The 72,089-nt window shown below is 40.1% G+C and overlaps 1 long non-coding RNA gene across 1 annotated transcript; it reads right to left on the bottom strand.

The window, feature by feature from the left end:
- Window positions 1-12,003: 12,003 nt before the first annotated feature.
- LOC138067322 (uncharacterized) lies at window positions 12,004-24,929 on the bottom strand. Its single transcript, XR_011141195.1, has 5 exons — window positions 24,635-24,929; window positions 20,288-20,447; window positions 19,534-19,631; window positions 15,155-15,214; window positions 12,004-12,260 (listed from the first exon to the last, which is right to left on the bottom strand). It is a non-coding gene; the product is annotated as an uncharacterized lncRNA (long non-coding RNA).
- Window positions 24,930-72,089: the final 47,160 nt, after the last annotated feature.

The following is a 72,089-nucleotide window of genomic DNA, read 5'->3' as shown; positions in this document are numbered from 1 at the left end:
CTGTTCATAGGACACTGATTAAGTTCCTTTTCTTTGTCCTGGACTGCGTCTAAACTTCTTAAATGAACTGTATTTGGACAGCAATTTGCGAGTAGTGAGGTTTTATGTATCATCTTTGTGTACGAGCTGCTTGGTATGCCTTCTAGTGCAACCAACCACCTCTTTTTGTCAAGTACATTTTTCTGGAATGATAAGAACAGTTTTTTGTCTTTTATGTGTTTCTGGCTACTCGAAAAAAAGCGTGTTCTATTTATTTTAAAACTTTATTCTTTAATCCATGTAGACATACTCTTTCCCTCCTACAGTTAAAGAAATTTAGTACTTTGGGGGAGAGGAGGAAGGGGGAGGGTTAACTTAATCAATGTTCAGAGGAAGGTGTATAAGTTTCTGAAGGTCTGTACACCTGCCCTTGTTTTAAAAGCCTTCTAATCAGATGAAAGGTGACTGCAGGTGCACAGAATATCAACAGAGAAACAAAGATAATGCTGCTGGAAGTGTTTGCAGCTTACTTACCAGAGAAAAACCCTTTTGTTTTAAAACTGGATCGTCTATATATGGTATCATACAGGTACACAATCAGAATTAGACCTCCTCTGTGCTGTGAGAAGGGCAGCATTCATTTTTGGAAGTAGTGGAATGAATCTCAAACTCCCCCTCTGTGAGTATATACAGAGGAAAGGTTAGTTCCATAAAGGCACTCCATGCTCTTTTACCTTAAGTCCATAAAGGCGCTCCATGGTGCTCTTTTAACAGTAAAACTATTCTCGGTTGAATAGGCAGGGACTGAACCTGCAGTGGATGAGCCCAAGCAAATGAAACCAGATTGAACCAAGGAGGCAAGGGATCCTGCTTTTCCATACCTCTTATAAGTCCGTGCATGCTGTAACAGGCAATGCTGTTGGAACGAGAACATCTACCTTTAAGATGCAGAAGTAGCATGTTTTGCCTATCCGATAGGGAATTCAGTTTGTCTGGGATTTGTCTGTCTGGAGGGAATATGGTCGTGACTGTAACTGTTGGCCCTGCCACACTAGTGCGAAGGATTGGCGCTGACATATATCACAGCAGGATGTTACAGCTTAGGTTGTGCTTTTCTGCTGTTTTGAGTCAAATGTTTTTTCCTCTTTCCTTTGCAGCTGGTAAGCAGAATTGATTATAACCACTTAGCACCAGAAAAAGGATTACTTTTCCAATTTTCCTTTCAGTGCAGCTATCCTCACAGTTACTGAAACTTTCCTGTAAACAGTGTTTGAGATGTGCCTCAAATTGACCTCCTCTGTTCAGGAAGGGAACATTTCTTCTCCTCACTAAAATCAAGGGTTTTTTTTTCAGTCTTATCAAAAACTCTAAGGCTTATGAGTTCCTCTGTCTCCTGGACAGTACTTCTTACAATGAAGCACTGACAGAACTTAACTAAGGAGGCGCATCACTATCTGTATCCAGCTCTGCAAGTGTACAAGCTATGACGTATGTTGTAAAAATATCCTTTTTCTAGTGCCATTTACTTTAGCTTGAACATCCCCCAAGTTAACTGCCGAAGTTCAACACTATTTCGCTTTCAGCAATAGAGTAAGGAGACTTTTAATCTCCATGCACATCTGCAGTCACACTGGCATTTGTTGAAAGCGGCCTATGCGTGCTGCTCTTTCCCTGAGCTCCTCAGAGAATTTAAGCCAGTCTGTTCATTTTTAGCTGCTTTGTACTGGTCCATTAAGTTTAATTAATAGAGGAATAACACAAACACAGAAATCATGGTCTATTTGGTGTATATATATGTAGTGCAACTGTACGATAGCTATTTAAGATCACTGATGTGGAGTATCTGTAAGAATTGTTATGATAAGCCAATAGCACTGGTTACTAATGCCTGAAACATGAGCGTAGGGAGAGTAGCTGTGTAATCTGTCCTTTGCAAGGAGAAGAGGTAAGACTGAAGCAACGTGGCACAGGAGTGAGTATAACAGAATTTGGTAGGGGGAGGATGAGGAGACGCTCGTGTCCTCTGTGACTACTTCCGGCCTGTTTTCCCTGCAGATGTTGATGCGTAGGTGAGAGAGTCTATTCCTCATATGCTTAAATGGCAGAATGGAGGAAGTCCTGCACAAGCTCGGAGTAATATGTTTCTATGAAAGCCTGCCAAAACAGATTGCTGTGATTCCAGTTGGGATGCTGTGGTGATTGGACTGCTTATATTTTAAAAGCTAATGGATTTTCAGTCAAACGCAGCCATGGACCTCAGGGGAAAATATATTCTGCTCACGTCTGGGTTTTGCATCTTCTATATGAAAGCTCTGCTGACTTCCCAGATTTGATGAACCACAGCCCTAGTAAGATAACACAGATCACTCAAGGCAGTCCTTATAGACTTTCATTATACAGATGCATACATGCTGAACTTGAGGGAAATTCATATTTAAGTATAGTATTACAACACAAACTTATTTGCACTTTAAAGGATGTAGATGTACTTACAGTATGTACTGTAAATTAGCTAGTAACTTGTCTGTGTAAAGTTTTCCACATGTGCCTTTCCTTGATTTATTTTTCTTTTGCTCTTATCAGTGTGTATGTACTGTTGTCTTCCTTTGTAGCGTCATTTTGCCAGATTCCTGGTAGCAAATTTTCCCTCAGCACAAACCACTGCAGCTACATGTAATTAAATAGCACTGGGCAGTAGTTACTGCTTAGCGGGAGGCAAAGGGAGCACTGTTTAGCAGGAAAGTATTTTTTCCCTTCCTGAGACTTTGAAATCATGCTGGAAGCTGATAGACCGTTTGCTTCCCGATCAGTGCCAGCTCCTGAACTTCTCTACAGTGCCATGCACTGATCCATCAGGTGATGAGAAAATGCAGCTCTTTTTGCTATCTCTTTCTTTGGAACTGCATCCGAATGGCACAGTCAAAAGCTTGAAGTGTGAAGTATGCTACAGTTCAAGACAGACGGGAGCTGTTAAAGCTAGCCTCTGAATGTGTTTCTTTGGGCTTTTACAGGTGAAAAACTATAGACATTTTCCTTCTCATTCTGCTTTAAAATACTTTTTCACCATGAGGTATAATGTAACTTATGACCTTGTGAACTTCCTGTATAAGAGCAGAGACTTCTTCTTGTAAGTATGGAGAGAAATTACAGTACAAAATGTGGTACTGGAGTTCTCTCGTGTGTTTGCCCCACAAGATGAAATGTGGTGTCTGTGTGGTTTTTCTTTTCTCCCTCCGCCTCCCCCCTGATATACATGTTGTATTAGGTTTATTGACACACCTACAGAATCACAGAATGGTTGAGTCCAACCTCCCTGCTCAAGCAGGGTCCTCTAGAGCACTCTACCAAGTGTTAATATAAACTATGAATTGTAGTGGAAGGGAGGGATCTTATTGTTATAGCATTTTCAATGCAGTTAGCTTAGTAGAGGAGTTGGATACAAAGATGCTTTCTGCTAAAATCGAGTTTGGAGGATGGGAGGACTGGGCACTCTCTTGAGTGAGAAAAGGGAAGGGTTTCTGTCCGCAGCGTGGTGACAAGTGGCTTAAGGGCAGTGATAGTTCATCACCACTGGCTGGTCTGGGTGCTGTATGTGGGGAATTTGAGAATGGCTTAGACCTTTCCTGAGGCAATGTGTTGGTGATACAAAATGCGTTAAACAGCTGCATTCACCATTTTATAGCAAAATCTAAAATATCTCACTCTAAAGTTATGGAATGCAAAGATTTGATGTCTATAGTAACTAAATTCAAGAATAGTAGCTCCAAGTAGTACGGCAGTTTGAGCATGAAAACTCTTGCCTTTTGGGGGGTTTTCCTTTTGTTGTTTTGTTTTTAACTCTGTTATGGTGCCAAATGACTTGCACTGACTAATTCCTGTTACAGCTGGCAATATGCATGAGTCCTTTTCTTGGATACCAATGGTATACTCAGTGCTAGATATTCCCTGCAATAACATGCTTGACTTCCTTCCTTCCACGTGTTTATTGTCTTCTGGCTGAGGGTAGGGAAAGGGACACAGGTCCATTGGGTTGTATGAATTAATGTAACAAAACCCTGTGTGAGATTGTAGAGAAGGGGAAAGTTAGTTGTTTTTTATTTCTAGGTAAGTTGACTCTGTCCTCTTGTACTTAAATAGCTAGATATGTGTGTCAAAGTAGTCTGACTGGGATTACATGTGTGAGACACAGAGGATGAGGGATGCTGGCTACTGAGCCTCTGCTGCATCTTCTAGGTTCCTTCTGTTTGATAATGATGATCTAGGTTTGTACATGCCTTTTTAAGAGTCAACAGTTGTTCTTCTGGCTACAGTGTGTCTTCCTGTTGGAATAATAGGAAGAGAAATGGCATCGACACTGGGCTATGGTTTTGTTGCCATCCCCTTACTATCAAAGTACAGGCCTTCAGCTGATGAGTTATCTCTGCTGTGATCTTGGTACAAGCAGCACGTTCTTCAGTGTTTACCAGTTTTAGGGCATAGTTAACTGTACCCTGTCTGTTAGCTTCTGAATGGCTTCCACAAACATGTCTTTCCATTTATACTGCATTCATACCAACCTTAATGTTTCTGTTATAAATATCTCCATGACTAGACTGGCTTAAGAGTGAGACTGAACCAGTGGAGTGGTAGCCATATCCTCTGCATGTGACTGAAACAAAATACCACAGTCCTTTATCCTGAAGGTCTGTACTCTGAGTAGCTACAGAAAAGTAGTTTATCCAGTATTCTTTGTAAATAATTGGAAACAAAATGTGCCCCCATCCATTACTTAAAATATATTGTGTGAGTTTTTTTTTTTCTTATTTATTTAGGAAATGAATTGGATATACAAACCAAATAGTTGCTTTTGTGTTTTTTGTACTTTTTTTTTTCCCCTCCACCAAGTCATAGGGATTAAATGGAGAAGGCTGGAAGAAACAATGGAGTAGTGACAGTAAAGGGAGTGTAGGGACAAGGGAAACCGGGAAAATACATCTCCCTAACATCTTAGTGCTCTTGCCCAGTGTAACCACAGACTGCATTTCTTAGCAGCCAAGGTCAAACTTGCGAAAAGTCAAACAGTATTTTGTGTATTGTCTCTATCTTTTTAACTGGTACCCAACAGAATTAGAATCTGGAAAATCAGAAGCTATACAGATAGAGCTCTAGCGCAGGTTTCCCAATATTTTAATAACTCATGCTCTTTCTAAACCTTCTTTAGTGTGTTATCATTTACCCCTGCTGGTGTCAGAACTGGACAAAAGTTGATCTTTGAAACAGAACTGGACCACTTTCATACCACTACTAAAGAAGGGCCATAGCATTTCCTTTTCTCGTGGCCATCTTTTAATTATTCATTTAAAGACTACATTAAGCAGCTGGATAATCACATCATGAAGGGAAGGATCAGCTGAATGCATCTGTCAAAGACATTTTCTACAGCTCCTAGTCAGGAGAGTAGCCATTGTGCGGGTGGAAATTTCTTCACAGTTGTGTTTTACACATGGCCAAAGTAAACTCATATTTTTCTTTTGCCCAACTTGTAACAAGGGTGGGGGGAAGGGTGCGGGGAAATATCTAGATAACTCTCTCAGTCCCTTTCCACAAATCTATTGACAAGGGTTTTTTTTGCCTTTGTCAGTGATCTGAAAGTATGCAAGAAACCTCACCAGAAATACAACGGCTCAGTGGAGATTTCAGCTAGCTTTTAAGCAATTGTGTGTGTGCTGTGTTGATTCTTATTATTTCGTATTGCTTGAGTTGGTTAATAAAGAAGTTGTGCGAGGTCAGGTTAAGTAGCTTCCAAAAATCAAGCTATTTCCACCCAGCTTAGTTTAGCAAGACCAGTTTTTCATAAAACGGTGTTGACGGACGTCATTAGTAAAAATGAGCTATTCCATTCTCTTTACTGAGGCTTTGCCATGTAATGAGCTGACAATCCTGTTGATAGTGGAAGCTGTTGTTTACCTTCAGAGGCAACTTTAAGAGGAATAGGGCAGCCTCCTCTTCTCTAAGGATGGTGGCACAAGTCAGAACAGACAGAGGTTTATAAGGTTCAGTGAAAAAAGTAGCCACAGCCTCCTCTTTTCTGCTATAACATTTTCCTTCTTTGCCAGCTTAGATGTGAGGTACCCTTTAGAGTTGAGCAGCAGTTTTTGGAGAGCTGTGGCAAGAATTCTGATACTTTCAGGAAGTGCCATCTTTGATAGTGGTTTCTAAACTGAAATGACACATATTTTACATTTAAAAAATTAATTTGTTAGAAAGCCAATGGATTTGAAGAAGAAATACAAATATATCTTTGGAGAACGTGTACTTATGTAGAATATCAAGGCTCTCCTTCCTTTACGAACTAGTCTGTATAGAGTAGCTAAGTGAAAAATTGTGATTTTTTTTCTTGTAATCATTAAGCTCACTTGTTTTTTATTTTTTCAAGTTGATTAGCAACTTTACAGCACCTCTACAGTTTCTTCCTGTTCTCTCCTCCCTTCTTTTAAAGAAATAAGAAAGATTTATTACCATGGTAATCCGATGCAATGAGAAAACAGCCAGACTGAAATATATGCAAAGAAGATTAGGACCGAACTGTAGGAAGAGAAGATGACTGCAAAACTGATTTTGCTAATCAGCTGAAGGATAAGGAAGGGAAGATGAGTTTATCTCTTCATATTTTCCCTTGGTAAGGCTCATTATAACAACCTAAGCACCTTTTGTTCCAATGTCGCTTGTTCTTGGATATTTACAGAGTTCAAAAGTTGAGTCCTTGTCTGTGGTATGAGACATATCCTTAGAAGGAGTAAGTGCTGCTGTTGCTTGCTGGTACGTACACACCTTCCCCGTTTTGCTTTATGTCTGTATGGAGAGGTAGGGACTTTTTTTTTTTTTTTCCTTCCTGTGATACTAAGTCGTCAGCTCTGAGGGATGTATTGGCAAGCAGACACTGAAATACTACATCTAACTGCTCCTACCAGCAATAAGCCAATAGCTATATGGCACCTTCAGGGAGAATGGGACTCTTCTGTGCTAGAGTCTATAAATGTTTCTTTAAAAAACAAAACAACAATAAAAAATATGTTTCCCCTTAGATTTCATGGCTTATATAGTCAAAGGCAGCAGTTATCCTATTCCTACGGTAATCACAAGAGTTCTAATAACTTCTTCAGCAAGTCTCTGGAAGACCAAGAGAAGTAACTCGGATCTTCTCTGTCCCAGTCTAGAGATTGCACAAGTCTTTCCTCTGTGAGAGAATCTGATTTTTAGCTTCCATAAAAGATAGTATCTGTGTTCCCTAGACCATGTCCTTGGCTACATGTATATAACTGTGAAGGAATATTGTTGCCTTGCTCTGGGCCTGTGCTGTGTAAGGAACCCAAGCCGCCCTGACCACAATAGGGCTTCTGCACCCCGGGGACACATGGCTTGAGGTGCCTTTCTTGTGCTGCCTTCTTACTTTCTGGGTGAAAGCACACTCCTTCTCTGTAAAGTTCCCCAAGGATAAAGATCTGTAGCAGGAATGTCTTCCACTTCCTTTCTTACACTGTCCCTAGGATTCTCCTAACATAGAGAAAACTTCAGAAAGCACTGAACTCTCTCCGTGACAGCATGTGTATGTGCATGTTTTCCCCCTTAAAAATCAGTTCAGCTAATCTTCTGGATAAAAGAAATATTCTTGACACATTCTTTCCTTGATTTTTGTTTGCTTTTTCTTCCCTTGCTTTTGGTAAGTAACTTGAGCACATCATGCAGAATCCTGGAGTGTTAAGCATATGTAGGAAGTGTGCTGCTTATGCACATTTAAAAGAACTTTAGCTGACTCTTGACATTTGCAAAGATGTTATAAAACACTGGCATGCAACATCTCCCCTCAGTTTTCATGACTTTAAATACTACAGTTTCTCTACTTAGTTCTCTGGCATTACCTCTGGTTTTATCAGAGTTGCAGTTCTTCTCTGAGTTCCTTTCTGAAGGTTAGTTTCTCTTCAGCCCTGCATGATAGCATCTCAGGCCCAGCCTTTACTGTGAGTGCTCAGTTTTCATCCTATCGCTGTTGACTTCCATGCTCTTTCCAGCATTTCTCTATTTTCTCCTCTTCCTGTTTCCCTTTTGTGCCACCGTTTCAGCATTCACATGATTGTATCAAATATAAATAGAAACTGAATATTTACTAATGAGCTCCTTGGCAGCTTTTTCTAAGTTAATGCAACAGCTTTTACTGAAATCAGTGGGATTGCTCTTAGCACTGATAGCTACTGATAACTGTGGGATACTAAGCTAGTTGTGTTTCTCTTGTAGGGGAAATGACTGTTGATGTGCTATTTAATTAGAAAAAAACATTTTTACTGGGTCTGGAAAGTATTACCTGGTGTATATATTTTTGACCGGAGTCTAAATCAGGATAGTTCGGTAGAAATGGGCAAGTCTGGAATTATCTAAGACCAGTGTCAGCTGAATGCAATCCAAACTGAAATATCATTGTCAGACTTTTCTTGTAGGCATAGTAATTCTCAGCCTATATATTCCCTTTAAAGTCTTGGGTTAGATTTATTCCTGATGGGAAGGTGACATTCTTTGTTGGGAGCAAGGGCAAAGGGCTCAGGAAATAAAGATCGTCTGGAAGACAGTAGGATTCCCTTTGCCCTGTTAACTGGGGTATGGTTTGCTCAATAAGACTCTCTCTTTAATAATCTATGGAAAAGAATAGCCTATGTGGATTTATCAAGAACCTTGATAAGGTCTGCCTTGAACTGTTTTTGTTTTCTTCTTTGACAAAGTAACATATCCTTCAGAAAGAAGTAGCAATGTAGTCCTTGATTATAAGGCTTCCGACAATGTCTCGTGTGGTGTTCTCATAAGCAAGCTAGGGAAACATGATCTGGCTGAATGAAACTACTGTAATGTACTTTGAAGAGTTATGAGCAGGTTACACTCAAAATGGAAGAATGAGCTGAATAGATTCTCCAGGACTTTGTTCTGTGCTCAGTTTTCTAATCAGCGCTTTGTAATAACTGTGATGAAAGAGACCATATGCATATACACATTAGCAAAAAATGCAGAACAGGGAGAGGTGCCCCTCAGTATGTTGGAAGAAAGGCACATTAGTCAGTGAAAATCAATTTGAATAAATTAGAGCCTATCTTTTCACTCTAGCAGGGACAAGGATAGGGAGCTACAGCTGGGCAGCTGTTTTATTCTGTCTAGCAAGCCAGTCTCTTTTTTTTTTAAAAAAGAGAGGAGAGTATAGTTGTTTACAGGGGAAACATGAGATAAGCACACTTGATGGTATGAAAACATGTGAATATCCCGTGATGTAATAAGGAAAGTGTACTTTGCAAGATATGTGCAGAAGGACTAGTTCATCATTCAGGCAGTTTGAGGCGGAGTAGCGTTCAGTTCTGGGTGCTGCATTTGAAGATAAGTGTGTATCAATTGAATAACCAGCAAGGGGAACACAGTGACAATGACCAGAGAGCTAGAGAAAATGGCCTACTCGGCAAGACTGAAGGAACTGGAGTTCTTCAGCTTTAAAAAGAGAAGCCCGAGGGGAGACTAGAGCCTCACAAACAAGGCCTTATCTTGCACATAAGTAAGAAGATGCTACAAAAAGACATAGGTAGCGCTCTTTGCTGTAGGGTATCAATAAATCATGGATGTAAATTCAGCAAGGGAGATTTAGGTTGGAAAAATTCTTCTAATACTGTGGAGAGTGAAGCACCGAAATAGATGTACCTGCTCCTATGATGATGGTGGCTTCCTGGGAAAAATGTGCAATCTATTGTGCTGTGAGGAAGGAGGATTGTCCAGATGGTCTCTGGAGGTCCTGTGGACATGATTCTTCAAAAGCATATGGTTTGTTCTGAGCTTTCTAAGGTTGAACAGGACTTAAGTTTCTTGATCTAAAGTCAGAACCAATATCTAAGCACTTTGGGCTGATCCTGGGGTGCTCAGAGATGATACTTCTGTTAGCTGATTATGTTGGAATTAAGAGCAGTGGTAATAAAGCATGTATTCTGTTCCTTCAAATGCTAGGAGAAACAGTTGTAAAAGTCGTTAGTTGAATGTCAGCCTTGCTTGGAGCAAAAAAAAAAAACCCAAAAAAACAGTACTTCTATTCTAACACACAGACTAAAAGGCACTGTAAGTGAGTTCTTCAGCATTCTCTTTCAAGTAGAAAATAAGTTCATTCTGAGATATTGCATTTAGCTGCTGTCTGCTCTGGAAGATTTGGAGCTATGACTGAGGGATGTGATCTGACATTAGCTGGGGCTACAATACGCTCTTTTTCAAGCGTCTTCCAGTATAGTTAAAATAAGAGCATTTCCTCTAACTATAAAAATACTCTTATCTTGTGCAATGCCTTCTCTGTAAAGATTAATATATAACCTGTTGTACCAGCTGTTATGGGGAAACACAAGCATTTAGATACAAAATACATATGGGGGGCATGTGTAAGGATTTTTTTAAGCTACGGAAAGGACCTGGATATGAGTGGTAGATGCTAACCGGATTGTTAGTGTTTTTGTTGGGGTTAAGGGATGCCTTTAGAAGTAACAATGCTTTTAACTATTGCTACTGGTTCCTGGAATGCTGATGTCACTCATCCAGATATATTTTCTTCACTTATTTAAGAAGTGAAGAATCCTTTTTACTGAAGTTGGAGATCAGACTTCTTCTCCCAGCAAACATCAGTTTTCCCTGGGGAGAAATAAACTGCCGATGGAGTAAAAGCCAGCTTGGGGAGGTTGATTTTCTGATAGAACAGTGCTGCAGGCCTGATCCTGCACTACTAAAGGAGATTAGTTTTTATCATTGGGGACAGTAGGATTCTTTTAGGCTACACCTGCCATTCTGGTATCCATTATTCATGTTTTTCCCTAGTGATGGTTATTGTCATGCACCTATCATTTAATATGGAATTTCATGGTATCCCACTGAAAAACTCAGTAGAACAGTTGCCAAACTGGCTATAGCTTCTGCCACGCAAGACAGAGGTGAAGCTGAACAGCCTAGAAGATTGCTCTGAAAACAAAGTGCATAACTGTTTACTTCCTAGATGAAGATATTTGTCTAAACACCATTAAGATGCCCTCTCTGCTTAGCTTCCTCTCTCTCCCAGATAGTTTGCCCTAAATCCTCTCTGCTCTTCTGGGTCTTCACAGCAATTTGCAGACTCTTTTTTAAGGCTAGGGTGATTTAGGAAGTGATAGGCAATCAGTTCTTGGTATAAATGACAGCAGTTGTATTACCTGGATCTTGGCCACAGAACCACTCTTACACAAATTGCAGAGTATGTTTGGGATATCTGGAACCTACCATGTACTTTGGGGGAAGAGGTAGGAAATTCTCCTGGCTTCTGTTGGTCTCAGTGCGTTAAACTGATTCACCCTTCTAAAGAGGAAAGATTTATAGCAACATAGCAATCCCAGCCTAATGCTGAGCTGAAGGCAGAAAAAAGCATGGAGAAATGAAAATCCTCTTGAATTATTTATGAATTGGTAAGTGATCTGCATTTACCCTTATCTTCAACTGATAGAAGAATTCTTAAGAATTAGCACTTTTGCAAGCCTGCAAATGGGGTATTTTATCAACAGGAAAATCCAGCTGCAGTGGCTGCTTTGAAGATCTTTTTGCAATAATGAACAGTCAAATTTAATCAAAGGAGGCTTCCTGAATTTTCTGTTTCCTCTATGCAGACTCCCTGCAGTGTCTCTAATCGTCTCCTTCTCTCCCTATCTGTCAAGTGTCCTCTCCACTTTTGGGCTCAGACGTATTCCCTGCATATCCCACTGCTCTTGGAAGATAAAAATAAAAAAAATGTGCATGAGCACAGACAGTCGTTTCTGTTTTAGTACACTGGTTTCTAAGGCTTGACACATCCCTAGAGATAGAATGGCCTGATGCTAGCTAATAGCTAGCTCAGGTTCAGGTTAAAAACAAACGAAGCATTTATTTTGGATTCTGTAAACAAGCCTTTGAAAGGCTTTATAAAATACAGTTTTAGGAAAGAAGATGGCATATATCAGCTTTGAACAAATCCAATTGCACAAACTTCTCTTGCTTGTATTTAACTTGCTGGCTGTGCTAGAGACAGAAGGTACCTGTTGCACGGCCTCTGCTACAAGGTTGAACATGTAACGGGTGAAATTTTCTTCTAGCCCTTCCTTCCGTGAGATCACTGATTAGATGTTCTTCCTCTGGATGTCTGCTTTGTGTTGTCTGCTTTGGGTCTAGGGGTGGGGAATCTTCCTTCTCATTCCCTTCTGTTCCTCCAAGTCTTACGACAACCTCCTCTTCTGAGATGTCATCTAATAAAACAAGGATTTAAAAAAAAAAAAAAGTACAGAATAAGATCTTAATGTGAAACACTATCAGTTTTATTTTTCTAATAGCTGAGTATGCGAATCTATCTTCCTCACTTGACAAGCTCTCAGGTAGAGGATGTTAGGTCAAATAAGGACAGAGAAATAACAGGGACAGATAAAGTGAGTGGTATTTAGAGATGGATTTAATCATCCTGTGTGTAATAACTTCCTTTAACTGCTATCCTTTTTGTTGGGCTATTAAGGAACACGAGAGACCTTAAGTGCCTTGTTCTGCCTTATCATAATTTTAGCCATGTGCTAATGGTATTTATGAAATTTTGGATCTTCAAATTAGCATTTTATGTCTAAGGCTCTGCATGTCATGGGAACAAAAAGCAGAATATATTCATGGCTGCCGTTTTAAGGTGAAATCCCTTACCAATAGGAAGGCATAGAAACTGAATCCTTATCCAAATCTTGTGATGAACAGACCTTGATCTGTATCTTCTGCAGTCCTCCTATCTGACTGGGACAGGTCTGCCCTGAGATTTAGGTTCGACATACTGTGAAGTGTTTGGCAGTCCCACTGCTTACACAATTGCTCATCCTTCTTGTCTAAACCTCCTTCTGCTCGTTCTGCTACAGCCCTGCTGCCCATGGTTGTTCAGGGACAACTTTGTGTGTTGTTGCCTGAATCGTTGTGGCAGAACACGTCTAGCTGAATGGCCCTGCAAAACATACATAGATGATGTCTAGATGACGTCCTTTTAATTCTCTCGCTGTATCACAACATGAACCATCCAAACCATATTTTGCTGTCCCCTTGATTACCTTAACGCTACAGTGCAAGGCAACAGGAATGTGAAGGGAGGTCCTATCTTGAGCTGGTTGTGCCACCACACATTTTACAATTTCAAATCACATTTTCAGTAAAGACTGCCAGACTGGGCTTTGCTTTGCATCGGTAGCTGCAGCTTTTAACATAGCAACCAACCTCTTCTTCAGGCAAGACTGGTGAAGCTTTCATTCTTATTGCTCTTGTCTGTGCAGATGACACAACCTTCTCTTGAAATCCAGAAAGAGGATTACAGCAGCTTGTGCATACATATGAACATATTCAGCTCTCTTCAGACTTTAATCTAGTGCGGATATCTTGGTGTCATGGGACTATGAGGCTTGCAAGCAATAGGAGCTGATATCCTGCTTCTGTAGAGTATCAGGTGGTTACAAAGAGTGCAGTTTCAAGTCCTACATGTTTGGGAGTGGCTTTCTGAGCAGGCTTTGCATGAACAAAAAACCATGATCACTTTTATCTGTTGCAGACAGTGACTTGCAATTCAAGCTTCCTCTTGCCCCTTGGCAGAGTCAGTGACTCGAACTTTCCTCAGAGTGAGTTTGCAAATTTCAGAGAGAAAGCAAATGTTAATTAGAATGTTAATGCTATTAAATATATATTTTACATTTATGAGGTCTGCTCCTTTTAGGAACATACTCTTAGCTTTCTGTATAGAGAACTCCTTTCTGACTTCTATCTCAAAACTATCTAACAGGGAAACCAACAGTGGAACAAGATCAGCACATAAATATAACAGAACATACGGACAAAATATAATGGAACAAAATCAACAATGAATCTGAAATACACCTTTTCTCTATCAAGAGGTGGGGTAAAAGAAAAGAAAAATCCAATATTTCCTATTCTAGGTCTCTGACTGAGAAGAGGTGGATTAGTCTGAGTTGAGGAAGACGGTGTTGTCCCATCAGTTCTCTGATCTGTGCTGCTTGTTGGTCAGAATCTGAGTTACTGCAGCTCACAAAACAAAATTGGTGGTGATTCTGCCTGGAACCATGGACCAGTAAAGGCTCAGGAGTTCATGAGATGACTAAGCAGCTCCTACGCTTGTGCAGCAGGGGCAGGGAGCTGATGTGGTAACCATATTAACTTTCTCAGATTGATATCTCCCCCGCTGGTTATAGCCCTAGGCACACAAAGAAGCTGTGCACATGTTCTACATAAGCAAAAGTTCAGTGATGTCAGTTGCTATTGCAAAACATTTGGGGGGAAAAAGATGACCGTGAGTCTGAATCCACAATGCACTGATTTCAGAGAAGCTTCCAGGTGGGCAAGTTTGGATCAACTGAATTTGTCTTTCAAACAGTTGGCTCTTGAGTCAGTTCCTACTTTTTCTGATTGAATCAAAATTGCTGGGGAAAAAGTGGAGTGCACTATTTCATCTTGATTTTTTGTTATTAAGTTCCATCTTAATTTAGTATCGTGAATATATTTTTCTGTGACAAAATACCTCGTTCAAAATAAGTGATTATGGATCCTTTTAATTTAGGATAACAAACAAAATGTTAAGGTAATAATCTTTTGATGTTCTGGCCATTTGAAGCTTAGGTAAGGTCAGTATTTCAGAAACTTTTCATCCTTTATTTCAGAACCACATTTTTTCCCCCCTGCTTTACAGGCGTGGTACTGGATTTATATGGTTCTAGAAATTAATATTTAAATGGATCCACTGAAACTCTGACTGTTAAGATTCATCCTTAACTTCGTTGAAAAATGCAAATTATTGTTAATTCCTGATTGAGGAAAAAATGTAGAGTTAGTGTGACATTTTTTTCTACTTTAAGCTCCTCCCCCACCCCCTTTACTTCAATAGTCTGGCTTAGATGGTGCTGGCCAGAAGGACCAGGTACAGTGGAGCAGCTGCTTTATTTTCCTGTTATTTCTCTGATTTTTATTTATAGTACTACATATTTACTGTGCAACTAGATAGGAAAGAGTCATTTATTTAAAAAAAAATAGGCAATTGCAACAGAAATATGTGTGTGAGGGTTCTTAGTGCTGAATGAACTACGATACCAGAGCTGGAAGATGGTCGTGGCTATACCTCTGTGATTTGTGTCCAGGAAACGAGGACAGAGATCTGCTTGGGGATATGAGAAATAACCTGCAGAAAATAAGCAAGTATAACCAATTAACAAAGGGAATTCAATAAGTCATTAAGAGGAGATCCTCCATTAATTAAAGCTATTTTGATTTGCATCATTCTTCCTTGCAGAAAGACAAATTTACGCAGTGGAGTATATATTGTAGAAATGTTGTGGGTCTGATGGGTCAGGTGGTACTGTTCGCATCAGATGTCTGATTTTTTGCTTCTGCAAAATTCTGCAAGAAAGGTTAATCTGCTAGTCTGGTACGTTATCTCTGCAGGCATGACTTCAAGGATGTATTTTTTATTATACTCTGATGATACAATTTTCTTCATTTCTCGCCTTCTTAAACCCTTTACGTGGTTAGCTGGAAAGAGAAAAATTCTCTGTGTTCTTGGTAACTGACATAACAATTAACAGTTAAAAGATTGGACTAACAACCTATTAACTACTGGGTAATTCACTTTGATCAGACCTTCCTCCAACTTTTGCTCTTCCAGTTTTAAACAAGATAGAGGCAGACTACAGTAATCCTTCACACAGTGATGAGCATACCAAAGGGAAAATGGTTAATGCCCTTTTACACAATTTACTGTTGGTGGGATCTCAAATGCTAGAGGTGCCGGGGTGTAACACAGATAGGACCATCTTTCATGTGGTGAATGGAATAAGCAATTTCCTTATGATGAATGGAAGTTTTGAAAGGCTTTCTTATAAGCCACAAGCTGCCAATTTTAGCCCAGTGTCTGTTATACGCTCTTAGTAGCGGTACTACTATTTTCTCCTCTACCAGTTGAGGAACTGACTATCCCTAAACCACGAATGGCTCTGTTGAGAGAGCTATACTAAAATCATTTTTAAGCCCACTAAAGGTCTGAACAATGCCTCTAGGGGAGGGCTTCTCATCGGTTGTCTTGCATCTCTCCCACCATAAAAGACATCCTAAGACTTCAAAGAATAAAGCACAGTTATCAAAGGTCTGTTAAGTTATTGCATCTCTTCTTGTTTTGGAGAGTAAATTTCTTTAGATATGCATGTTTAACCCCTAGGATTCACTTAAAATTTGCAGTATATACAGCTTCAGGTAAGGAATTAGGTGTACCTGAGAGTTTCTCATGCAGGCAAAAACTGAGGTGATATGAAGATGTTGCACTGAAGAATGTATAAGGGATTAAGAGAAGCCAAAGGGTGGCTTAGGTCTCCCTAGAATGTGAATGTGTCTAACAGGCTGAACTGAAATTCAGTGGCATGTTTTTATTGAAATCGAATCCCAAATTAAATCTTCCATAGTTTCAATGTTGATTACTACCCACAAGCGTGACAGCAGTAAAGCTGCTTATGTTCTGCCGAGACAGCTCTCTCCAGGCATGTCAGGGACTTGGCTTTCATCATTCGATCTTCTCTATCTGACCTCTATGGGAGTAGTTACAAATGGTAACAAGGCAAAGCAATAAATTCTGTCCCACAGCTGTTGTTTCTTAGGCTAAAACTCTGAGGCACTCAGTTGTGCCAAAACATTTATGTCAGAAATTATTACCTGTATATTGGAGGATAAACACAAGGCAGATTTTATAAAGGAATACACTTAGCTCCTTCATGAATAGAATAATGTTTGCATGTGAAATACTAAGTCGTAGAAGAAAGTACATATTTGGTCATGCACCTGGATACCATTAAAAATATTAATTTATTAAATTTCTGTCTTCAAAGACACACGATCAATGTATAATAATGATATGCACTAGCCCACAGAGAGACAGTAAAGTTTATCTCGGATATATAATGCATAGAATCGTGTTTGCTATAGAAAAACTTTGAATTTATGATACTGTTTAACTTATGCTAATTCTTTTATCAGAAATGAGTCCTGTGGTAATATTCCTATTTCGCACTGGTAGCATTTAGAGACACTAAACTTTAAGCAACTTCATAAAAAAGTATGTACTTTAATCTCTACCCAGAATGGTTTATAATCCACATAATCAAGATAGGCAAAAGTTAGTAGAAAAAAATTACTTTTCTCATTTTCTGGATAAAGGGAACAAGACTCCAGATAAGAAATTTGCTCAGGTCTATAAAAGTATGTAACGTGGCTTAGAGCTGAATGTGGATGCCTGACATGTCAGTTTAACTGACAGAAAATTTCTGCTCTTACCTGGCTTGAATAGAAAGGATGTGAAGATTTAAAACTAAAGTTGATGCAACAGCAGCTACCTATAACTCTCATTAAATCAAAATAGCAGCAGTTAGACGTTACAGTCTTCTTGGGACAGTTGTGAATGCTCTAACATTGTGTATATGGGCAATGACAACTCCAGCTTAACATGATGTTTCGGGCTGTGAACGGTTGGCCTTGCCATTACAGCTTCGTCCCCTCCTCTAAGCGGTTCACACCTTTTCCTAAGGCAAGGCCTTGAGGAAAGTGCTTTGTAAGCTAGGGAGAGGGGAGAACTGCATTCACATTCCCAAGTGCTCTGTTGTCACAGTTCTAACTGCTTTAGCTTTCTTCTTGTTTACAGTTAGTTTTTAGTACAGTACTAGTAGTACTACTACTAGTTTAGTACAGTTTTTCTGTTCTCCTGCAAATGTCAGAGTCAGAAGGATATAGAACAGGTGTCTAAAAGAAGCTAATGGATTGAATTAAGTTGGGGTTGAGGGAGGAACATGGAACAGGTTGCAATGTTGTCACCTCTTTTCCAGCTTTCAGTATTACTAGCTTCTGAAAGCCTCAGCTCCTGGGTGGAAATTTATGTAAATATAAATTCTATTAGAAAAGTAAGTTTCGAGCTCTCATGAGGACAGGCGAAATCCTAAAATATGACCTAGATATAAACTTTGAAGGTCAAAAACCTGGAGGCAAACTGAAAAGATGTAGGTATTTAATTTAAGGCAGATACATGATACTTGGACTTGGTAGCACCAGTTTCGTGCGAGTTTTATGATTTAATGCAGCAGGTCTTTAAAATAATTCTTGGTAAAGTGAGTAAGTACCACAGCTACCGTGAGGATGATGAAATCAATGCAGAAAGAGGAGCAAAGCATCCCAAGGAACTACAAAGTTGGCCTCATATTCGTGCAAACCAAGGGAGAAAGCTTTGAAGGGAAAAAATAACATAGAATAATACAAAATGTCAACCTACTTCATGGTAAGCTGGTCAGAAGATGACTCACTTAGAGCCCTTAGGGAGGGGGGAGAGGAATCCCCTACTCAATTTACAGTGTGTAAACAGGCAGCTGACTTTTTTCCCTCCTCTCCCCCTCCCCAACCTCAACGGGATTTGTTTGTAGTCGTATCTTTAAACTGCACGCATTTGTCCTTATTTAGGCTTCTTTTCTTTATTATTTATTAACTGTTCTTAAAGCTGCATGGAGCCTAAGATGTTTATAGTTCGGACAATGATCTGTTCAAATTAACAAAAAAAAAAAAAACCAAAACCCCGCTAGTTAAAAATGAGCGAGTGCTGGCTTGGGATTTCTTGAATCTGTGTGCTGTTTCATAGGCAGTGCAATTGCAGTGATGAGAAGGCTGAGAGCATATGACCCAGATCCCTAGTGCCATCTTATTATTGCTCAGGTGCATCTGAGAGAAGTAAACCCAGGAAATGAGCAAATTGCTTTCTGAGAGGTCAGAACTATTTTCTTCAGCCTAAAGTTATTTAGTAGCGTAGCCCATTATTTCTTATTTCAGTGTCTGTATAAGCTTCAGGCTAGACACAGAAAGCTGGAAACAGAGTACCTCAAGTCTCAAAAAGAATCTCAGAGATGCAGTTTACCAGTAACAGTGGGGCGGGGAATCTCCTCTTTGTCCTTTCTAATGTTAGTCCCATAGCTTCAGGTCTTGAAGAAATGTGGTTGTTTTCTCAAATGAGGAACTTTCTGCGGAGGACCAATCCACTTTACCTCAGCAAAAGTGGGTGAAATTCTAAACCCACAGAGACTGAAAGGCAAAAGTCCCATTCTCTTCAGGGCATAGGAGCTTTTACATGAAAAATCTGAGCCTGGCCATACTGGGGTAAGAGCCAGGAAACACGGGAGCTGAACACATCATCCACCTCCTGAAATCAGAATGTTAAGTTGGTGTATTTTGCTTCCATTTCCATTCTGATCAGGTAGCTTAGATGTTTCTCTTCTTCCCTAAACTCTATTTCAAGGGACTTTCTTGATTCCCAAGCCAGACTGTCTCCGATTATGCCTTAATAAAATAGAATCTCAGCTCCTGGAAACTCATTCCAGGTAATGAAGACATAAATAAAGTATGAATATATAATGGCAGGGCGCAGAATCATGCACTGGCAGATACAGAGTTAGAATTGCAGTTCTGGTTATGTTTACTTACCTTACTCTCTGGTTTTGTGCTACTAAAACTGCAGAAATAAGGGAAGTGACAGGAGGTGCAGGGCAAAGATGTAAGCCTTTGGTTTACCCGCACTCGTGCTGTAAGTAGAAACACAATGGAAATGAAAAGGGAAAGCTAGTGATCTGCTTTTATACTTAGCTCACCTCTCATGCAACTGAGCAATCTGTTATATATCTGCTTCATATCAATTTTTTTTCGATTTCTCCCCTTTGCCCCTCAATATACCAGGTCGGAAAGAGGATTGATCACACTGTGCCATACATTACTGTGACTCAAGACTAATTTGTCTGTATCTGAATACAATGATAGGGAATCCAGGAAAACAGACATGGAGTCTAGAAGGACTCGCTAGTCTGTAAGAAAAAAAACTCTGGAAAATTTAGCTATACGACAGCCAAATATAACAGTTCTAGATATGTAAGTAAGATGTAAGTACTGATACAGAACAGCTATTCAGGAAGATCTAAAGGAACTATACCATGAAGTAATGGAATCAAATAGGCATTTCTGACATTGTCTATAGAAGTCCCAAAGCAAGGTTTATTGTATTGGTAAGCAGCCTTCCCATGACAGAGAATGAATCATACAGCGAATGTAGGATTTCCTATACATGGTATTAATCAGAACAGTTCCAGGTCAAATATTTTGTGAAGTGAGGGAGGGAACATTACTGGAATGTGCTAAGGGAAAGAGAGAACTTAGAGGCCAAAATCAAGCCATGAGCAGAACTTACGTGCTGAATCCAAATCCCCTGCTTATCATCAGATAAGCCTTGCTCAGGAGATACCTATTCCTGCAGAGCTTGTCCTTGCTCAACTCTAGACATCCCTCAGTCGTTCGCAGAAGCAGAGTTGGTCCAACCAATTGAATGCTTTGCTCCCATCAAAACCTAACTGAAATATGAAAACAAGAAGTGACACCTAGACCACTGCAGAGCCTGGCCTGGTAGGTTTGCTCCTGACAAGTTCCACATCCTCCCAGCTTCAAGACTCCTGACAAAATGCAGCTAGGGCACTTTTATTCTTACATAATACTACCAGAATGATAGAATGGTTTTTTTTTTTTTTTTGAGAAAATGGTTTGCTTCTAAAATAATGCTCTCTGAAATGAACAGACTTCCAAGGTGTGGTGTTCCCAACCAGAGATTAAAAAATATTATCTGCCGCTTTCTAAGAGTGTTTCCCAAACATCAGGGTTTGGATACACTTTGTCCTTCCTGTGGAAGAAGTTTCCTTATAAGATTCAGAAAACCAAGAAGAGAGAGCATGACTGTGTATTCTAGTGTTTGAAGCGCTCACTTCGGCAAGAGTAAAATCTGTCTAGAACCTCTACTGTCGTTTTTAGCTTAATTACAGCTTCAATTAAAATATATATAATGTTTGAGTATTACAAACGAGAAATCTTACCCCAGCTACAATTAAAAGATAACAATGAGCTCTCCTTGATTCTTTTTAACAGAGAGGCTTTGTCTTAGCAGAAGACTCTGGGTGCTGGAAGGTGAGTGATGGATGGTGCCTGCCTGGAACTTCAGCTGCACTCTCAGCATCATTGGGGGTAGCATGACCATTTTGTGCATCCACACTTTAGCAGTGAAAACTGAGGTGCACTTTAGCACAAGGTCACGATGCAACTCACTGGGAAAATCTGAGCGTAATACTCTAGCTCCCATCTTTCTGCTCAAATCAAGAAAAATGACTCTCATATGTGTGTATTATGAATATGTAAATATTCTTCATACCTTAAATATGTCTCTTATGTCAGAGCTCCTATAGTGCCAAGAATAAAAATAGTTTGAATATATCATTCCTCTTTTGTACATCTCATGGGAAGATGATAGCCCTGACCTGATTAGGGCAATTAGCTTACCTATCCACATAAACTCTTTCACCTTGTCTATAATCTTTGTTCCTTCTGTAGTTATAGAGATCCGTTACTCCCCTCGGATGGGGGGAGGAGGAGAAGGAGGCTGTTTAGGGAGTTAACGTTAACATCTTTCTTATTTGCCAGGTGAACAGTTAAGGGATTGATAAATTAAGAAAAGAGGAAGAACACGGGTAGGAGTGGAATGAAGATTTTGTGTTATTTCAGCCACAGAGATTTCAGGCTTCTCCATAGATCTTGGAGCTTTAAAGAAGTGCATGGCTATAAGCAGTGGACATAACACATCTACACTACTAAACAGCCCACCCACAGCAAAGGACTGATTACAAGTCCCCTGGAAGTGGTCTGGAATGACAAGAATGTGCTAGAAAGTTCTTTGGGATCATATTTATCTCACTTAGAGAGCTGTCTAAATTCTCTGTGCTCACGGACCATTTCCCTGCTCGTCAAGAGCTGAATCAACAATACAGTGAGGAGACTTCATACAGCTAATTTTCTGCGACTGGGCTGACCTCCTCTCTGCTCTCATCTTCCTTCTATGCAGAGCAGATCGAGCAGCAAGCCTTATGTTTTATGTTCCTGGAGGCTAGAAGAGCTGCTTTTTGTGCCAGATTTAGGATGTCAAACATGTGCTGGCCATCCATAGCCAGTCTAGAGTCCCTCTTGAATTACTTTTAAATGGATTCACTGGACTTCTAGTGGGCAAGATGACTGAGTTAGTTTTCATTTAAGTCAGCAGTGTCTCTAGTGACAGTAAGAATGGAAATCTGGTTATGTGTCAGCTGAGGGCAGTTGCTTTGTGCGTGAGCTTAAGAATTTTGTCAAGACTAGCATGACTGAGATTAAAATGACGGGTCAAGACAGGTACCCATTTAGTATCTTGTTACTGTGGCTATTAAACAGTCATTAATACATAACTGCATTGCTGTATTAAGATACTGTAGCTACCTAATTGTTCTTAATACCAGCTACTAAAAATCTCTGAGTCTTTAACAGGGCTCCTGAATGGACCCTTTGTAGTTGCAGACGGAAAGGGTATAAGGTTATTTTGATTCAAAAGGCTGTAAGAGTGGCTGTTCATGGTATTGTGCTGATTTATGTGCTTCAATTCCCTCTGAAGAGACAAGATATTGCGCAGTTTCTGTGCACAGAGGAGAGCAAGGTGAAGTGCCAGAGTAAATTCCTGCCTCTATCCATTCGCTAGTTTTCCTGCTTGTGTGATAACCAGTTGTTAAAATAAGGGGCTTTTCAAATGTGCTAGTGCATTACAAGTGCTGCAGTCGAAAATGCTGTGATATGCAAACTTGATGAGGTGAGAGGTTAGTATTAGCAAGAAAGAGAAGTGGGGGCTGAACTGGTGAAATTTGAAAGGGCAATGACCAAAGATAGTATTAAGCCCAGACGGTAAAAGAGAGCTGTTGATAATGGAGCTTGGGGGAGTGAAATTCTGATCACGTTGAGCAGAATACAGGACTGAAAATGAAGTTTAGCAGCAAGTACAAAGAAACTGTGAAGTATAATTGCTGTTAACCAGACCAAATGAGTTTACTTAGAGTTTCTACCTATTTAATTTTCACATGGCATTCATTTGAACAAAAGGCCTAGTATTGGAAATGAGTGATTAAATTTAGAATAGTAGCTTAGAATTCTTGTTGTGGTTTTGTTAGGGTAATGAGAGACAGGAAAGTTGAATGCCTCCATGAAAACAGAATGAAAGTACAGTCAGCAAGTCAGCAGTAATTGAGAACAATTGGATGGAGGATGGCAGGTGGATAGGGATCCTAGCAGACTAAGGATAGATTTTTATGGGAATTTTTAAGGCAGGACCTGCAAGCTGTGAAGAATGCATTGGCAGTAAGTGCCATTTTTATTCTATAAACCTTGGAGATGGGGAGCAGAGCTAGACTATCTAGTTATCTAGTAGAAATAGACGCTTAGCTCACTGGGGAGGGTTGGGGGAAAATGAGTGCAAGGCAGGGAGGAATTAAGTAAGAGGATAATCTTGCACTAAAACTGGTTTTAGGAGGCAGGCCATGAGAAAAAAGACTGGAAAGATGTGAGCAAGTATTACAACTATGAGACTGGGAATTCTGGGTTCTATTCTTTGCAATACTGGGTCACTGTGTGGCTTTGGAAAAATAGTTTCATTTTCCTTGGCTTCTCCTTAGTCTAGAAATTCTTCTGAAGCATGAGATAAAACCTGTTCATAGCAGCCTTATCAACTGAATCCAAAAGCTCCTCCTACTTAAGTTTGTTCCAGGATGTTTCTTGCCTAATACTTGTAACTGTAGTTTGAGAGTCCATGTGTGGGAGTTCTGACTAACACATATGCTTTCTTGACTCAGGCTTTTGTTACAATGACTAACTTAAAACTGTTTTTATGTTTCTTCTTCTTTTTTTGGACTTGTGTTTAAAGGACCAATAGATACCAGTCAAAATCAGATTAGCGTATACTATAAAAACAAAACTGTTTACACGCAGTGCTAGTTTGTGTGTGTTAAGATATAGTGCAAGGGTACTACTCTGTATTCTCTTGTGAACAGTGGGAAGAAAGAGAAACACATTAGGAAAACTGATTTCAGGCGTCAAGCAAAGCATGTTCTGAAGTTTTTGGGTGAAAAGCAAAAGTCCATTGTTAACTTTCTGTTCTGATACAAAATGCACTAGAACTTTTGTTTTTGAAAAAGGTGAAATGAGCTTAATTTATTGGTGCTGAATTCATTGGCAGGAAAGGGAAATGAGTTAAGACTACATTTTAGCTGAAAGAAATGTATCATTTGGCATTGCAGGCATTGTAAATATCAATAAACTGCATGTGAGGGGCATAACTTTTATCTCTCTGCTCCATTATGCTACACTTGCCTTCCCTCACGCTATAAGCCTTTTAAAGGAAAAGTTCATTAATTCACAAAACTTGTTCACATGGCTCTGTACTATCATAATAGACTATTGTTTCTCCCTTTGGCAGCAAAGGACAATGTGATTATAATGCAAAGAGGTACACTATTGATGGTTTGATTTGCAGACAGATCAGATAAATATTATATGACTTATAATATTTGGTTTAGTGTTACCATTTAGCTATTCTCTGACACACTTTGCAAAAGGCAGATTTTCTGCTAAAAATGTAAAGTAAAAGCTATTTGTGTCCTGTTAGTTACAGCACAGTTTGCTTATCAGTTCAGTAAGGAAAACGTACCTTGAGTTGCTCATTGAAGAATGGTGACCGGACTTGCTCCTGTAGTAACCGGCAAAGCCTTTGCAGGCAGGGCTTGCTCTCTTACTGTGTGCCTTGTGTGGTCGGAGCACACACATCCAACATTACTCTCGGATCAAAGAGGGAAGCTCTTTCCCAGCCCTTTCCCAAAGAGGGAACTGTGAACGTTGGTCACAGTTCACCTGCACTGACTCGATTTTCACAAGTTTGCATGAGCTCAGATTCCCAGAGGACACTTCTTCTCAGTCTTCCTCCTTCATGCTGTTTGCAGCTCTCTCTGCCCCCTAAGAGTTATGCAATGAGGAGACGGCACTTATCTAAAGAGACTATTGGGCTTTGACATTGTTATTTGGAGTATTAGCATGTGGCAGCTGCATCTTTTAAAACAATAGATAATGTCCCATATCTCCTCTTCTACACATAATTCTTCCTCCTAGGAACAGCAGGAAAGGCATTGTTTATTAACTGATTGGGTTAGATTAGCCATAAACTGTAGTAGGGTTTTCATGTTTCCCTTCTACCTTTATATTAAAGGTCTCGGTCCCATAGCAAATCTTGTTATGCGAAAATGTAAGACTATTTTCTGTGAGCATTTGGCGTTCATGCCTGAAAACTGCTGGGAAAAATAGTGTTGGTTTATTCAGTCATGTGATATTCATGCATGGAAGGTGGAAAGAGAAAGCTGCTTGGTGGACCAAAGTGAATTTGCTTACTAACAATAAACATTCTTGCATTAATTTGCTTAACTTCTGCTATGTCGAAGCACCATCTCAGGCTGTTAGATGATGAACACGTCATTTTTCCTAAGCAGCGATGAAATGATGTCTAAGCCTAGTGCTATGTTTTGGTCTCATGATTTTGGTAATGTGAGACAAAACAGGGAGAGCTCTCTTGGTTCCCAGCAGGCTTTTTTCATATGTGCGAGTGAAGTTTGTTTGGTAAGACTTTAATCTATTAAAAAAAAAAAAATTCTATAAATATATATATTAACAAGATTCAGGACTGCTTGCCTTCTGTGCTTAAGGAGATTTTTTTTTTTTTAAAGCATATTCAGCTGAGGAAATTTAATTTGACTTTCTATGCATTCAATAAAGAACTGTTAACCTAATGGAAATAAAAGAAGAACTAAAGGATGAAAAGCTCAGGTTAGTCTGTTCCACCGCACCTTAATTCTACTGCAAGAAGCTTCTGGCTTCTCCCTCTTCTGTTGCCTTGAGACCTAAACCAGCTGCCTTGCAGAAACTCCAGGATTTATTCGTTGTTGGTAGCAGTATGGACTAAGTGGGATGAAACTTTATATGGCCAGTAATACATAGGAAGCTGGACTAGGGAAATGGCCCTTTTGGTCCCAAAATCTGGGAAGCTCCAAATGCTGCTGAAGTGATGGTCTGTTGGTGATTGTAGACCAAGGCCATGTTGTGGAAACTGATTCATGATGGTAGTCCCAAAGAAAATCATCCTGGCTACTTGTGAGAGGACAATGCTCTCCACATGAAAGAAGGTTTGAGTGATGCTGCTTTAATCAAGCCATCCTAACTCCATTAGGTGTAATATTCATTGTAATAAATAATACTTTAGAGGTGAGTGATCCTGGGGAGGTACGCTGCAGAAACCTGAAGAAACTATGCTGAATCCCTGATCTTTAAATGAGTGAATCACTTGGGCAGACAGAAGAAATAGATTCTTACAGTGCCCCTTTTTCTTTGATTAGATCCTTTTGCAGGCAACCATAGATTTAAGGTGAAGTAACTTGAGGAGGTGCAGTTTGGCCCCGAATCACTTTTGTATACAAAATGAAGATCTAAAAAGTCTTCATGGAGATCTAAAAGCCTCAAAAAGTCTTTGTACCAGGTTGACCATTAGACAGTTCGGGCTTCCTCTGAACGATACGATTTTTAGTTTCATGGCTTGTGTTTGAAAATGTGATTTGATCTGACTGATTTATGTGACAACAATGAGGCAAATCATTAAAAATGCTTCTAAAACCTGGCTTTTGGCACTACTCTGCTAGGCCATGATACTCAGTAAAATATCCTTATAATAAGCATAAATAAGGTCAAGCACTGAGCTATCTAAAAATTAAGAGGTAAATTTATGACTTCTAAAGGGTACCAAATTCATTGCTTCAAAACTTTATAAGGATATAGTAAATAATTGGTTGATAAGTAATCAAGATGGAATGATCTGCAGAGGAAGAGACTGTAAATTGATTTCATTAGGGCTGAAGTCAAACATCCAAATAAGATGAGTGAGAGACTAAGATTCCCCTTGGAACAGTGGGAACAAAAATGTGACAGCTGCATGTGCTGGATCATAACCAGAACTCAAGGCTGCTTCAGTTGCTTAAAGCTGAAGACTGGGTAACTGTCTTCTGTGCTGTACAGCACTCTCTTGAGTGAGATGGCAAAAGGGCCCAAAACAGTAATGTTGGATGTTATGTAGAGCAAAATGCTGTGGCAGCACAGAGGATAACCATACTTGAAGGTGGTAGAATGGACTGACATCCAAATAGCACATGCCCACAAATGAAGTTTACTTATCACTTTCTAAGTTTTTATTTTGCAGTAAGAATTCTTTTAAAGGTGAAAATGACTACATTTTTTTTTGGTTCTTGGGTATAAACTGCAAGTACTGTGTATGTATCCCAGGACTACAAAGTAAATGCATTTAACATATGGGTCATTTTTATTTTCTTTTAAAGCAAATAGAGTAGAACTGGAAGCATAAGTACTGTGTATTTATGCAGTGTTAAGCAGATCTTATTAGTAACATCGGCAAGTTTGGAGTTCTCACAGGTAAAGAATAAAGTGCAGGATTTGGTACAAAGGGTACTGTGGATCAACCTTCTAAAGCTGCATACTGATCTTTCCTGGGCTCCTCTTATCTTGTGGCAGAAATATGGAGTAGCAGAGCTGCAGTGGTTTGGTTTTGACTCTCTAATTTTAACTCTTTCTTGTTATCAGATAACTGTCACTTGTGTAGGCTCCAGTGTGCAGTAAACTCTGAAAGGCTGGAGGTAAGAGGAGGATAGCCTATAGGTTCTTGGACATCAGGGCTGTCTTTGCAGCGTGACCTATGTTATTGGCAAAGCAGGTTCAGTTTATGCAAAGAATATGGAAAGTTCTCTCTAGAGCATTAACTCCATTTAGCATCTGAGGACACCCTGACAAGATGCACTGGGAATCCTTTATTTTTAGTTAAATGTAATTAATTTAATTTTGGCAAGCTTTAAGTCATTATTAACTTAAGTGATCATAATACCTAACAGCACCATTTAGTGCACTGGTCATTTATCCTCCTGGAGACTAGTGGCTCACGTGGACAGATCCTGCATTAAAATGGAAGTGAGGGGGTCTGATTCCTTCTCTCCACGTGTAAGTATTCCAGCATATATCCACTGACATGATTTGATGTTTGGAAAGCTGACTTGCAGCTTGCAGTCTACCGCTGTTCTCATCAATCGTATGGAAAAGTATGACAAATCACTCTTATCAGATATGAACATTTACTATAAAACTTTAGCTTTGAGTACAAGGGTTTGAGGAAAATGAAGGTTTAGCTCATTGAAGTCAACTGGAGATGGTTTCAGACTGGCCTTCTTAAGCTCTGAAAACTTGAAACCAGCTATGGATTGATAGGGCCGGTATATTTTATTTTCATTAACTTTCCTGTGAAAACATGTATATAGTGAACTCTGAGTGTTTTCAAAATCTAAACAAATGTTTGCTTGTTTTTCATTTTGCTTTCAGCAAACAACTCACTCACTTAATAAAATCAATTTGCCACTTCATAAGAAGTAGTATCGCAGGCTTTTCTTTACCAACATAAAAGAGAACATATTGTCCCGATGCTTTTGCACATGGGCCTTGGCCAAAGGGGAAATACAGTAAAAAGGCAAGCTGGTTTGAAAATGCTCTAGAGTATTAACGGATCTCTCTCTCTCTCTTTTTTTTTTTTTTTTTTTTTTATACAAACCACTGAAGTGGAAATATTAGTATACTGGAAGAGAACATTAAACTTGAAATGTATCACAGGAGTAATGTCAAATGGATCCCTAAAGTATAACGCAAAAGTCCCTGGCCTGGTAGAAAGCAAGACAACTTTTACTTTTAGCTGTGGGGCGAAGTACACAGCATGCAGCTATTTTTTCTGGACTACTTAGAGAGAACAAGCAATGAAACTGTATTTTTGCATGGAGGGGGTAGAATATAGTCTTTAATACACAGGGAGGAAGTGACTGGGACGGTGTCTTCACTTCACATTTTAACCTGACACAGAGAATATTGTGCAATTCCACTCTGTTGCCTGGATTTCCTTTTAGAAACTGGAGCATTAAGACCAGTCAATTGATCTGCCCTTTGTGAAAAAATTTTTTTAAAAGCTTTGTTTCCCTAGATCTGGGTGTAAACACATTTCCGCAGTCAGTGCGGATAAGAAGATTGGGGGATGGTTCCTTTATAAACATGCTGTCCTTAGGTATACAAAGGTACTGCTGCTTGGGGTAATACAACCTGTGGACTGTGATAATTTACAGTAGCTTCTTAGTCACTGCTTTTAGATATTTGATCTTATTTTAATGAGAGTAAGTTAACGGTCAGCTCTATCTCACTCTTCTGTAAATTCCTAGAGGCCTTTTGTTTCTATTTGGACAACCATGAGACATAGAAACATTTGTTCCTTAATGACCAAGATAGAGAAATGCCCTGAGTAAAACTTAAAACAAATGACATTTCAGAACAAGTGATAAATTGATGGACTAATTCCTTAGCTATTTTGGTATCGTCTTAAAAAAGAAGTACAAGTAAATAGCAGCTGAATACATTTTATTTCAACAAATTTAAAACTGTCTGATCTTTTTTGTGAGTACCACTTAATACAACAAAATGAAGCTTATTTCCAGGAAAGCATCTGGGGAGTCACCTAATCTTTGTTCCTGTGCCTTGCTGCCCTCACACAAGAAGTTGCATCAGTCATGGGGGTTACTTGTGTGTTCTAGATCAGTGACACAGACAGCAGCTGCTTCCAAACCACTGCACGCTTCTCTTTTTCTCTGCTGTGCAAGCCCAAGATTGCCGAACATCATCTTAGGATCTCGCTTCATGTTACCGTATGTTTATATTGAAATGTAAGCAAGAGATTCAGTTTTTCTTAAAGCTAAACAGTGGCTAAATGAACCTTCTCTTACTGCTTGGTTGCTATTTCTCCCTCTCCCAACTCCTTTTTTTTACGTGCTTGTGTTGGGTTAAGCCAGCTAATACAAAATGGCATCCAAGAAATAAAAGTGACTTGCACAAGAATAAAGGGATTTCCGTCTCCAGTACCAACGCACTGAAGTATGCTGGTTAAGTGAAGGCTAGAGCTTTCAAAGAACAAATCAAGAAGACAAAAGGGTTCAAATCAGTTGAAAGGAATGAAGCTCTGTGAAACCAAAGGTTTCAAGTAGAACTGGACTTCAGCCATGTAATGAAGGCCTAAGAGAGCAAGAATTGTTATTGATTGCTTCCAAAGTTAGTTATCATGTGGCCCTTGCCATGATAGATGCATGGCTTTTCTCGCTTTCTAGTATAAGATTTTTTTCTCCCTCTCCACTAATCACCTTTTTGTGTGTAAATACATTTAAATCCTTGGGAGATTACAAATCATCTTCTGTTTTTCAGCCTAAATATTAGTGATGGTCAGGCTATACTAATTTCTTCTCACTTTCTGACTTGGGGTGGTATCTTTCCAGCTGTGTGTCTGATAAGTTAGTATTAGATGATGGATCCACTTGTGACAGCAGAGGACTGAGTAAGGTCTCAGGAGTTCCTTCAGTTCCTTTATTCATTTTGCTTTTCTTCTCCTTCCTCTAGTGTATTTATTCATAGAACAATCATGTCTGCGTGGCGTTAAAAGCATCATGGAAATACTGGAGCTACTTTGCAGTCCAGAAGGAGAATACAATTTCTTCAGGACAGAGAGTTCCTCCTGAGAGGCCTGACAGTATATTTAATGGATTTAAAGTTTTATTCTTGCCTGCTTTATGGTTTTTCATGTTGTCAGCTTTCTTTTTTCTGAGTAGAATGTAATGAATAATAGTAACTGCTGCCTTGTTAATAGGATTGGGTGCTCTGGACCACAATTTGAAAGGAAATATACCTATATTTCTGTATTAATTTCATCTGCTTTCATTAACTTCAGGGTCAGTTTGCTTGTTTTTTTCTAACCTACAGTATATATTTATAGCATCTTTTTCTTCCTCTCTTTAGGGTCCAAGTCGGATAGGTCTCTTATTTGTATACTTTTTATTGTATGTTTTATAATAAGCCTTTCCTGTAAATCATTGTCTCAAGTGATTGTGCCAAGCAACTGGGAGAAACCAGAAAGAAGATCAAACAAAACAGGATCAGGGTGTACGCAGCATCTGCTGATGATTTAATGTGATAGTGCTGAATATGCTTTTTCCAGGTGATGTATTTTTTACTTTGTTCCTTTTTTTTTTTTTTTTCCAAATTTTCATTCATGCATTCTAGGTCTTTAAAAAGCTCCTGGAGTGGTCTACACAGCTACATTAAATTATCAGTAGACTTCTTCTACTGATGGGCTTCCAAATTAAGCTAGTAATGTCTAGCAATGACCATAATTAGCATGATCCTCACCTTAAATCCAGAGAATGCCAACCATCCCATTAGCCTGCTACATGGCATTATTGATCTGAAGAGGCCTGAACTGATTCTGACTTCTGATTCATAGTAAGTCGTGTCTGGTCAGATGAAACCAGCAATAGAGCAGTATGTTCTCTTGCATTCTGAAAACAGTCCAGTTCATATCCAAACTCCTGTGCCCAGTTCTGATATAAACAAACATCTTCATTAATTTTCTTAAGAAAAGACTTATATATGACTTGTTAATCTTCTTGTCATATGTAGCATAAATAGCAGTTCTTGGCAAAGCTGAGGCTTATTACATATGCTGAAATCTTGATTCATCGTTCTTATCCCTGTTTTGGCAAAAGAATCAGGGTGTTTCTAAACACTGGAAATTCCTTCATGTCTCAATTTTATTATGCAGTGCAGAAATTAATGAGTAAGGCTCCTCTTGAGACAGCTTCAGCATATGTTTCACCCATTAGCTGTCTGCAAGTTCAGAGAGTAAGTTGTTCTGAAAACCTTGTAGTTGTCTCTGGAAGGCATCAAATCCCATAAGCAAAACAATCGGACTTCTGAAATCTCATGAGACATGCAGGTGGTAGCTCAACTATAAGCCAAATGCTGAAGTTAGCATGACCTGTCTCATCATTGTCTCTTACCTGTAATGTACATCTCTTTGTATGCTGGTTCTGGCACAGGTGGTGATGGTGCAGGTGCTCTGCCTTGTACTCTGAGCATAGACCCCTATGCCATTCTCCAGTCTAACAGTCACAATCCTAACATACACATACAACATACACATAAATACAGACCACCAGACCCTCAAGGGTGCACACACACAGACACATGCACACACATATGCACGCTTAGGATTTATAAGGCCAATTTGGTACAGTTCGTAGAGTAGAGAAGAAGTTCCATGGAGTTAACCCAGCCAGCTGAGGAAATGGTCCATCATGAGCTCCAGGTGTGATATGCATACTATCTGTAGAGCTCCACAGAATGGCTCTACAAACAATATCAGTTTGGTTCAGAAGGACATCTTGATCTGATCTTTCTTCAGGCTGTTTAATAAGAGTTGATGAAACACTTCTGGTTTTGGAGAGGTGTCCCCAATGGCATGACTTGGGAAGATGACAAGTCCTCTTCGGCCACATGCATTTTGGTAGAGTTTTGGGATGTGGTGGAAAACATATTCACTGTGGGGACAAGGTGGTTCTGTTCAAAACAATTGCTAGATGTGCAGTTCCCACATGGAGTAACATTGATAAAACTGAAGGATTAGAAGACTCGAAGGAAGAGGAAAGGGAAGTTACGGCAAAGTGAATGCAATGCACTAAAAGCAGTCTATGTTCTCACTTGTCAAAGTTTATTTCTTGTCAAAGATTATTTCTTAATTTTCTTAATTGCTTAATCTTGTATGTATGGCTGCTTGCACATAGGAATGGCAGGTGCCTAACCAGAAATCTTTTTGTTGGAGTCAGAAAGATGTTCAACTACGTTCTCCTTAGGACTGAGAGAGAAATGTCTGTAGCATGAGAATTTTTAGCTCTTACGGTGTAGGTGGTTGGGTGCTGAAAAAGGACTGGTCCAGGATCTGTGTTCATCCTGCTGATATCATGTGCAGCCTCAGGGAAGCAACAACATTTGTCACTTGTGACTGCATAGGGTTTGGAGTGGTGAGTGTTCTGCTCTGTGCTAGGCTTCCAGGTGATAACCAGGTCAGCAGGTGGATGGTGTCTAGTCATCTAAGCTGTGATGTCTCCTTCTGAGAGCGGAATGGTTGTTTTTGGCAGAGGAGTCTGGCTTACATTCAAATGATGAAAACCAGCTCTGTCCTAGCTAGGCCTACAGCTTACTACAGTCTTGAAACTTGAAGTCTGCTAAATTTGAGCACTGTTTTCTGATGTGTGTGGACCTGGATTGACAGTCATGCCAGAAAGTCCCAAACAAGGTGAATTGTGAAAAACAGCTCACAGAGCTCTATCACAGATCTCAGAGATCTATTAGAGCAGCTCTTATACTGGACATGCTCTGCAGATACCAGCTGAATGCAGGGTATTCGACTGCAAGGGCTCAACTTTCCAAGAAATGGATACTCGACAATTTGATGAGGTTATTGCAAAGCTAACCAGAGTCCCTGTGGACTGTGCTATCCCTTTTATAATTTCTTCTTTTCTCCGTGTGTAGAAAATGAAAAAGGGTTTGGAAATGGGCTGAGGATCAGGCGTTGAGGAAAGAGTTTGTTCCTCTTCGTGGTTAGACAGTAAGATCCTAGATGTGGGCATAGAAACCAGCTGAATGCCGTATGCATAGGAGTGAAAAAGGATTGAGGATTACTCCTCAGTGTTTAATTTAATGAATGTGCAGCCTGCTGGCTATTTCTCTGTCTATGTCTGTCATTCCTGAAGAGTGGTCTGACTCCTGTAGAGAGTTTTTCTGCCTTTGCTTGTTCCTTCCTGCTCCTGCTGTCCTTGTATGAAAATGGGCCTGGATTCTGTACCACAAGGGGGAGAATGAAGAATAAGCGGTAGTCATGGATGAACGCTTTGTCTTGATTTACTGCAAATATCCAAGCAAATTCTCAGTAACAATTAAGGGGGGAAAAAAAGTGTCTTAGCAACAAACAGCAGCAGAACCTAGGAACAAGGAGGCAGGATGAGGTGGCATTTCTTTGGTTATCTTGGCGTGCTTTAAGGGAGTGTTTTTCAAAGATGCATAAAAGGAATTAATATAATGGAGAAACAGTAACAAATGTTATACAATGTTTTAATTTGTATGCAGTCTGTCATCTTCCACTCCAGGGAGCTGTTCAAGCACACTTTCATTTAACCTCCTCATTTATGTGTATGGTGATGAAGTATTGTTCTGATCTCATGCATGAAGAAATTATGATGCAGGGCCACATTAGAAGAAAGCAGCTTATGCAAACCTCCTGGATTCTGTGTCTCTGCAAACTCAGCCCCTGCCCCTGGATGTCAACAATCCGGTTCTGGTGCAGGGAGTGCTGCTTCTCTGAAATCGGAAGAAGCCAGAAAGGAGGCAATGAGTGAGACAAGTTGAAAGAGAGCCAGCTCTTAGAAAAGGGAGCTGATTTAGCTCTAGACCAGCTTAGCACTAGTGACTAAACTAGATGAAGCCTGCAGGCCACAGGTCTGAATTGTAAATGAGCTCGAGAGATATTGCTGAGGATGTGACTGCAAAACTAGCTAGAACCAGGCCTCAAAGATACAGAACACAACGGACAGGTAACGGTTAACCTTTGGATAAGAGAAGGCACTATGAAGCAAGAATATAGCAACCGTCCTGGGACATAGACGTGAACCAATCAAGAGGAAAGAGACCACTGACTTAGTAAAGAAGATTGAAAGAGACTGTCACGGGCAGGTGGGGAAATAAGACTGTAAGGAGTATAATTACGTCAAAATTTCTTTGTTCAGGGTCCCTCCCCAGAGGCACCCAGCTCGAGCTCTTACTTTGCTATACCATCATTTAAATAAGTAATTAAATTCACTGCTAGACTCTGGAAACCTAGGGTCGAACTATTTCCATAACATGAACAGTAAATTTACTGGTTGGTCTCTTTGTGGTGTTGTTTTTAAAGCAGATATTTTCAGTTGCTGGAGATGAACTCCCTCTCCTCTCAGTGGACTATTTCTGCACCAAGACTAGAAGTCCATGCCCTAGTTTTGGAGTTTTCAGGGACTTTACTACAATTCTCTTCTACTAACACCATTCTTTAGCTCCACAGTGAACACTTTTTTTCTAGCAGGCATTACAGGTCAGGTCCTGCCATTGGATGCTTGATGGTAACTCTCCCCAAGTTAGTATCTCTCAGAAATGGTCCAATTCCAGAACTGGCTCAGCAGGTTATGTAGAACTGAGTTTCACTATTGTCAGGGGAAAAGACAAACTCGAGTGGGAAGCACTGAAGACTCAGCCTTGCTGCCTATCGCAAAGGCAGGAGAGGAAGGCAACTGGTGACTACAGGAGGGACTGGGTCTCCTAGCATTTTATTTTTCTGTATTTCTGGACCTTTCCATTACTAAAAGCAATATCCAGCCTTTTCACAGTTCTGCTGGAGGCAAATGCGTGTTAGAGGCTTCACTGCTCTGCTTCCTTAGGCAGCTGTCTACTTTGCCCGTGTCTAGAGTTGGCCTCAATCTGACCGGGGCAAATAAAGAGGGATACTGCAGACTAGTTTCTCCTTCAGCTGCATATTCTGTGAGCGTTTATCATCTGAGTGACAGAAATAAAGCCCCAAATTATGTCCAGTGGAACTGGTATATTTGTGAGCACAGACTAGGGTTATGCGTGACCCTGGCAAGAACGGAAAAACCTCCCAGTTGCTTTGGGATGTATCACTGTGTGGGGGGCTTTGTTTCCTTCATAGCTGAAAGGAGGATACAAAGGAGGTGAGGACTGATACAGGGATACAAGGGGCTTACATGGTAATGAATACAGTACGACTCTAGTCCTAGGAGAAGCATTGTAGACACCAGCAGCACCAGGGAAAAATGTAAAGCAACTAGTAAACGCAGTCTCCATAATGTGTCAGGTTTTGCAGTCTGAGCAGCCTTCCCATGCTAGATGATGAAATAAACTGCTTCATTGTGTACCATAAAGAATATATCACACGTGTTTCTCTGCTTTTGTATGTTTGTACCATGTGAAACTGATGATGTGTTTCCAGCTTACTGTTGCAAAATGGCTGCAAAGACCATCAGTCATCTTGTCTAGTTTCCCCCTTTTTTCCATTCTATTTTTTGTTGCTTCAGTCTGCAGCTTCACATTAAGAAGTCTTTGGCAACTATACCTGCCTAAGAAGCTCATACCTCACAGCTCATTTGTTCCTGTGTATCGCAGCACCCTGACTTCTCAGTGGTCACTGAAGCCCATTTATCATGCAGCTGTTACAGTCCAGTAAAATTAAATGCATGATGCATGCCACCTTTTTACTCCACTCTCCTAACTTTTTTCAGTGCTTTTCTATCTTGAAAAAATTGGAATGGAGACTACAAAAATATTGTCCATAGCTTTTCAATACAGGAACTTGTAGAAAGGCTTGAAATGAGAGAGAGAAATAGAAGGGGCCATGGGTATGTGAGGAGGAACAGTTGGTAACTATTATTCTGTTTTGTTAAAACATTTTCTTACTGAAAAATGTCACCAGATCTTTCTTGGAAAGCATCACCACTGTGATGCTCTTGCTTGATGGTTTGTTAATGAGCAAAATAGAAGGGATTGTATGAGAAGTCACTTGGAGGATTCGCTAATGATTCTGCCAAGTTAATGAGTTAGGAAAAGGCTGGTCCACAGCATTTAATCTTGCTTGGAAAATGATTCATCAGTATGAAAGGTAGCTGAAGTTCACCATCAGATAAGGTAAGGGAGAGAGAAGATGTTTAATAAGAAAGGACTGTGACGGCATGTGCTAGTAAACTGTTCCATGCTGATGAAATCTGAAGTTTAAAAGGAAGTTAGCTTTTTAATAATAGATAACTACAGTGAATCATCATAGCAAGTGCGTCTAGAGTGGTCTGGAAAGAAGCTGCACGTTATCTAGTATCTCATCTACATTTGTTTACATTTTGAAAGCAGAATGTAAATAATCATCTCTATCTTAACCGGACAACAATTTCACAAAATGAAATTGAAATTCTGAAATTTTCGTTACAAAGCTGTCCTGTGTTTTTCCACAAGTGACTGAAATTAATGATGCGCCTCTCTATGAAGCACATGTCAAAACCCCCATTGACCACGGTTTGGGGTTTTGTTGGTACGCCTTTTTTTTTTTTTTTTGCTGCTGTTTGAGGAAGGGGATGATGACCTTGATTAAACTCTTGCATTTCTGTGCATACACCTGTACCTCCAGCACGATTGCTTAAAGGTGTCAACCTGTATTGTCCATGTAACAGATAAATTTATAAATGCTGTTTTGTACATAGCCTTGGGCTCTTCAGTTTAAAGTTTTGCTCCAGTCCTTATTCTTGGCTATTTTTGAGAAGCACACAGTGGTTTTGATGCAAGTGAGCAATTCTGAATTCCTGTCTGAGGAGCCAGGGTAGCAAGAGCTCCAAATTTGATTCCCTGACCCTTTGGGGACTGGAGAGCAAGAGGAAGGGGGGTCTAATCTCTGCAGAGCTCTCTCCACTGAGGAATTCCTAATATCCACTGCCCCCAGGGGTGCAGCTGCACCAAGGATATGCAGTTTAAAGGGGAAGGATGATATCGTAAGATTCACAAAATATATGAAAAGATTTTGTATCTGAGAAGGGTTAGGCCAAACTTAATCCACAACATGTATAACAAAGCTCCCATTAATATCTGTAATGCTGTTCTGGAAGTGCTTTAAGCAGTTTAACTTTGAATACGCGCACACCACGTGAGACTTGGGGGAAAAAAAGAGAAATATCGTTAGGCTAGCATTGCAAGAAAGCGTAACAGAGACACAGAAGCCTTTCAAGAGGAAGTAACTGTTGGTTTGAAACCTAGCATTATAACTTATGTTGGACGCTATACTGCTGTCCCTGTGGGACTGCTCGTCTAACCATAACAAATACCATGTTTTAGGTGCAGATACTGTTGCTGTATCTATGATATTGTTGCCGCTAATGTTATACTCAGTCATGTGACTCCTGGCCCTGTCGTGGTCTTCTTCTTCCCAGGAAAGCATTCAGTCAAGCTGGACATCACACCTGTGGAGGTCTTGGCTCCGTTTCAGGCTAAAGACCTCTGTCTGAGGAGAGTGCTGAGGGCAAGAGGACCTTGATACTAACTTGTGCCACACTGGGACTTTGCAGTGAAATTTTTCAGGACAAGTTTCCCTTTTTCTGTCTCTGCTGTTGACAAGCAGGTGGGTAGAAGCACAGGGTGCTACTGGTGATGAAGTGAGAGACAAGTCCCTGTAGCCTTTGCAAAGCACTTGAGTCCTTTTCACCCAGCAAAATATCCTTGTTTACTAGTACCATAATACTACGTAGTATTATTGTAACATTGCATCATTCTTAGCATCCAGAGGATTCAGACAATAGCCCTGGTTATGTCCAAGAACCTCAGTCTTAGAAATTTTATTATTCTATCCTGCTCACCTCTACTCTATCCTAGTCATCCACTAGAATCTTACTTCCCTTTTATCCTCCTTCCCAGCACCAACCAAAAACCCAAGAGAAAATAATATTATGCATGTGTATTTCTAAAGCAGAAACAAACCCAGGCTCATTTTCTGTGTACTTTACTATGCCTGAAGCCCATGAAGCAATACAAGTGTTAAGCAGCTGCCGTCAGTTACTGCATCAAAGAAACTTCCATTAATGTAGTAGGATTTTTATTCTAATCTCACACCAAATAAGCATCGACTGTAACCGCTCAAGGGGTTTTGACTGAATGTCAGCTGAGCAAAGGAAAGATGACACCTTGGGAACTTTGGTCTTCAAGGGCTGATGAGGTGATACTTCCAGAGGGACAAGAAAGCTAAAAGGCAACCAAGCAGAAGGAGGTTGATGTGAAGGCAAAGCTGGCCTTGGCAGGACTGTTTGTTAGCTTTTTAACCACATAACCCACTGGCTGAGGGAAGAGAAGGAGAAGAAAATAACAACAGAAAAAACGCGGTCAAAAGCAGAACTGCTGACCAGCTCATTTTTTTGGTCTTCTGTTCTGACGCTTGGTGCTTGGAGCAAAAACCAAGGGGGAAAAATTCATTCATAAAAGTCTGCAACACAGATAGAGAATGCTTCCCTTCTTGCTCCTGCCAGCCTTGACCCTTTTGTCTGCACTCCATCCGTTTCCTAGTCTGTTCATATTCCACAGCCTTCAGTTCTGTACTCCCTTCCTCCTCCTATTTTCCGTGATGCCCCAGCTACTGTAACGCCATCCCTGCTAGCTCCCACTCATCTTGCATTTTGTTTCTTCTTCCATATGCCACTTCCGATACTCCATTTCCCCTGTAGGTTTCTGTCCTATTTTGAGAATTAAAATAGCTCAAGGGCATTTGTAGCTGGGGGCAAGGAGGTGATGGATGCCAGCAATAATGCAGAGAAGGAAAATTTGAAGTGTTTAAAATCTGACCTTGTGAACAATGACGCATGATTCCCCTAGCAATGCCTCTCTAATTCCCTGCTTTCCTTTGCCAGTATGTAACTATGAGCTGGCTATAAACGCTGTAGTAATAAAGATGTTTAGAAAGAGTATGAAGCATACAAAGGATGTTTCTGTCTTTCTAAAAATCAGGCACAGGTACAAATGACTTCCCAGCCTTGAATGTAATAGCATCTTGCTATTAAATATTAATATTAAATATATTAAATATTCACAGTTAATACCCATGGAAGAGGTGTGCGTGTGTGGAAAGAGAGTGAGAGAGAATGCGTGTTGGAGGGAGGGAAAAGAAGAGAAATGGGATTTTGTTTTCTGTTATTGTTGTTCCTTTGTCTCCAAAATAGTTTTAATTTCATATTATATGTGAAGCACAACCAGTTGTGAAGTAGGGTGCTGGGTATGATGACAGGTTGCAGGGGGGAGGAAGGGCTGTTCACAGCTCATGCTCTACCTGCCCAGTGACAAGGAGCAAAGAAATGTGTGCGAGGAGGAGGGGATTGTCTTATCTGCTCATGATGCAAAGGTCACTGAGATTTAGTGGCAGTCTATTCTCATTTTGTGCATCTCTGCTATGCTCCAATAATCCCAATATGACATTTCATTCCAATTTAAGGAGGGAAACAAAACTTTACAAGAAAAGATTTCATTCCTTAAAGTTCCAGGTGGTTTTCCTCTCCTATCTGATTGTGATCTGTTTGTATTTTCTCACAGATACTGAAGAACAGAAACATATTGGCATTTTTAGTTCTGATTTCTCACAAAACTGGAGATAATAGATATCTACCTCTTCGTGAAATGCTACCTGGATTTCAGTACTAGTTATGAGGTGCTGAAGAGTTGAGAATTGTACTTCAACCCTGGAAAATTAGGTTCCTACTGTTTTAATGTAAAGGTGTTGCTTGTTAGGTTCAGTGTGGTATTTACTTGCTTTTCTGCTCTAAGTGAGAGGGAGAGTTGCACAGACCAAAAATCTTCTGTTGTGCCTTGGACCAGAAGCTAAGGATGCCTGATTCACAACAAATTGGTCAAGCTTCATTTGCTTTATGATTTACCTTCATGTGCCCTATTCATTTTGTCTTCCTCTTGAGCAAAAGAGTCTTCATGTTTGTAGCTTTAGTTGCAAAAAGTGAATGGTTAAAGGAGCAGGTTACAAGTGAAGAACAGGAAAAATCTGCCAAGCCCTTAGTCTGGATATACGCATTCGAAGCGTTTCTGCACTTAAAAGCTGAAATAAATGCTCAGCTGATTTAAATGACATGGACATTCAGTTTTGCTGAAAGGGTAAAAAAGCCATCCTTGCTTCCTGTTCCTGAAGTAGTCCTCTCTCTCCACTTCCAAATGATTGTTATAAGCCAAAAATAGTGTGTGTTATTAAGTTATAAATTTTGAAACAGGAAAAGCCTGTGCAGGCATGTTCAATTGCTGCCATTTTAGTAGGTTTGTCAACCCTTAAGAATATCCTAGACAAACTTCTTTGGATAAACAAGTTCTCCTTTATTCAACTCAAACAGACAGACTCTTGTTTAATTAAAACTCTATTAATTATCTGCTTGAGAAATTCTAGTAGCAGCAGAAATCCTGGTAAAGAAGAGCATAGGCAATACGGCAAGGAAGATGCGGTGCCTGCTTGCATTAACTGGAAGCTACTAGTCAGATTAACCATCTCTTGCCTCACTGGGTAGTAGATCTTGGATATTTCGGTATCACTGTACAGAGAAATCCCCCAAACCAGTTTTGCGTGCCACACATGACACACAACCCTATTTGTTAAGAGCAAGTCAGAGCCACAATTTCAGCATCAATTTTGAATTCTCCCAAGTTCTGAGGGGCAGCAGCTGCAGGTTTTTGTTTGGACTCATTTTTCTAATCTAAGCTTGCTAAATTGGAACTGATGGCTTTGCAAGATCGGGTTGCTAAGACAAGGAATTAACTATTTGTTCTTGAAATCTTGTATTACAGTTATAGCGTGGCTGAAAACAACCCAGGAGGGAGAAGCTGGACTGCTGGTTCCAAGACATGACAAAGAAGTCCTCACTTTGGTACCCCAAAGAGTGCTTTCAAGCAACTGAGATCGTGGGAGTTCAGAGGGGTGTCATTTTACTATTGGTGATCTTAAAAATGTCCTCGAATTCTTTGGGTGTCTAAAAGTAGACAAAATACAGCAGCAAAAATAAATCAATTGAGATTTATTTTGACTTAAAAGGTTATTTCAAAACAAGATCCATCTACGAGGAGTTTGAGGGTTCAGGAAGAGGAGAATCTTCCTGATGGTTTGCTTTCATTTTTTCCAAGCAGTATACTAACAGTCCCCTCTTCACTCCTATAACTAACTCCTATAACTATAACTCCTAAGGGAGACTCAGCTTTTCTGCTACACCTGGGAGTCTGGGCTGTCACGCAGCAAATCCCATGCGTCAGCACTGAGCCGGCTGCAGTGCTAGGAAAGTGCACTGAGATGTTCGTGGCATGTGGCCCTGCCCTGGGAGCGGGCAGGAGGTCCACCTGGGAGGGGCCCTGCAACAAAAAAATAAACTCTTCATTTCCCTTTCAGAATTCAATGCACTACCTGGGGTTTATCTGGGGTAATTTTTGTAATATGGAAATGCTAGCAAGCCTTTTCTCAGGGAGTTTGCAGATAAAGTCATACGGAGGTGAGAGAGTTGAAAGTCATAACTTTCAAGAGCCTGAGCAATGAACAGTTCACACAGGCTTTCTGGGTTTTGAGCCGTTTGAGGTTTGCTTACGAGTTAGGAAAGAACAAGGACCCCTTAAAGGAGGATATTGATACTTTTTACTTAATTTGTTTAAAACTGTTAAACCTGAACTACTTTTTTAATACATATGGTGTTAGTGTACTTTTACTCCATAATTTTTTTCTCTTCTGTCACGTTAGTTTTGATCTATCATAATTCCTTAAAAGTTTTTAAACTGTTGACCTTGATATTATGCTAGTAATGTCAGACTTAGTAAAATTTTAAAAAGATGTGATGATATCCAAACACTGAAGTTCAGCTGGGTTGTCCCAAAGACAGGTACATTTTTTGTTACTAAGTTTTCCAGATTTGGGAATTAACAAAAAGTAAATAATTTTTTTTTAATAGTCCTATTATTTAAGACTTTAGTAACCTGAATACATGATAACTCAGATATATTATTGCCTGGCATAATAGAAACAGTTCCACTGCTTCTGGTGAGGGGGAAAAAAGTCTCAATCAGTAAATGGTAATGAGTACAAAGTGTTTTTTGGGGTTTTTTTTTATAGTTTCAATTTTTTTCAGTAGCATAAACAGCTGATGAAGACAAGACGAACTGTAGATGAGAACAGTCATCTTCCAATGCTTTCTCTTAAAATAAAAATCATAGAATAGTATCCACTGCCTCATTATTGCCTGAAAAATCTCTTTAGTAAAGACTGCATGTCTGCAGATTAACACTGAACCTGTGGAAATAATCTCCCATATGAACAGGAAAGAATGTGCATGAAGTGATTTATTGTCAGATTTAGTGCTGGAGATTATTTCGTGCCTTGTACGGGAGAGTTCTTCTTCAGGGTGCAGTTACTCATATCAGCAAGAGCTAAAACAGAAACAGCCCTTACCCGTTACCTGCATATTACAGTGCCTACAGCATCATTAGCTTCTAAAGTCATTCTCTGTAAGTAAAGGATGTCGTCTCATTGTCCTTTCCATAAATTCAGCACTGTCATAACAGAATTTCCATATTCTGAAAATTTAATTTTGTACATACTTTGATTAATTTGTTTTAACGTAGGCCGGTTCGTTTACCAGCCCTGGAGAACTGGCCCTACCATCTTGCTCAAATACGCTACCAGAGTTTAGTGAGTTTATTTTAGCCTTACTTTAGACATCCACTGTAGTGAAGCATTATTCAGAAGTATGTAATTTGGGGACCAGGCTCAAGGGAATAGAACATAGCTGGAGGGCAAGGTTAGATTCTCTGTGAGGTTGGCGTTTGCTAGAACGAATACTCAAGACATGCTGAACTCTTTTGCTTTTCTGACATTTTACCCTCACAGTATGTTATAATTACATATATTGTCTGCAACTGGTACTAAATTATGTCTATAGCTTTCATTTATCACCAGAGCATTCATTATGCATGTTACATAAAGTGTTACATTCTCTAACGTTTTGCTGTAAAAGCCACTATGATTGCAAAAAGCGTTATGTGACACAGAGGTGATAGTGTTCAGCAGTAACGATGTATTTGGTAGTATTTATGGTGTTATAGGAGCGCCCACCATTTAATAGGCAGATAAAAGTTCCCATCTCACTTGAAGGGTCCTGGCTTCAACAACGTGTGCTCGGCTTCCCTCATGCGACTAGGCCCATTGAAATATTGGGACCAGTTTACCGTAGCAGCTGAATTTGCACCTACCTGTCTATAGGGTCATGGTCTAAAAGTCGATTGATCCTATTCAGCCCAGATACGAAACCAAACCAAGGAAGTAAAGGGGGCAAGGAAGGAGGTACACAAAAGGCACACACACAGGGATGTGTGGCACATGAAAATGAGCAACAAAAGTGGAAGTTTGTCCTAGAAGAGAAATCTTCTCAGTACAAAAGCAGAGGTAAATATTATCTAAGTTAGTTTGACTATTCTGGCTTGCTATATAGAATGAGGGGTTTTTTGCTATAGATTATCAGTGAAAAACTTTCTAACAGAAAATGGTATATCTTTGATATTTACTAATATCTGTGGGCGTTCTTTGTTCAAAGGAGTGAAACTCTCTCAAGCATAAAGAGCTTTTACAGAAATTTGTTGAGTCTTTTTTTCTGCAGGAGGCATCATCAGAGCTGGAAAACACACAGAGAAGCAAATATGGTAGCTCAGAAGCTGTCACAGCAAAGGCAGAAGCAGCGGGTCTGGAGAAGGGAGAGGTGACATCCTAACCACACCAGAAATTGAGGTCCACTGGATTTGGGACAGGCTCTCAGCTCTTCCATGGCACTAATAGTTTTCTGCTAGAACTGCAAAGAATTGACCCAGAACAGGGCACTGTACGACCTGAGGTGGCCATAGGGTCAGAAGCTGCTTGGTGCTCGGTGGTATAGGTATTTTGGCTCTAACTGTGTGGCGAGTGGTATATTTCTGCATCTGCTTGTGAGGGTTTTTTTGCATGGGCTGTCTCATTGAGGGTTAAGCAGTAACGTGTTGAACCTGAGCTGTCCTCTTTGGTACAGATTCATATCTGTTTTACACTTGGAGGGTCCCAGTGAACATTTCTAATGGTGCAGAGCCTGTACAGGGGCAGAGAGGTGTCTTGCTGTGAATTCGGCATAGGATCGCAAACATTTCTCTGCTTTGTTACAAGGTGAATCCCTGCATGTGCTGCCGCTTGGATTGTGTAACAGTTTGCTTAAAAAGCAATAGTAAAGATGATATGCCATACCATCCCCCTTCTAATGCTTGCCCTAAGAAGAGTAGGTACAGACATTTGCCTTAAAGCTCACTGAAACAATTTTTTCTTCATATCCACCCTCTTAAGCAGTGAGAAGAATTGGCTGCCAGGGCATAATCTGACTTCCTGACTTAAATATTCAGATAAAATCAATTTGCATGTACCTAAGCAAAAGACTGACACGGAATCCTACTGAAATAATTGATCATGCTACATGAGAATGGCAGTTATGAAATCATTAATCTTTTCCTATCTCCATCAGAAGCACGGAAAAGAACTTCAAAGTTGATAATAGTTGTTGATATGCTAGAGCTGAGCCTGAGGGAAAGAAATTTTCATTGCACAGTCTATCTAGCTGTTGACCTTTCATTTTTAATCTGCCTCTTAGTATAAAATGGTGTTTTTCAGAAATTTTAGTAGCAGAAAAATGCAATGCACTGATACTGGAGCCTGTTGCAACTGTTTGAAAGGAGTTGTTTTTGTGTCTTCTATTTACCCATATATAAATCCAGTGCATTTGGGCTGGATTTATTTGCAATTGTTTGTGTGTAGGGAACACAAAAGGAAAGACTTCAGTATGCCTCAGAAAGTCTGTTTGTAAAGCTTATAACACTGAGTCAAATTCTAGCGAATGACTGGCCAAGGCATTGGTTCTCTCTCCTTTGGGACCTTTGGGATCAATATGCATCTAATTCTCTGAAAAGGGAAATGGCCTTGTGAACAGACAACCAGAATAGGTTACAGAACTAAAGCAAAGCTCTGTTTGTCTGAGTTAGCTGGATTAGCCGTCTGTGAATTCTGCTCCCTTTAATTGCACTTTGTGTTTAGCCAGAGGTTTGGATATATTTGCAATCAGGAGTGCTAATGCTTAAGACATACCTGGTCTGTGTCAGTGTCACGGCTGCACTCAGCAGTCCTATAAACCTGACAATAAACTTTAAATCTGGAAGTTCAGCAAAGCTCACAGGATTTTGTTTTCAGATTTGCACCATTGGTATGAGTTCATGAATTTTTGTCTGTAGCTTAATCAGATTTTCCTTCAAGGAAAGAAGTGAGTTTTAGAACAAACTGTAAGTGCTTTGCAGCTAAAGGGAAATCTGTGTTACTTCCACAGCTGGGTGCATGTTAAAAAAAGTCCGATTGGTGGATGTGTGTCAGCATCTATACTAATGAGCCTTCTTATTGTGAACTTGCTTCTCAGAAGCAAAAGAGCATGTTAGACTGATTATCATGCTACCATTTTATCTGAGTAAAATAAGTTCTTCTAGCAGAGCCACCTTTACCACTATAGGTGCATCTCCTATATAAGCCCATGTTTCCCTATCTAATTTCAGGCCTGTCAATGTGACTCATGAGGTTGGAATAGTGCCTTGGCGTCGCTCCAGGGTGAGAGGTGTTATAAGCTTTATCTTTCTCCCACACTGATAAAATGAGAAACGGTGGGCAACTGCCCTCCTAACTTAGGACCTGGAGCTAGGAGGTTGTCCCTCCTGGGAGAGAAGATAAAGTAGCTGAAGTGATGAAAGTTCTGTGCACTGGTTCCTTCTGCTCCGATTTCTGAGGTTTGCCTTCTCCCTGCTGCCCTATTCTTCCAGTTTAGTTCACTGATCCATGCTTTGCTGTTCAACCCAAGCAGAATACTCTTCTCCAGGATTGTTGGAGTGTGCTCAAAATTAAACAGTCAGTTTAATCTTGTTCTGCTTTAGGTATGGCTGGTCATAAGGGCAGCTGTGCAGTGGAAGGTGCTCACTTCTCCTTCATGTTGTTGAAACTTGGGAGATGGTTCTTGGCTGTCTCCTAAATACTTGAGATGTTTAAAATACTTTGGTATCTTCTGATGCAAGTTGCTCTGTATCTGTGAAGAAAGGATATGCAGTTCAGCTAGCCTAGCTGATTTGGCAAAAATCCCCAGGAAACCTGTGGGATCTGCTCTGCATGGTCTGCCTTTTTAGGTCTGCCCAGGGAGCAAATGTGCAATTATGAAAATATTAGGCAGGTCACCTCCAAGCTGACAATGCCCAGCTACTGAAATGCTCCACTGAGCAATGACTGGCTTAGTACAAATTAGAGGAAATCTGAGATTACTCTAAGAAGAGCCTACAAAATGGAGCTTAGCAATTGTGCTTTGTTAGAAAGAAATGAGGATGTGTCTTGAGAGATGAAAAATAAGACCATCTTCAGTCAAACTGTCTCTAACAAGACTATTTGACTGAGCTGTCAGATGACATCCACGTGCTGCTGGATTTTCCCACACTACTGTGAAACTGCTCTTGCCAACATCATAAGCAGTATGCGGACCTGACTGCCCTGCTAACCTCTCCCGGGAAGCAAGTGTGGCTGCTATGCACCCGCAGAGCCAGCACAGCTGCTGAGCGCTGAGAAGCACTCAGAGCAGGTGGTGCACTTAGGAGCATGAGAACTGGTATACAGCCTCAAACCAAAAGTCTTTCTAGATGTTTAGTCTATCCACAGCATGGCTAGTGGTACCTTAAAGAAGAAAATAAGAATAGGAAATGTGTGGATGATTCTTCCAAACTTCAGCAGTTTAGGGATTTCCTGAACTGGACTCTGTATCTGTATAATCTTGCCAAATAGACCCTAATAGATCTACTCTCATGAATGTGTCTAATAGACACACTGGGGGAGAATAATCATATATAAGCCATGCAAATGATTTTGACTTGAAATTGTTTCTAAGAATTGTTTGGAGGGATTTTTGGGTTGTTTTTTCTTTTAGTTTACAACTCCTGCAATCAATGTTTACAGCAGAAACAGTTTTATTTTGCTAAATATTTTATTTCCCATGTGGACAAATATAAAGCAATTCTATTGAAAGTTTATCCTTTATCTGTTGTCAAATAATGCACCTATTTGTGCGGGTCACTTTAACGTTAATTGGTGTCTGACTGAGCTGGAAAGCACCCTAGAAATCACAGTTCACTGGCCTCATTCTCCCTTCATTTGGGATCACTGGTCAGATTCTTTATTCTGTACTGCAGTACAGTGCGTTTTGGAAAGCTAAAGATTATTTCAGCACTGGAGATGTAATCAAAGCAGGATGTAAGGCCTGTCATGGAAAAGGAGAGCGGAATAGACAAGAACCACGGTTCACATAGGGTTACTGAGGCAGTTCAGATGGACAAAGCTTGAAGACAGCAATAATGGAAAGAATTTCTGAGTAATCAGAAGCCTCAAAAATGCTTTAAATTATAAAAGACTCTTGTGAAAGTGAGCAACAGGCAAGAAGCTGCTAGAGGAGCATATATGTAACACCCATGTTTAAATTTTCTATGGCAAAGTGGAACAGCAAGAAGTGTGTAATGTGTATCTGGGACAAGGACCCTTTTTCGGAACATTTGACGAATAAGGGGTTTGTGATAAAGTTGCATGCTGAACTGACACCAGAGCAGACTGGTAACCAGATTGTGCCTTAACAGGCCACGGTATCCCCATCTGGCACCTCCCACTTTGCCCTCACGCTATGCAATGAGAGTGTAAATCTGCCTAACCGGAGAGGACTCTCACACAGCATGGGTATGTATGCTCCCACTGGATGTTGATGGTCTTGTAGAGCCTAGCTCAGGAAGTGATGTGTTTTCTATTCGATACAGCCAATGGATACTGCGTGGGAAAGCATGTCCTTTTGTGACCCTAGCATGTTTGGGTGTGTTCTGCCTCCAGAAGACCACTGCAGCGTACTGCACTGCAGCTAGCAAGTTATAGATAAGGCACTGTATGATCTTGCAGGTTCCTATGAAAGCAGTGGCTATAGTGGAATTAATAAATACTGTGCTGCTGTGCTAGATTGATAGGTATTATTGATAAGTTTCCAAAGGGTGTTGCTGGTATTAGCTGTGGCTTGTGGCTCAAGATATGACAGTCAGTCTTGCAGAGAGCATGAGAGGGTTGAGTTTTTGGCAGTCCTTCCCTCTGGCTTGAATTCCCTTCCTGAAGTCCTCTGCTCTATCTATCAGCCAAACTGCAGGGTCTCAGCTTGTTGCAACATTCTGGCACTATGAACAAAAGAGATTGGAAAGATGGCAGTAAGGACTAACCCACTTGTGCCAGAAAGCAAGTAGTTTTGTGTATGAGCTCTGTGCGATACGGGTGAGGTCAGGGGAGGAAACGATGGAAGGGCCTTTCAGCCTTGTGAAGTACCTGTGGACTAGATGATGTGTCTGGCATCACCTCTGTGATGTGCAGCACAGATGTGCCTGATGCCCTGGAGGTATGATGGCAGCCTTTTTTAGAGAGACTGTTGAGATGAACCAGCCTGTGGTACTCTATGTGACAGTCCTTGAGCATATCCAGACTGTACCAGGATTTCCACTAGTATTGTGTGCCTAGGAAATTAGGAGAGTAACTAGTCCACTTCCCCAGCTTGTCTCACTTAGAAGACTACAGCTATTTCCTCATAGCCTTTAGCAAAGAAAAAGATTTCACAGGATAGCTTTAATGCAGAACTAAGTAGAGACAAACAGGCCTTGCAGCAGCCACTGGTGTGTGGAACCAGGTTTTTCATCTAATATAGTGATTCATGCTCTGCATTCTGTTTCCCATTACAAAGTTTGAAATAAAGCTCGGAATTATCATAGTTTGTTGTTTGCAGCAACTCCTGGCATGTGCACTTGCCTATATGCAGGAATTCATACAGACTTCCTGTTAGAAAAGGCTCCTGTGCGCTGCTGCCAAGCGCCCTGGCCCAGGTGTCCAGGATTTTACAATGGCTCGGCTTGCTGGGTGCAAAGGTCTTTTGAATGTTTAGAAGCAAATATTGCTATGGGACCTGCTGAGAGCTTTGAACACCTAGTCTGAAGTGGCTAGACACAAGCTGAACTCTCCTTAATTTCCTACACTCTGTTAATGCCACGAGTGCCTTTTCCTGCTATATTGTCCTTGCTGAATTAGCGGAGAAGGAGTGCTGGCTCCTCTTGATGATGTTTTATAACTCTTCAGAAAAAAGTTTGGGCTGGCAATTTTCCTTCCGAATTCAAACCAACTAACATAAACTACCATGACTGCCTGTTTCTGGTGGCACGTAGCGGTACCAGTAAACAGAAAAGGGTATATTAATCAGCCTGGAGAGCAGTAGAGGAAGAAATCCAGATGGACTAGCAAGCCTTCTCTACAGCCAACTGAGAATAAACAACATTCAGGGATGAGAGCGACAAATGTAATTTCTGTTTATGGTCAAATTTAAAAGTGCAGGAAAAATTCCAAATTCCATGCAAACAACTCAGCAGGAAGGGTGTTTCATTGCACAGTGAACCAAGGAATGTACATTTGTGAGAAAGTTATGCATTTCCCCTTGCTTCTTCAAGGACATGAGGAGCCTTGGGGTATTTATGGTAAACCTAGGGAAGTGCACAAAATCTGTTTCCCCTAAAGTGCTCTAATATTTTAATGAGTTTTAATATTTCACCAGCTCATTTTCAACTGTTCTGAATGTTATTTATTACTGAGACAAACATTCAAGGTTCCTTGCAGTGTGATTTAGAGCCCTACTTGCTAACAGGAAACATTGGAACTTGGTTACAAGTAGCACCGTACAGTGAGCACAGGAAACAACTCACTCTGCCTCCCACCTCCCCAAATTCCTACATGGCCTCAGAGCATTTTCGCTGGAAAAAGAAGTGCTGTAGCAGGAGAGGAGAGTTTTGCTGCTCTGTGTAGTGGGCATAGGGATGAGCAGTAAAGCAGGAGAGGTGATATGCTGGTTAGTATGGTGTGGAGGAGTGTGGAGGCGGTGGTAAGGTGCAGTCACAGCGTGGACATGGCAGCAGAACATCAGGGAGAGGCTCACCGTAGGGAGGTGAGCTGTAGGTCATCCTCTGCATGCTGCTAAAAGGCAGGGCACACAGCCCAGGCTTTTTTGCCAAAATCAGTTAAAGAAACCTTCTAATAACTTCTGATCCTATAGTATTTGGAGTAAGTTATGTTTAGCTGTGAATGGCACTGCTAGTGATGTTCTTTTTCAGAAATGCCTTTAAATATCTTTTCTAAAGGAGAAATCAAAGAGCTAGTTGATGTCATTTATTTTTCATTTAAAAAGATACAATGCCTGTGCTTACACCATTGAGAGTTGGAGGCAGATGAAACTTGCATGAAGCTGGCAAAATAGGTACTGTAAGTACCCATCATCACGAGGATTTTAGATCACATAAGTGAAGGGCTGATCCACCCCTTTTCTCAGCCCAGTTGGGTGACAGTTAAAGTACCCAGCTCCTTTGTTATTTCCGTACCCAGCGCTAGCACAGAGGATGAGGCTAGGTTAAGCTGTGGCATGTGGCTGTTTGTGAGCTATTTACAGCTTGCGGAATTTGTCCCCACATTTCAGACAGTGCTTGGCCCATTTAATTAACTGATATTTCTTCTGTCAAGTAACTTATTAAGGAACTAGATGATTGTTCAGAAAAGCTAAATGGATTTTATCAGCATCAGAATTTGCAACGGAAAGAATGGAGAAATACCGCATACATTTGAACGTTGTAGCAAGATTTTTAGCTCAGAACCCCCTGGGATCAGAGTGTTATGGATCCATCTGCCTCCAAAGTCTGTTCCAAAGAAAATGTGCTTGCATCTCAGCTTTCATAGATGAACTTATTTCTACATGGGAAGGCCCAGAAATTTATCCAAATTAGACAGGGACTTAACTAATTATTTGGGCACTTCCATCTGCATAATTAGCCATGCTCAAAATCGCTTGGGCTGGAGACATTCCCAGGACAATCAACTCATCTATACTAATAAAACATTCTCCTTTGTTCCTTACTTAATTTGGTCAAAGATCAACTGTGCAAACACGGGGAACTTAAGCAGAGACTTTCTGAGAAATCTGATGAAAAAACAAATGGCAAAATTTTAGTGAAATTATAGAATTCGCTAAATGTTATCAGTGCATTTAAAATTGACAGTTGTGCTGTATTTGATCTATACCATCACCACAGAACAGTCTTGGATCTATTTACTATACCTTCATATATCCATCACTTCTTGTGATGTTATTTGAAAAGTATTTTGTCATCTCTCTTCTGGTTAGAATGTGATAAATATGTTGATCATATCTCCCTCTCAGACACAGGTATCGTTTTGGTAGCATCAGATAAACAAGGGGAGATCATCTGTGCTTCAACTGACACAAGCAAACAGGAGAGCCAGGGGAGAGGCAAGGATTAGAACAAGGTCTCCCGACAGTCAGACTGTTGCCTTTCTGACAGACAAAACTTCCTCCAAGTCTGCTTTCAGCACCGACCTAAAAACAATTGTCACCATTGTTCCCTTCCCTAATATGGCTAAGGTTTTAAATAATGCATTGCCATTGTTAAATTTTCCAAGGCTTCCTCCATGCTATTGAATTCCGTTTTCCGTTATAAAGTCAGGGCTAGACAAAGTGTTTACTTTCAGAAATCCGGCCCCTGAGGAAACAATTATGCTTTTCCTTTTCTTGGTCATTTGTCTTGCTGATAATTTGTTATGTTTTGGACTTGATTTATTTTTAGTTAATTGTGACCTGTAATATGTGATTTTGTTGTCCTAATGCTTTCTTTGCTTTCATAACAGTTTACTGGGACTTTCCCACTTAGTCAAGTTCCTTACAGTCAGTGTCTATTTGAGGAAGCCTGCCTTCCATTTCACTGGTGTCACACTTGAGAACATACAGAAAGTCTCAGCTTTGTCATTCAGACTGGAAATTGTAGTCTTCCATGGAGTCTGATTATTATTATTTTTTTAATATTTAACTTTTTTTCATCTTAAAATACTTGCACTTCTTGGGGTTGTGCTAGGGAAAACACAGTCACATGTTTTTAGAGACTTTTTATATCTGAATGCAAAGATTTTTTAAAAATCCCAGAGTATATGGAGGTCTTGTCCTTTTTGGAATATAATTATATAACTACTTTGTTCATGACTTAAATGCTTAAATTTTTAATTCTTTTGGTGTGCTCTAAGAAATGAAGCTGCTCAAAGGGTGTACACAGAAGAATCTGGATTCCTATCAGAATGGGGGCTGTTATTGCCATGTACCGTGACACTATCCGAGCTGCCTGACAACTCTGGGATTTTTGTGGTACAGTGGTGCCTCATATCAAGATGGCTGATGTATGCATGGGCAAGCTATCTTGGGTATAGCCAAGTAAGAGATACTTGCCTCCTGGGCAAAGAAGGTTTTCGGAAAAAAGGATTTGTTGATCCCAGTAGAAGACTAAGGTGCTAACATGAATTTACTGCTGGGTATAGTTAGGATGGTGTGTTCAGGTATCTCGGCCTAATGCTACATTTCATCCTATAGGCATCTCCTTGAAATCAGAGAAAAGCTACTGAGATTTTGGGCTGTGTAAGTTTGGTTGAATCTTGCATCCGTCCTGACTTTAAAGGTTTTATTTTTTTTTCGTTTTTTAATGGCCCTGAATGTCTAAAATGTCCGGTATATGATCCACTGAGTGAAGATTTAAGCAGGTCCTCCAACTCATTAACTTGAGGGTCTGAGATTCCCTGAATATCAAACTATAGAACAAGATGTCACAGATAGAGAGAAAAAATATCATATTTAACAACAAGCATTGTGTAAATAAGAGGAAAAAAACATCTAGTGTAGTAGCTGTAAGCAAGATTTCTTTATTTAGATACAGACCTCAAAGACATGCCTGAAGAAAAACTGACTTACTCCATCAAGATGCAAATTGGAAGCACGTTTTGTCATTCTCGTCACAAGAAGAAATGTTATTAGCACCTTTCTTCTGCAGAAGTAAAGGACGTGCGTGTTGGAGTGTGTTTATATGAGGGCTGTATAGTAAGATTGAGAGAAAAATAGATAATCTGAAGGTGTTCATTTGAGCAACACTTAGTGTGTGTGGCAGAAATTCCCACAGTTTAAAATGGGAAGAATGGATGTGAGAACAAACATATGCATGGGAGAATCTAATATGGTTGGAATATGACATGGGAGATCAAAGGCATGAGGTAGTGTTTGCATTAATCCATAAATGATGGAAAGCTATAAAGAAAGCTGAGAGAATTTGAATGTCTTTGACAGCCTTGCAATTAGGAGCTAACACCATGGCTGAGTGACTCGGAGATACGATTGAATTTAACTCTGACAGGTTAGTTTGTCAAGAGAACAGAAACATGCTTACCTTCTTACGGATGCTGGACACTCCAGTCCTTCCTTTTGCTAACTGCCCCACCATGCATAAAGATAGGAATGTGTGTAACTTGCGTTACAGGTGAGCTGCAAATGAGAGCATGGCAGAAGGCAGTGACGGCTGTTGTTTCCGTAAGAAACAATCTACTGCAAGGGTTGACCTGAAGGCTAAGCTCATACATGCTTTCATGTGAAAGTTCTGACCCCAGTGAAATCTCTCTGACCCTTAATCTTATTATGACTGAATTTTGGGCAAGCCCTTGAACAGCCAGCTCTGCAGACATAAAACAAAAAAAGTAATAAATTTAGCCCAGATTCATACAAAATCAGATAAAGGTTGCTAGATTGGTTTGTTAGTCTGCAGAAAGATTTTCTCAATCTGCAGATCAATGGTTTCACCTGGTTTTGGACTCTGTCACAGCATCTGGACACAGTCATTCAACTCACAAGTAGGAACGTCAGAATAGTCATGCTGGATAAGACCTAAGGTGTATCAAAATGGTTAGGGCAAGACCAGGCAAGCAGCTATGATATTTTTTCTGAGTACTCTCCTAGCTCACAGCTTTCAGTTCCTGAGTCTGATTTGGTTTGTCCATTTAGTAAACTTTAGCGCATCTCTCTTCTGAACATTTTTTTTACCGTCTATAACCCACGTGAATTTAACACGTTGAATTTGCGATATAGTTCAGGTTGACTATCTCCTATGTGAAGAATCATCTCCTTTTGTTTGTTTGGAACTTATTTCCTGCTAGTTTTGTTTTTTGACCCTTAATATTTGTGTTGGAAGAGATGGTGAGCAGCTAATCCCTATCAACTCTCTCCATGCCAGTCATGATTTTGTGGACTGCTATCAAATCTAAGTTGTCTTTTTTCCAGATCTTCAGCTGAAGACCCTTAACTTTATCAGATTTTCTTAATACATAAGTTTTGCTGGATCTGCAGTCCTTCCTTTTGCCCTTCCCTGAACACCTACAGTTCTAGTGTATCCTTTTCAGATAAGGGAATCAGAAGTTCACACAAATAAGCATAAATTGCAACAGCTTAGGTGAGACTGACGGAGAACCCACTATACTTTTGCAAGTGTAAAAGCAACTGTTCTCTCCATTTTGCTTGTTACAAGAGAGATGAATGAAGCATTTGCACTTTAAAAAAGTGCAACTGGTTTATTGTATATATTTTGGAGACAAATTTAAAAAGGTAAGGAGAAAAATAGATCAGTGACTGGGTGCCTGCTTAAGCACTATTTTTTTGAAGGAAAACACCAGAAAGAGGAAACATTTTATTGCTGATATATGCCTTAGTGAGACAGGATATCACTCATGGCAAACCGAGAAAGCAGTGTCAAAGAGTGGAGACAGGAAACAGAAACCCAGCAAATTGCGTTCAAGGTCCCCTGCTGCTGAGATGGGTTGCTTTTAAAAATTCAGAGCCAGTGAAGGACAGTATGCATTTATAAGTCAGTCAAGCAACAGTATTTACACTCTTATGCAGAAAATTTTCCCCTCTTTGCCTTCAGGGATTCAGGTTCATATAGCAAATGAGAAAAAGTAGTTGCAGGACCTGAGAAACAGATTCACTCTCTCAATGTGCCAGTTCAAAAAGGGGAAGTCGAATCATCATTCCACAAATGGAAACGTTGACAGAAATCACAGTAACGCACCATAAAGGAGAATTTTCAGACTCCACTGGCTCTTGAGCTTGTTAAAACATGATAACTTGGGTGACTATGAATTGTTGCTCTGTATTTCTCCTAGCCTTGCACTTAGCCATCATCCTACTGGGCGTTTTCTGAGGCCAAGCTTGCGCTGGGTGGAGTCATTTAAAACACATATGAAACAGATGAGAAAGACTACCTTTTGGGGATCTACTGACAGTATCGCTTGCTTTGCTAGGACGGATAAATTATGATGCTATCCAAGTAATGGACATGAAATTCTAATGCCTTTACTTCCCAAGATTCTCAAAAAATTTATCTGAAAATCCAAGGAAAGTAGAAAATAACTTGTCTACCTGTTTCTAAGCTGCACAAAAGAGAGGGATATTTCAAGGCTGTGTTTATAGACCTTTAATAATATTCAGGAGGAATTCATAGTTTCTAAAGCCAAAAGAGACTTTTATTATTTACCTTGATCTTGTGTATAAATAGACCACAAATTTCCAAACAGTACCTTCTTACCATTTACATTTTATGAATCCTTTCGATAACTGAATTCCATGGATCAAGAAGGAGTATTTTCTCAAAGCTACACTGTGTTGAAATCATATCTGGGACAAGAAACGAGCTATATTTTTTGCTTCAATATTTATTTTAAGTTTCCAATTCATCGCTACGTAGCTAATGTGACTGTATCCTTTGTGACCTAGGATAAAGCATGCAGTACAGGGAGGGGGCAACAAGTAGCTGCTGTGAATTCCTTGTACTGATGGACAGATCAGGAAAATACTAAGGTTATACTAAGGCAATAAGGAGGAAAATACTTTGGTTATGATAATATCAAAGCTACTCATCTCCCAAACAAGACAGGAGAAATATCCCTTTAGATTGTCACACAGTCTTTGGTGTATGATTCACAACGAAAACCATTTATAGCCTTTCTTGTAGTCTCATCTATACTCTCATCTTTGCAGCCATTCAAGGAAATCTAGGTACTTTTCCTGTGTCAAATAATTTGAAGATTGGAAGGCACTTGTAGTGTCAATTGACACATTGACAATTTAAGGAGGACAGGAGAAAAGAGGATAGGAAATAAATCAGCATAAAATAAGAATAATTCTTAGTATTGTAACGTGTTGAAATGACTTCCTAGGTCAAAGGAAGAAAGGGACATGAAGATCCTTGCAGTTCAGAACTTGAGCAATAGAGGCTGTTTTCCATTTAAGCAGAAAAGACTTACCGTTGATTTTAAAGGGAAGAACAACACTTCCCAATACCCATGAATGCCTCAAATCCAAGTTAAATGTTGTTTTTAAGACTTAAAGGAGCAGAACTGATGCATACATACTGATGCTTGCACCAAGCCCGGTCAACATGGACTGATAATTTGTAAATGAGAGTCTAATAAGGCAAAAGAATTGCTTCTAGCTCTCATTAGAAATAGATTCTGCTATTATGAACAGCTTACGAACTTCCTTTTCTTCCTTGAAAGACCACTCAGAGAAACTGTGATGCCATCCTCTGACAGCTTCCTTGTGTAACAGACACTAAAATCTGTTATTCCAAAACATATTAATGTCTCGAATCTGACTATTAGAAAGGCTTCCAATTCTAAAAGGGAACACTCCTCAGTAGTTATAAACAAGGTAGCTTGTCAGCAATAAACATGACAGCATATCCAGATGGTGACAGAAACCAAGCTAATTCTGTAGTTGTTATACTGATTTTTTAAAATGAGATGTACATACATAAATGATTTGATAGATAAGACTTAGACTTCAGAATGACTTGGGGCTAATTTCATTTAAAAGGGTAAGCTTCTAAATCCTATCATCTACCAGGGTGTCCATCTCCAAAACAAACAAGCAAAAAAAAAACAAACCCCAACCCTCAAATCCCTCTCTGTGACCCCTCTGTGACCCAAATCTCTGTGACCTTTTATGGTCTGCTTTGAAGACTCAGAGGATAGCTCTTCTGATGGTCCCAAGCAGGCAGCATGGTCCATGAACTATAAATTTCATTTGTGAGGTTCAGTGCATCGCTGGACAGAACTCAGTAGCACTAAGAAACTGAGATCATATCCTTTTCTCCTCCCTCCTCGCCTCCTCCTCCCAAGTATACAGTGTTCATTGGTCAGAACGCTTACCTAAATCTGGGCGAGAACATTTCTTCTGCATCTGGGGACGTGAACTCAAGTTTCTGAGGTGAAGGCTGCACTCACTGAATTGTAGAATACTCTGCCAAACTCCTCATTTAGTGTTCAGGCACTAACTAAAAATTAACTGGATGAGAGACAGCAAATATAAGCAGCTTAGCAGTTATGATACTCGTTTGGGGGAGGAGAAGCCTAGATTTCCGCTGCTCCTCTGATCACTGATTTCATATTTTAAGAAAGGTAAGACAAAAGATAGTAATGCTTAGCTTTGCAGCCATCATTTATTAACATAACTGTTGCAACTGTTTCAAATTTCCCAGTAAATTCCATTTACTCCAATGATTAAAATTCCCTTTATTTCCAGCTGAAGATGACATATCTGAAAAATGGACCCTTCAAGTAACTCAAAGGTCTTCATGACTTCTGCTAGCCAATTTTTCCTAAAGCAATAAGAGATGTAGATTGGGTGCTAACTTTTAAACACCTGCCACCAAATTGGAGTGAAACTCAAAACCAGAAGTAGATGCACAGGGAGTTACTTGGTTTTTTTAGTTAGTTAGTTAGTTTGTTTGTTTAAGTTGATCAGGAGACAAGGAACCTAGGAGTGGCACTCTAGTAATTGCAAGACTGGGTATGATATGCAAAACTCTGCAGCTGACTCACTTTGGCATCAGATGTCAAGACGTGATAAAGCAGTCGCTACATTTCTGTTGTTTAACCTGAGCTGTTTATCACATGGGTCTCATCATTAGCTGAATTGCAGGATGTTATTTATGCTATCAAAACTCTCATCTGCATAAACTTCAAGGTGATAAAGTAATAACCAGTCCTTAAACTGTGTCACTGTTTGGTCTTGAATGCTTTCAATGTTCCGGGTCAGGATAGGTAGGATGAAGTCCTGATTCAAGCAAGACCAAGGCACATACCAATCTCCTCCTAAAGCAACAACCCCCTGGCACGCAAGCTAAAAAGTAGTTGTGATGTACTCTAGGGAGGTCCCCAGTCTGGACATACAGAGGGCAGGACTCTCCCAGGTGTAACCTGCTAGTCCAAAGCGTTCTTTTTTTTGTTCTTTTTTTCTCAGCAATGGAAACAACAAGGCTGGGCCAGAAGGGCTTTTAAACAGGGAGCCTGGCCCAGGCGAATGTTAGGGTGAAGTTATGGATTCCTGTGCTTGAACGGAGAATAAAGGAAAATGCAAGAGTGGGAGGAGAATTTTGAATACAATATTGTACAATGTTCACAGAAAAGTGGAGACTTGAGATATCGAGACTGGCAGCTTTTCAGTAGAAACTTAACACTGGTGTGAGCTGAATACATTAGGAATGAATTAACATGATTGCAGGTCTGCTTCATAAAGTGGCAGGAGACAGATGCCTGCACTGACAAGATACTATGCTGGTTATATAAATAAAGGCCTATCTTGCAGTCCTTGGTTATGAAATCCTTGCAAACCACATAGGAGGTGCATGGGGAACGAAAAGTGAGATCCGTTGACTGTGTCCGCTCTATAAGTAATAAGTCATGCTGAAATCGCTCTGCTCATTGAAGTGCCAGTCAGCTCAGTGGAGCTGCCCTTCCAGCAGGCTGCAAAAAGCACAACCTATCTATCCATTACAGGTTCAGCCAGAATAGAAACTCCAGGCAAGATCTGCCTCTCCAGTTGCACTGCACAACTTCTGTTTGTTCTTCTGTTGGAATATTGCTATTGTGCTACACTTCTGTATGTGGGATGTGCACAGAATAGGCAACTGAAAGCTGCAGTGCAGAAAAAAAAGTCAGAATTTTTCTTTAATTTGCAGTTGTTGGTTGGTCCTGCACTCAGGACTTCTGCTTATCTAACGTGGTAGGATTTTCCTTGGCTCGTATTATGCCAAAAGAGGAAATAATCAAGTGGTTTAAGAGGGACACTATCCTCACTATTATGCCAAATTTGCTCTGCTTTTTTTTAAATATAGAACAATATTTCTTAACTTCATTTAACGTTTATTCTCTTTCAGCAATTCTTTCCTAATAAAAATGGATGTGATACAACGGAAGTCTCTTACTGAACAGATTTGAAGGAGGCACTTCCTATTTCTCTGGACTGAGTCAGAGGGTTGATCTATGCTGAGAAGACGGGGCAGCAGTTACAGCCAGCAGCTACTCTGCAGCAGTTTTGGAGGCCAGCTGTGCACGCGTGCCATCCGCGGCGGCGCTGGGCCGCTGGCTCTGCTGTCAAGTGACTCAGCCCACTTTCAACCCCGGCGCACGCTTGAGCAGGCCCACACAGGGAGCCGGGGCAGCGCGCGGTGCCATCGCCCCCAGCCCACCGCTTGCTCGCTCTCCCTGCGCACGCTCCTGCAGGAAGCGTAGACGTTTCCCAGTGAAACAGTCCTACTGCAGTTTTCTCTCACGCGAGTGACTATTTGCAACAGTGGTCTGGTAACGAGTTGGTAAGCTGACATTTGAAGAAGTGTTTCCTAGACACCTAAATCATTTGCTCTTGGCAAGGCTAGTTTCTGAGTCGGCTCTTCCCTCCACTTAAGCACTAAGTAGCACGCAGTAAGTACGGAAGCACCGAGCAAAGCAGGGGACTGCTGCTGAGCTGTCAAGTAACACTGGCCCTTATCAGCCTCACTGGGGAAAGGATTCGTAACCCCAGCACTGAAACGTGTTAATGCATATCCGATGAACCATTCTTCTCGCTGACGAGATGCTAGATTACGATAATTTTTCAGCCATAATTTTGACACAGTATTCTGCTTACTAACTAACTGATCTATTTGATTTTGTCACTGAAGCAATCATAATATTGCAGGTTTCAGAATATGAAAGTTCCAAGTCATTTACGGTTATGCTGTGTCATATCATAGTGTAATAAAAATGCTCCGATTTTTGGTCTTATTGTAGTTCTTTTAACATCTTATAGATAAAATTGAAACTAAATTAAAACATTCTGAAACAAGACAAAATATCGTGGGTTTATGTTTGTTTTTTCTCATTTAGAATGGTTTTTTTTTCCCCCAAAATTGCCTGAAGACTGGGAATTGCGGATTACCGTCAGAATACAGAAGATGCAAAAATTAAGGTTTCATCTACAGTGCCCAACAACCAGAAGTGAGGCAACTAGGGTAACTGCTTTAAGATTTAGATCATACATCCCCTTGAAGTAAAGGAAACAAGAAGGTAAGGAAAATTCTTACAAGGTCAAAGTTTATTTTAGGTGATTCACATCAAGATGTATTTCAGAAGATGGGGTCCATCTGAAAGAAAGTCAAATTGGCAAACAGTAAGCAGAAATGCTTAGGAAAGGTTGCACGGAAGATGATAGGAACTGAAGAGGCTGAGAGAAGTCATATAAACTTTTAAAAAGCCAAAAGCATTAAGCTTTCAAAGGAATTAATGGGTCTTCTGATTTACCAGAAACTGAGGGAAATAAGTACTTTGTACGTGCTTTCTCTGCATCAGCTGTTCTCACAGAGGATTCTGTTATCACTGGGGATATCTACCCTGAATCTTTTCTTTCCCAGTGATAAATATTGCAAGAGATCAGAAGAGCTGGGATATTAGCACAGGATAATAAATGAGAGTAGCAAGATACCAAATCCAGGTGCTTCGTAGAAGCTTCAGCTGAGCTGCTAAGAAAATAAGACACCTCTGTTCCAAATTGGTGACTATGCTGGAGGTCTGGAGAGCAGTAAATCATTTTACCTATCTTTTAAGGTGTCACTAGAGAAAATCAGAAACCCATAAACCTTACTTCTGTACCCAGCTAACATCTCCAAGCATAAAAACATTGTAATTCAAAATAGAAACTACAAGGAAAGCTCTTCATAAACAGAGTATCCTTCCTGCCTCTAATACGCAAGAGTGATCTGAATATGTAAAAGAGAAATGGGAGTCAGTCGGGCCGATGTATTCAGAACTGCAAGGTGCATCTTTGTAAACTGTAATATTTGCCTAGCTCAAGATAAACCCATTGTAAGAAATGGCATGAATTGACTCTCTTGCTGGTAGCCACAGGAAGAGGGCAAGGACTGAATAGTCAGACCGAGCTAGGTTGCCTCCCTTGGTATAATCCCCTTGGTCAAGGCTGAATCACAGTGACAAAACCTGCCTCGTACCTGAGTAGCAACTTCATGGGTTCATGTTCGCAGCCTACTGCCTTTCAGAAACACTGCCACACCTCATACTTATCCAAAGCAAAATGCAAGCTCCTAGCTGACTCCAGTGTTTCTTTTTTCACATTCACCTCTACGAATAGAGAAGTCTATTCATAGAGGCACTTCATCAGCCCAGGTATAAGAAGTGCGAATGTTGCATTTAATGCAATGAAGTCAGTCATTCCAAATTTTGTTTGAAATAGTCTGTATCCTACAGAAAACTGTGATGTAGTACTAGGCAAAGCAAAATATGGCAATCAAAAACACAGTTTAATGGACAGTCTCTCTTGGGCCAAAAGACTGATGTTCTTTGTTAGGCTCTCTGCGAAAGAATTTATATTAGCGCATATTAGCATCCAGTTTCTTTATGTAGATACTGATGTACAAGAATACATCTCTAACCAACTGTGCTGGTTTTATTACTCTCAACACACACAGCTAAAGCTCTAAATGACTTATGTTTTTCTTCCTTGATTGTTCAACAGGATGTTATCTTCTTCTTCTCCATTATTCTCATCTCTAATTATTCTGCAGAATTTTAAAATGAACAAAATTGAGATCTGTATGATTCCAATATGCAGCCAGAAAAAGGGAGTTATAATTACATATTCCTTCAGTGTAGCAACTGCATCTTATTACATAAAGAGATGGGTAAACTCTGGAGTATGTTGCTATGGCAAGATTGGGACCAGAACAAATCGATTTTTATGAAATTTTGTCAGACTTACTAACAGGACTGGCATATGCAGCTTTGTGATGTTTTAAGTCCGATTCATTCAAAGGCAAGTCAAATATTTATTTAAAATTCTACAAGAAAAGTCACTTAGCAATTCCTTTTGTAGGAAGTAGATCTAAATCCCTCAGTAGATCTGAATATATATGGCTCACTGGTTACCTTTTAGGGAATCATAAGGCATCATCAGGCCAGCCTTAAATGCTCTCCCTTCTTTCCCTTGCTACCTTCTCTTGCTACACCTTGCAGTGTGCTCTGATGTTTCTCCTTGAATCCCCAATTGCCCTTTGAATGGCTACCCCAGGACAGTTTTGGAACACAATCACAAAAACATCCATGCTGCACCACAGGAGAGTATGGTCACGTTAAACTGGGGAGAGGACAATGACTCCCATAAGGGTTTGTGACCCGAGGACTTCTGAGCTGAAGTTTGAAGAAGCTGAGACCGGTTTTGGTTCCAGGATGTGTTGGCACACACAACAAGAAACATCTTGGACTTCGAGAGCAGGTTAACCTATTCCTGTAGAAAAGCCCACACGCTTCTGTTTGTGCCATATGTGCAATGGAGATGGTTCCCAAAGGCTGACAAGTCATGCAGATTTGTAAACTGCTACAAATTATGAGTGTCAGTATGTCACCAGAGATGATAATTAAATAGATATGTTTACAGATTTCTAAATGCTGTGAAGTAAACTGAGAACAAAAGGAAAATCACACAGGGTCATTAATTTCAAGAACTTTATCCAAAAACACAATTTCTACCTGTTGTTAACAAAACTTCTCATTTTCACCATAGTAAAAGAATGAACCCAGTATTAAGTACATACATAGTGAAAACAGTCTATAATTTGAAAAGAATATAACAGGAGCTTAAAAGAATGCATTTCTGCTAACTAAACTTGCTAAATACAATGAACTTAGACAGCATTATTTATTTTCCTCTTCATAGCTAGAGATCAACATTTCAAGAACAATCATTACAACAGTAAACGATTTTTTTATAAACCAATCCCTATACTATAAAAACAATACAGAGAAGCCCTGCAATCCTGTTTGTTAGTGTACAAGAGGGATTAGCAGAGAGGAAGAAAAAGAGAATTAAATTCTTGGAGACAATTAATAAAAATAACAGCATATACTGAAGAACTCCTGTAAGCCTGTGTTTTACATGAGATGAAGGAAGATGTCACTTCCAAATGACTGTGATTACGAGTGAAGCATAGATACTTCCAGAAGTGTCACTATTTAGTTTGCATTTTGGAAAAAGACTATTTTAGGCAATATTGGAGACAATGAGATAACTGAAAAATAAATATTACAGGCTACCTCAGAAAGCAAGCAACTGCATTTATTTACATTAGTTAAAAATTTCATTTGCAGCCCACTTCTTCCAAACTTGATAACTCCAGAACTGAAAGAGGTCTTCATTAGAGAAAGAACAAAGATTTCTGAGGTAACGTGCTCAGACGATAGAAAAAATAGTGCAACAATTTGCTACATTGTATACCCTACCAGCAAATCTATCAAAATATTCAGAGTTGTTTTTATTACCTTCTTATTTAAAAAAATACAGTGTGCTGGTTTCTTTCTTCCTTTTGATTAGAAAAGCATGAACATCCCTAGAAGTATTTAAAATAAAAACCCAGTGACCCAGAGGTAGTCCTGCAAGCTGATCTACCAAAGCAAACTTTACAAATACAGAGGTGTTATTAATCCAGTTGACTCCAGGTGGAAGCAAAGGTCCCTCTGGATAGAGCAGCTTGCATGACAGGGAACGTAAAGCATCCTTGTGAAGGTCACAACTCGATAGAATTTTAGACCTAGACCTGTAATAATTTATCATCTTATTCACTCATTACTGGGACTGAATTCCACAGGATACGCAAACGTAGCCTTAAAGACTGCAGCTCAGGAAGCTCCTGTGACAATACCAGAATAAGCACAGACTTCTGAGGAAGGTTTTTCCAGCACATCTCAGTTCTGTCCAAGGCCTCAGAGTCAATCTGCTTTTGCTCAAAATGAGATTTAGAAATGATTGTGTGTTATCACGCTATGGCAGCTTGGCTGTGCAGCTGAGAAAACAGGTATGACTGGATTTCAAATACCCATGGCTTAGCAGACTGCAAAAAGTCTTTTTTTTTAAATGGTGGTTGTTTTTCTTGACTGATTAGGCTAGAGTTTTATGACCTTCACCCTATTACAAACCACATGGAGGGACTAAGCTTTTTCATTTGCTTGTATGTGGAACAACTTAGAATTCACTTTCACTCGCCTCTTCCCTGCCCCAAGTATATTACCACTGATCCTGACTTGCTAAGAATAACAAGAGGCTTGGGAGTGGAAAGAGCAGTAAATGTTGACTACTGATTGGTGCAGTTGTTTACTTATAAAATCCGAATTTCTGCATGGCAGCACTGGGTTCTATGGCTATTGATAATATAGCTACCAAGCTTAATGGCCAAATACCTTGCAGTTTGCTAAGGCAGCTAATGATTTTTACCTCCAGGAAGAGACTTCATTTCACTGATCTTTGTCTGGTATCACTGTGAAGGCCAACAGAGATGGTTACAAAGGGCAGAAGAATGTTTCTGGCTTCCAAATACTTGCATGGTCTGATGCCAGGGAATTAAAAGACTACAGAGAAGACCAGGGGAGAAATAAAACAAAGGCATAAACACATGTTTTGGTGGCAAGGAGTTCTAAAGGGATGCGAATTCACATCAAGGTACTTTGGGAGGAAAGAGGAATGATGCAGTCTAAAGGATTGTGTCCTGACCTTTGAGAAAGTCCTGAAAAGTGACCTGTCTCTGGTTTCCCCCTTTTGTTAAGTGTGGGTAATACTATGGTCCCCTTTGAGATCTACTGCCGTACAGCTGTAGAAGAGAATAAGGTCATGCCACTATACAAATGATACTTGATTTGTTAATATTGCATGCGTAAGCAACCTAGGTGTTTTTTTGCTTTTTTTCAGGGAGACTAAGTAGAGTTTTAGAAGGCCAACCCTTGGTATTCCACCAAAACGGGAGGCTTTTTGATTCTACACCTGAAAAAAATTCTTCACTAGTAGCCTGCATAGCCAAAAGAGCCTGCATAATGCTCCCAAGACTTCCCAAAAAGAAAATACCAGTTGTGTTCATATGAAAGGACGTTTGCCTTGGTACCAACAGAACAGGCCTACTTATTACCCTTGCTTAAGCCTGGCTTTAGAGGATGAGTTTGCAAAACACTGAGATGATTAGACATGTGACGGGTTTGTATTACCAGTTTTTCTTCTGTTTCCTGCCTGTGTTGCAGTTGTTCCCAAAACAGGTTACTGCAAAAGTGGAATCTAGAAAGAAGTATGAAAGAGGGACAAAAAAACCCAACTGGGTAAAAGGTACCAAGGCATTCAGCGGTTTGGTGGATTTCTTTGTGGTTTTCTTCCATCAAATAAACCTGTAGAAAGTAAGATTGCTTTAATTCAGTTTGGCCTTTTGCACTATATAGCCCAAGGGTTGTTTTCAGTTTTACTAGTTAGATGGCTGATCTGTCATATAAGCCTGTAAAGTTTGCATTGGCTTCACTTTGGCCAGATGACACGGACACAATTATCTAAAATTATTTTTCTATCTGTGCAGGTGTGACCAGGTTATCCTGGTGTAAACAGCCTGGTACGGGCCAGAATGACATAAAATTGCCATGCATTCTGCTAAGATGTGTATTCCCCTGGAGATTTCTGGCCAGACACTTGGACTCTTCCCTTCTACTTTGTGCCTGAAGCACCAAAAAGGAAAATGGCAGATGGTTGGTCCCTGCCTGTTGCAAGTTCTTCACATATCCACAGCAGAGTTTAGTGGCAACTTCACTTTCTCTGTCTTCAGTTGGAAGGAAAAGAGGTAAGGCAAAGAGGGGCTGTATAAGGAAACACAAAAAGTTCGTGTCCGATAAAGGACAGTGGGAGCTTTTAAAATGATGGACTTAGGATGTTTTGATTTCTTTAGGATGTTCTCAGGTCAGAGGCAAAGGGCCATCCGCATATTAAACTGTCCCTAGCTTTCTCTTACGATGACTGGCTGATAAAAAATACACCTAACAGACTATTAATCTCTGGCTCTTTTTCTGCTGATGGAATAAACACACTTGTTTTTCTGAGGATTAGCAAGCTGTACGATGAGGAAGGACACGTTGTACCTGATAGTTTGTTCCCTTAAACTCAGCTCAGACTGTGGGGTCAGCAAGGGCTCACCAGGGCAGAACAGGAGTTAATGAAGCACTAAGCTCTGCTTGTCAGAACCCTGATGTCTGACATTATCATCAGAGACCCGGCTGCCCTTCCTCTCGGTGAGAATTAACCAGATGAAATCCCATTCTTCAGACTTCTAAAAGCATATAAGCATTCTGATCTGGCATTTTGATTTTTGGCCTGTTTCTCTTAATAACAGAAATCATCCTTAAAAAGAAAAATTTTCCAGATTCTGCTCTGTGATTAGCCACAGGAAACCCAGCAAAAGTACATGATAGAAAAGGGCACAGCTATGTGAAATTAATAACTCTGAGCAGCCTGCAGAGAAATGAGAAAAGGCTATTAAGAACCAGAATAGTAAAAAGAAAGCTTCTAATAATAGACAAAATACATCATAATAACCTGTCCTGTAGACTAAAGATTCCTGATCTGGCTTAGTCCCAGACACAAAGGAGAACTTGCCTTTTAACTGAAATGGATGTATGGGATAAGACTATAATAGCTATCTGGCTCTATTCCCTCTTCATTTGGGACGCGTTGTAACAGACTGCTCAGCAGTTTGGTGGGATGCTGACTGCCCTCAGGTCCCACTGCAAACAACGATTTTGGAGAGGGAGGGCTTATTATTTCTGAGGTCAGCTCACTTTCCCAGTTAAATGGCTAAACATATTACTTATAGCAGATGAGTCTCTCTGCTGCTATTGTTTCATCAGTTTCAAAATCTATTGTTCAGTTTTGCAAACACGTTGGCATGGAAATACATCCTCATTTTATTTTAAGAGATTAATGACGGTGATAAAGGCAGACTCCTAGCCCTGGAGACAAAACATAACAGGAGTGGCTGTGTGGTTTTCCCTGTTTGGCTCTCCTATCTAATGTTCCTTTGCAGCTACCTCCGTAACTATTCAGCTTCTTTTCTGTGATGGCCACACACCTGCCTAGTCTAGCTGCTGGCTGCTTAGAGCAAAAGAATTCTTAGGAGACAGTTTGATTTTTTTTTTTTGATATGTTGTCATAGATCCCATAGAGGCCATGGGAAAGAAACGTGAGGGCATCCAGTTCGTCTCCCTGCTTCTCACAACTCATTAATAACTTTGCAGAGCCCAGGCAGTATTTTGTCTTGTGTTTGTAAGATGATGTTTACAGCATATTAGGGGTCTAATACCGCACACAAAGTATTTGCTTTATCCGTTACTGAACAAATTCAGCTCAGTATTGTGTAACAGTTATCTGTGGTAGGTGGTTTTATTTACAGATCTTCATCTACAAGTGGAATCCTGTTCTTGATGCTAATGCATAAAATGCTTTGCAAAGTACAGAAACCTCTTCTGCTTTAGCAAAATAGCTTCAGAGAAAAGCTCTGGGGAATGTGCTTGGGCCTCCTCATCACCCCTCAGTGAGTAACAGCGGTTTTCCAACTGCCTGGTTCTGAGGAAAAGTTCAGGGCATAACATTTACCTGCATAAAGAAGTGGTAGCACATTTCACAGGACCATGCCCGTGAAACTTCTGCCTTTCATTTCATTCTCCACACACCTCTGTTGCTTTTATGAACTTTCTTAATGATGGATGGGTCTCATTTGCAATGACTGAATTTAAACTTTTCCGTACCTCCCAAAAGATAGAAGTGTTCATAGTGCATCAAGCCAGAACATAACATCCAGAAATAAGGCCATATCTGAACTGTACAGCCTACCGCTAAGCATGTTATCAGGATCAAAGATGATCAGAGTTTGAACCAGCTTTGTCTACTGCAGTTTAGGGACACAGAATCTCATCTTTAATATGAGATTTAACCTGACAATACTCTGCATAGACTCTTGCATGTAATAATATGCTCGCATCCTAAAAATATTAACAGGAAAAACAGCATAATTAGCGCCTTCAACTGTGAGATAGCTAATGCTTGTGCTTGCTGCCTGCACCCTGTTTTCCACGTCACCCTGTCAAACCAATTACTTTAATTAAAGTTCTATCTGGCCCTTCTTGACAACTCAACCTCTAATGGTGAAAATATGTAGGAGGATTATCTGGATGAGGGAGGCAGAGCTTGTTGCTCTCCAGCAGTCCTGCAATTACTATCAATTTCACACGAAAGTAGGGCACTATCCTTGGGAAAAGCAACATGAACATGTCACTCTCATTTTCATTAGCAGAAGGGAGGTTCTTTGCTGTTCCCTCAAACACTCTTCTTCACGGGTAAAGAATTTGGTCCAGTGCTTTGGGAAAGAAATGCAAACATTGCTAAGCGCACTTAGATTAATATTCTAGGTAATTTAAAGAAAGCACTCCACTGGCAAATTCAATAAGCAGGAGAATAATCCTATTGGGTAATTACCATATTGTCAAACCGGTTTTAGTCATGGTGAAAATGCTTCGGTGGTCTCCATCAAAAACAGTGCTTGCAAGATCTGCCAGAATGAGACAGCCTATTGAAACACTGAGGAAAAGTCCATGACTAATTGAAATAATTACAAGGGCAATGGCATATCTGAAAATCTGATATTCACATGGTCCTACATGCTTGCACACCAGACCATGTCCTACTCAATTCTGTGCTAGAAGCTTGTCTACAGCCTTCCAACCTCTCACATGATTGGACACTTAACAGTTTCTTTTCCGCTCAGAGAAGATAGGGAGGAATGTAAGAACAGGAGAGGTACACAGCTTATACAGCTTCCCTGTTCTTTAATAACCTCTACTTATTAAGGAGAAAACAGATATTTTAGGGTAGTGAAAATTATCATTTTTATAACATTCTTTAGACTATAGCTATTTTATCAGACAGGATTTGCTTTCTGTGCTGCTGATCTTCCAGAACTGTGCTTCTCAAACTTTTCTCCAGTGCAGACCTCTTCTGGCCTCAGCTATCATCACAAAATCATGCCTCCAAATAGGCAAATAACCAAATGCACAGGAGCTCTGTACCTCTAGTGAGCTGTCTTTTTTTTTTTTTTTAAATCCTCTGAAAAACTTACTTGATCCTCTCCCTCCTGCTAGCTCTGTTTGCATCCTGTTCCATGATCCCCATCCAGTGGAGGAGTGCACAATCGCAATTACACAGCCTACTCTGGAATGTCACTGTGACTTTTTGGAAAAGATAGATAGCCACACCACATACTGTGGAAGTGGGTGTGCAGGAGAGAAGGAGCCTTGGGAGACCTCCCACACAGTTTCAAGGATCTCTTCAACTGATTGACAGTAAATCACTACCAAAGAATCAGGACAGCTTTAAGGCCAGCTCACAGAAAGGGGAAAAAAACATACACAGTGAATATACATAGTGAAATAAATATTGATTTAGGGCATTCAGCTTTAATTCAAGTAACTACCCACCAGCCCTGCAGGAAAATTGCCTTAAAAGGAAAAAAAGAGGAAAACCCAAACTTCTCTATACATTTGGCAGCTCTCAGTTCAGCCTCAAGCTCAGTGGCAGGCAAGTGTCAAAAATAGTCTCTGTGCCTGCAGACAAGGCATTCTGGAATGAGGAAAGTAGCTGTATAAGACAGGAGACCTGTTCAATACATACAGACTCAGAGAAAGAACTTATCTGCTACTCTCTCAAAGTTCAGATAATTTATGTATTTCTTCTTTTTTTTTTTTCTAAAGGGAAAGAGGGAGATTTCCCACAGAGGTGATTTTTTTCTTCCCTTAAGATTTTATAATCTCTGAAGCAAGAAAGGCAAGAGCCTGTTTTGGAAATACAGCTCTTGAAAAGGAAACTGCTTATGGGAATAATTAATACAATGAAAACATTGTCCCTCAATAGAACAAACCCAAATGACTAATTGGAGCTGTTACCAGAAGCAGGCTAAAGAAAAATCAATTCCAGGAGCCTCATCAGAACCCAAAGACATATTAGCATTTAAGTATAAGCATTTGCAAATCTGTCAATTATCATACTCTAATGCTATTTATACCTCAGTGGGTACCTCAGCCTTGTACTCACTTCCTCATGACAGTAGAAGTGTCTAATTTTCCTTTCAGTTGTATTCTTCTCATAGATACCACCTGCAGTTAATTAGGCTTCATAATTTCCCCACCTTCCTTTGATTCACCAGTATGATTAGGGAAGTATATGGCTTCTGTGGAGAAGCTACATTACAACATAATAAGCTGAAAAGCATAGTATTTGGCCTTTATTTCCTGGAAGGGACACATCTAAGGACCACTGTCGTCACTGCAATTCAGTACCTCTTGACAGAACTGGGAGCTTGTGCTGCTCTGTTTAACACTTCATCTTCTAGAGTGTCAACTGCCTGCAGTCATACCTTGTAATAGCTGTTCCTCCTCCTGGAAACAGCAGACAGGTTTAGCATCAATTCATATCTAGTAAGTGATAGTAGAAGGCGAGTGTTAGATAGCATATATCTGCCTGCCATAGGTTTAAGACTCACGACTTTGAACACAGCCAAGTACATGTGTGTGCTCTAGATTCACACATGATGAACTTGTACTCCATCAGAACTGAGACAATGTCTACCATTACTCCATCTGGAAAACTAAGATGTTCAGCAAAAAAAAAAGATAGAGAACGCTTTCATATAGTATTATACCACTCAAAAGCACAGTAAAAAAAGCACAAAAAGCTGACAAAACCCAGAAGACCTGCTAGAAAAATCTAAACAGTAGAAAATAAGCACTTTCTGTAAAAATCTCACTTTATTTTTTGTATTTACCATACCCACGCTAGCCTCTCTTTCCTTACATTTCTATATAAAATACAGATTGGCTCTATTCATGATTAAAGCTCTCACCTCGCTACAATTTCCAATTGCAATCAAGCTTTCTGCCATCAAGATTCAAGGTGATTAATTTGCATTTCATTTCCATGACTGTGGCACCACTTAATCAATCAAGTCCCTACCTATATGTATTTTTATAGATATACATGTATATATACACACATACATACATACACATGACAAATACTGTTGCAGTTATCTCTCCTCCAGTGGTCAAAGCGTCAGTCATCCTAGAAGGTGAAGGCATACACCACTCCCACAACCACAATATTTCCAATTGTTGCAATTATTGCAATCCATAATAGTATGGCATCATTTGAAGAACGGGACGCCTCTTCTGGCGGATTCGGCATGGAAGAAGCTGCATGGACATTGGCGGATGAGTTAAACAAGGAGTACTCTGTACTAAAGTCCTCGTTGGGTGAGTCCATAAAGGCTCCTCCCATAACAGGAAGCTGTGAAGAAACATATGGCAAAATTAGACTGAAGGCTGATGT

The sequence above is a fragment of the Struthio camelus genome, chromosome 5 (assembly GCF_040807025.1).
Source record: "Struthio camelus isolate bStrCam1 chromosome 5, bStrCam1.hap1, whole genome shotgun sequence".
NCBI classification, from domain to species: Eukaryota; Metazoa; Chordata; class Aves; order Struthioniformes; family Struthionidae; genus Struthio; species Struthio camelus.
The sequence above is the reverse complement of the archived record's forward strand: the minus strand, read 5'-3'. Positions and strand labels throughout refer to the sequence as shown.